Source organism: Muntiacus reevesi, chromosome 9, assembly GCF_963930625.1.
Source record: "Muntiacus reevesi chromosome 9, mMunRee1.1, whole genome shotgun sequence".
In the NCBI taxonomy this organism is placed as follows: Eukaryota; Metazoa; Chordata; class Mammalia; order Artiodactyla; family Cervidae; genus Muntiacus; species Muntiacus reevesi.
In genome coordinates this window covers 2,247,758-2,319,846 of record NC_089257.1, presented here as the reverse complement: position 1 = coordinate 2,319,846, position 72,089 = coordinate 2,247,758, and the positions used below count along the sequence as shown (strand labels likewise).

General features: G+C 45.6%; 1 protein-coding gene across 2 annotated transcripts; it reads right to left on the bottom strand.

Annotated features, from left to right (window-relative positions):
• Positions 1 to 31,150: 31,150 nt before the first annotated feature.
• LPXN (leupaxin) lies at positions 31,151 to 69,166 on the bottom strand. Of its 2 annotated transcripts, XM_065944288.1 has the most exons (9): positions 69,071 to 69,166; positions 63,044 to 63,201; positions 56,050 to 56,096; positions 50,106 to 50,205; positions 46,259 to 46,426; positions 44,941 to 45,114; positions 44,765 to 44,846; positions 33,266 to 33,414; positions 31,151 to 32,432 (listed from the first exon to the last, which is right to left on the bottom strand). In XM_065944288.1, exons 1-9 carry the CDS (start codon positions 69,081 to 69,083, stop codon positions 32,163 to 32,165), a joined length of 1,161 nt encoding a protein of 386 aa, XP_065800360.1. In that variant the 5' UTR covers positions 69,084 to 69,166; the 3' UTR covers positions 31,151 to 32,162. The 2 variants fall into 2 exon arrangements, with proteins under 2 accessions (XP_065800360.1, XP_065800359.1); XM_065944287.1 differs by lacking the exon at positions 56,050 to 56,096.
• Between the last annotated feature and the right edge of the window lie 2,923 nt (positions 69,167 to 72,089).

Sequence of the window (72,089 nt, the reverse complement as noted above, 5' to 3'; positions counted from 1 at the left end):
TTATTCACATACTTTTTATTCATATACTCCAGTGTAAAGTAAAAGTTAAACTTTAGAAATTAAAAAAAAGAATACCTCTGGCCCTGGAGCCACTTCTGTCCTGCCTTCCAAACTGGATTCTGCAGGTACAGCAAAGAGATAGGTCACGAAATTCACCTTTGAAAATAAGCACTCAGTAATTCATGTGGGAAATAATGTGGACAAGGCTAATCCACTTCCTGCTGGGGGAGATAGAGAGGGAGGGAGAAAGAAACCTGGAAAGCCATCATCTGACATTAATCCAAGAGGCGAGTAAGTTTGAATATGAGTTTTTAATATGTTATAAACAGGCCAAGTGAGCCCAGAGTTATTTTTAGCTCTGAGTTATGAAACGCAATCACATGGGGAAGTGGCCTACATTTTCAGTTTTATATCTGGTGAGGAGTTTTGCCACCTAAGTGAAGGTGACATTTTGCCAACCTGTTTGGAAAAGGCGGTTGGAGTCCTGTGAATTCTGAGTGTGCTGGGCAGGAGCCTACTTGATGTTGAGGATTGGGAGATGGGAAATCCAGGCCCACTCTCGGACAACATGTCTTGCGTGGAGCCACTTAAAACCTTCGGTACCTCAGTTTCCTCATCTGAGAAACAGGAGACAGTGGGAAGGTCAAGATACCATAAGAGGCCTGCAGCGCCAACAGAGTGGGTTAGAATCCTGTTCTGCCCCTTAGTTCCTGCGTATCTGGGCTTCAGTTCCACCATTTGGAAAATGAAAAAATAATCAATGCACCTCTCACAGAGTTAGTGTGAATTTTGAAGAGATGATGTGCGTTAAAATATGGAAAACAACTGGCATGATAGAAGTGCTCGGTAAAATCATAAATCCCCGGCCTCGAATGTCCAACCATCCGTCCTTCCAGGAGGATGTGCCGCACACCTGGTACTGAGTTAGGCGCCGGGGACTCCAGGGAGAGGTGACAGGGCGGGTGTTCTCCACCCACTCCCCACTCGGCAGAACACGGTGACGCCTCCAGCTTGCCATCCTGCGGGAAGTCACTCCCCATCTCTAAGCCTTGGCTTTTATCGAGCATAAAAGTAGAGGTGGAGGGGGAGTTTGGAGTTATCGGATGCACACTGTGACACGTGGAACGGACGAACAACAGGACCCTGCTGTGTATCACTGGGAGCTATCCTCAACACCCTATGACAGACCACACGGAAAAGAACGCGGAGAAGAAGGCGTGTGCACGTGTAACTGCAGCGCCGTGCGGTGCAGCAGAAACCATCACAGCATTCTAAGTCAGCTACACTCCAGTCAAAAGTAAATAAATAAGAAATGAGAGGATACTAAAGCGAACACTAATAGAGCAACTGGGAGAGCAAACGTGCTCAGCAGCTTCCAGAACAGAGAACCCTCAGGAAGCCTTTCCGGAAGGGCGGGGGTGGCCTCCCAGGCTCCTTCCCTCCGTAGGGAATATGAACGCTGCGGGCACCACCCTCGGGGCTCTTGTTGTCTGCTTTCTTCAGAAAACAACTCTGGAGGTTTCAGATTCTAGCTCTGATAGTGGGCAATAGAAATCATGATCCTGAGGGAGGGAAAACAATATCATTTGACCATCAGAAGCTATCATAGAACTAAGAGTGAGTGAGGAAACTTCTTTTATCATATTCACTGAGAAGCGGGCTCTGAGGCTGAGATTCAGGTGCATGTGGCTCAGTGGGGTGCCTCAGGGTCAGCGCCCACGAGGGAGACACGGCAGCCGACCAGGGCTGTGACGGTTTGCAGCAACAGCAGCAAAAGTGAAAGCGTTAGTCAGTCCTGTCCGACTCTGCATGACCCCAGGGACTGCAGCTCGCCAGGCCCTCTGTCCGGGGCCTCAGCCCACCCCTGCAGAGACGGCCCTGCGGAACTGTCCGCCGTCACAAGGAGACAGGGCGCCAAGCCTCTGTGTCCCCCACTGACCAGTCTTCGATGCGAGTTACCTTAAGGGAGGTGGCTCTCTTCAGCCATACATAATTCCTGCAGGGAGTTCAGGTATGAGGTTGAATCAGAGAAATGCAAGTCAAAATCACAGAGGGCTACCATCCCACACTGGCCAGAATGGGCAGGTTTTAAAAATCTACAAGTAGCAGATGCTGGAGAGGGTGTGGAGAAAAGGGAGCCCTCCTCCTCTGTTGGTGGGAATGCGAGCTGGTCGGCCACTGTGGAGACCTGAAGGGAAGGAAGCTCCTCGGGAAACTGAAAATAGAGTCCGCGGATGATCCATCTTCCCTTGTAGCTCAGTCAGTAGAGAGTCTGCCTGCAACGCAGGAGACCCTGCCTGCAACGCAGGAGCCCTGGGTGCGATCCCTGGGTTGGGAAGATCCGCTGGAGAAGGACATGGCGACCCACTCCAGTAGCCTTGCCTGGAGCATCCCACGGACAGAGGAGCCTGGCGGGCTACAGTCCATGGGGTCGCAAGCATCGACCACAAGTTAGTGATTAAACCACCACCACCACCACCATACAATCTAGCAATCCCACTCCTGGGCATAGATCCTGACAAAACTAAAATTCAAAAAGATACATCCACCCCACGTTCACAGCAGCCCTATTTACGATGGTCAAGAGCAGAAATAACCTACATGTCCATCAACACAAGAGTACGTGGAGAAGATGCGGTACATACATTCAGAGGAATGCTTCTCTGAAGCATCTGCCATTGCAGCTGCCATCTGCAGCATCATGGATGCAGCTCAAGATTGTCCTACTAAATGAAGGAAGTCAGAAAAAGAAAGACAAGTACCATGGGATACCATGTATATGTGGGCTCTAAAGCATGGCGCAAATGAACGTATCTGTGAAACAGGAGCAGATTCACAGACTTAGAGACCAGACTTGTGGCTGCCAGCGGGGAGTGGGCGGAGGGCTGCGGGGAGAGGGATAGACTGGGAGTTTGGGGTCCGTAGTGCAAACGATCACACCCAGAATGGGGAGACAACAAGGTCCTCCGGTGTGGCGCAGGGAGCTATGCCCAGTCTTCTGCGATGAATCACAATGGGAAACAATATAGAAAGTAGTGTGTGTGTGTATGTATATGTTGTTGTGGTGTTGGTTGCTCAGTCGTGTCCAACTCTTTGTGACCGCGTGGACGGCAGCTCACCAGGCCCCTCTGTCCATGGAACTCTCCAGGCAAGAATGCTGGAGTGGGCTGCCATGCCCTCCTCCAGGGGATCTTCCCAACCCAGGGATTGAACCCAGGTCTCCTGCGTTGGCAGGCAGATTCCTTATCATCTGAGCCCCCTGGGAAGCTGCATATATATATATATATCTCCAGAGTCCAAGCAGCTCAGCATGGCATCCGCTCTGGGAGACGCTATTATTGACATAGAAGATGCTTGGAACTGAAGAGAGGACCTGAAATGTTAAGAGTAGCCAACTGGGGAACCAAAGAGAAGAGCTGCCATCAACTGGAAAGGAGCCAGCTGGCTCTTGGGTATGACTCCCCAGCTCTCACCAGGCCCACGGGTCACGCAGGTATGAAGTCATGTTTTCTGAGAAGGCAACAAGGAGCACGTTTCTAAGACAAAGGGTGGCGCTGTGAGAAACACCCAGGGAGAAGCCAAAGTGGGTGTTCTCGAGCACAGCCTGGGCGGAGGCCCCCGCCAGGAGCGCTGCGGCGTGTGTGGCATCAGCGGCGGTGGAGTCTGGCCCAGGGCCTGTCTCGGCCACTTTCTGGACAGGAGACCACTTCCCCTCCCTGGGCCTCGACTTCCTCGTCTTAAACACGCAACAGAGGATGGCACTAACCCTCAGGTCTCTTTTATTCCTGTGTACAAACAACTGCAGATCTGAACTGACATGGTCAGCAAGAAAATTTGGCTAAAAAAATGCATGACTTGGCAATTGCTTAGCTTTCTGAAGGAAGTTTAATTTTGTAGCAAGGCTTTCTCTGTATCATTCATTTTCCTTCTGTCATGTCCGTTGAAATGCTTATGGACTTCTGTATTACCGAGTGCCTTTTTCCTATTCTTTTGCCATTTTACATTTCTACTCTATTTTTCAATTTCTTGTCTCCTGTTCACTGTACAGTCCCTGGGTAATTTTCGCTCACGCAACAGATATATGTTGTTTGTTACAGATCTGCTCAGGCTAACAGGAAGGGGGAAGATGGAGGTAATTGAAAGGACTTTGAGAGGTTGAAAGAATCAAAGCAAAACTGGACCAAAGGCAGGTGGTTGTCACTGTCGTTCAGTCACTAAGTCCTGTCCGACTCTGTGTGACCCCACGGACTGCAACACACCAGGCTTCCCTGTCCTTCACCCTCTCCCAGAGTTTGCTCAAATTCACGTCCATTGAGTCAGTGATGCCATCCAGCCATCTCATCCTCTGTCGTCCCCTTCTCCTCTTGCCTTCAATCTTTTTCCTGCATCAGGGTCTTTTCAATGAGACAACTCTTTGCATCAGGTGGCCAAAGTATTGGAGCTTCAGCATCAGAGGAACCAAAGTCGTTTCAGAGGCTAAGGAACAAAAGTCAGCAGCAAAGAAACCACGGCCTGACTGCAATGGCCCGACCTGAATCCCACCGATGGGGCAAGTGGCTCCAAGCCTACATGCGTCCCCCACGTCATTTGCTTCAGATTTCAGTTGGGGGAAATGAGAACTTGCTATTGGCTGAACTGAAGACTCCTGTGAGGCCCCTTCGCCCCTCCACACGTCACAGTTCAGGGACCTCTTGAAAGAAGGCAGAGGAGGAAAGGCTCTCCTTGCCTCGGTTTCCATAGACTCGGGTGGGCTGGGAACTCTCTCATCCTCCCAATAGCTGGGGTCACTCTCTGAAGAAGTCAGAACATGTTCAAGGAGGAATACAGATTCTGGGTACATCAAGAAATGGCCACGCGGTATGACAGACTGCAGGTTCTGTTATACAGACTGAGTAAGTCAGAGAAAAATAGGCATTGTGTATTAACGTATATATATGGAATCTAGAAAAATGGCATGGATGAATCTATCAGCAGGGCAGGAATAGAGACGCAGACGCAGAGAACAGACACACACATGAAGTGGGGGAAGCAGAGGCCGGGGCAGAGTGAGGGCAGCGGTGACAGAGACACACGACCGTGTGCAAAGCAGGCGGCTGGCGGGCGCTGCAGCGCCCGGGAGCTCAGCCTGTGCTCAGTCATCACCTGGGGGTGGGGGAAGGGTGCGGGGGAGAGGGTAGGGCAGGGGGGAGGGGGGAAGGCAGGGGGAGGGGAGGGGGAGGGGTGTGTGGGACGGAGGCCCCTGAGGGAGGGGACACGTGCGACACGCAGCTGACTCACATTGCTGCACAGAAGAAACGAATGCAGCGTTGTAAACTGCTTCTACTCCAACTAAAAATAAATTTTAAAAGAAAGTATATAAGAAATGAATCAGTATGACCATCAACATTAAAAAAATGATCAGTGGCTGCTCCAACAGGTGCTGAAATAACTTGTTAGGTGGCTATGTGCTCACACATAAAATGCTGGACAATTTGCCGAAAGCAAACCGATGCTTTGTTTTAACATAGATGCAGAGGCAAAGCCGTTTTAAAGGTTCTCCTGCCGTAGCTGGGATTCTGCCTTTAGCTCTGGCAGCTGTTTCTGAACTTTCTTTAGTTGGTGTCAGACTCCACCGTATAAACTTGAAAGTCTTAGTCTGAAAGAGAATGGGCTCCACAGTTGGGCACCAACTCACAGCCTTCCAAATTTGTTTTCGATTATTTTTCTTTAAGAGTATTACATTTCAGACAAACAGAACAGCGCTTGCTGAATACATCTGCATACCGTCCTTGTCATTTCCCTGTGTGTCTCTTACTTGTCCAGAACAAACATCGCGTTCTTCAAGTCTCCACCCTGGGACGTATCCTTGGTCTCTTCTACCAGAGCATTTTATGTGCACCTCTTGTAGATGTTTGTAATTTTCCACATAGAACTAAAGCTGCTTACACCTAGATATTGTCTTCACTTTACTTTATACCATAAACTTCTTTAATACAGGAGCTGTTTGATATACTTTTAAAAAAAACCATTCTGTTGTGAAATACACCCTATATATAAAGCATAACCGAAATTTACACAAACTCCTTTCATATAGGAGGTACGTTTGATTTAACTTTGTTAACATTTTTACTGCAAGACATATATATATTTTAAGTGCATAAAACATGTAGGTTTAGTTTAACAATAGAAAACTCCAATATATCTACCATTCAAGTCAAAAATAGAACAACAGCCTCTGTACATCCATACCCACACATCTGTTTGTATCCATTTGTGGTTTGCTGTCTTTCTATACAATAAGAGAAAAATGGCTGAAAGATCTGGGGGGGAAAAGTACATGTGTGTTTAATTTCATCAGTAATGAAATAAATGCAAGTTAGGACAACAATAAGAAAAACACTGACCTCTCTCCAAATTGGCATAGTTTAAAAGCCCGGTTATACCAAGCGTTGGCAGTGGGGATTCACACACTGTTGATGGGAAGATAAATTGGCACAATCCCTTTGGAGAAGAACACATATTATTTAGTAAAGTTGAAACTGGATATAGCCTATGATTCAGCAATTACACTTTAAAATAGATACACTCTGGAGAACTGAGTGCATATGTGCACTGAAATACTTGACAAAAATGGTCACATCAGCATAACTCATCTTTACCCTAGAGATGAACCCAATTAACATGAACAATACATTGAACAATTAAATTTTGCATTTTTCTATTGAGTTGTCTATTTCTCACTGATTTGTAAGAAGTTTAAAACAAACGTTTTATACAAACACAGACACAAGTACACACACACTAACTTTTTAGTTGGTTAAGTACACTACAAAGATATTATCCAACCCCCCCGCCTCCACCACACACACACACACACACACACACCTTGTTTGTGAATTAATCACAGATCAAAGACTGAGAAATCCCATGTTACGAATGGGCGATAGGACTCTTGGGCTTGGATATGCATGGGTGAGTGGTGATAGCCTACAGAAGTTTCCTCATAAAAGTGCAGCTTCTCTGGGGGGAATCAGTTGTTCTTGTAAGTCCAGGTTCTTCACACAGCTTGATAGGAACAAGTCTCAGTTGCCTTTATTACAGCATTATTTACAATAGCCCAGACGTGTCCATCAACAGATGAATGAATAAAGAAGATGTGATACATATATATATATATATGTATATAAAAAGTGGAATATTACTCGGCCATGAAAAGGAGTGGGTTGGGTTGTCTGTAGTGATGTGGACGGACCTCAAGTCTGTTGTACAGAGTGAAGTAAGTCAGAAGGAGAAAAAGCTAGCATCGCATATTAACACAGACGTACGGAACCTAGAGATGGTACCACCAGTAAGTGGCAGAGTTTTGACTAGAGGCTAATTCTTTCATCTTGGAATTCTGGACGTTCTCATCATCGCTTCAGAGAGTGGCTCAAGTTCTAACCTCTCCCAGGGAGCTTTCCCCACTCACAGAATTCTTTCTCACCTCTGAAGGGTTCTAAATATTATTTTCTTTTTTTAAATAGATAATTTATCAAACGCTTTCAAGCTCAGTAAAACAAGCTGAGACCATAGCGTTTGGGAAGATCAATACACTGCTGACACTCTGCGCAAAGGAGGTGGCTCACTGGGGTCTCCTGCAGGACCCGGGAGACCTGCTCAGCGCTCTGTGGTGGCCTGGACGGGCGGGATCCAGACACAGAGGGGGTGTATGGTGTGAGCTCTGCGTCAGCTCTGCACACAGCTGGTGTATAGTGTGAGCTCTGCGTCAGCTCCGCATACAGCTGGTATATAGTGTGAGCTCTGCGGCAGCTGGTATATAGTGTGAGCTCTGCGTCAGCTGGTATACAGTGTGAGCTCTGCATCAGCTCTGCATACAGCTGGTATATAGTGTGAGCTCTGCATACAGCTGGTATATAGTGTGAGCTCTGCATCAGCTCTGCATACAGTTGGTATATAGTGTGAGCTCTACGTCAGCGGATTCACTTTGCTCTACAGCAGACAGTGAGACATGCTGCAAAACGACTATGCTCCAGTAAACATTGAGTTTTTTAAAAAGACGAAAAATGGCTGAGTAATATTCCACGGTGTATATGTACCACAGCTTCCTTATCCATTCATCTGCTGATGGGCATCTAGGTTGCTTCCATGTCCCGGCTATTATAAACAGTGCTGTGATGAACATTGGGGTGCACGTGTCTCTTTCAGATCTGGATTCCTCAGTGTGTATGCCCAGAAGTGGGATTGCTGGGTCATATGGCAGTTCTATTTCCAGTTTTTTAAGAAATCTCCACACTGTTCTCCATAGTGGCTGTACTAGTTTGCATTCCCACCAACAGTGTAAGAGGGTTCCCTTTTCTCCACACCCTCTCCAGCATTTATTGCTTGTAGACTTTTGGATAGCAGCCATCCTGACTGGCGTGTAATGGTACCTCACTGTGGTTTTGATTTGCATTTCTCTGATAATGAGTGATGTTGAGCATCTTTTCATGTGTTTGTTAGCCATCTGTATGTCTTCTTTGGAGAAATGTCTGTTTACTTCTTTGGCCCATTTTTTGATTGGGTCATTTATTTTTCTGGAATTGAGCTTCAGGAGTTGCTTGTATATTTTTGAGATTAATCCTTTGTCTGTTTCCTCATTTGCTATTATTTTCTCCCAATCTGAGGGCTATCTTTTCACCTTACTTATAGTGTCCTTTGTTGTGCAAAAGCTTTTAAGTTTCATTAGGTCCCATTTGTTTATTTTTGCTTTTATTTCCAATATTCAGGGAGGTGGGTCATAGAAGATCTTGCTGTGATTTATGTCAGAGAGTGTTTTGCCTATGTTCTCCTCTAGGAGTTTTATAGTTTCTAGTCTTACATTTAGATTTTTAACTCATTTTGAGTTTATTTTTGTGTATGGTGTTAGAAAGTGTTCTAGTTTCATTGACCAGTGGTTGACCAGCTTTCCCAGCACCACTTGTTAAAGAGGTTGTCTTTTTTCCATTGTATATCCTTGCCTCCTTTGTCAAAGATAAGGTGTCCATAGATATGTGGATTTATCTCTGGGCTTACTATTCTGTTCCATTGATCTATATTTCTGTCTTTGTGCCAGTACCATACTGTCTTGATGACTGTGGCTTTGTAGTAGAGTCTGAAGTCAGGCAGGTTGATTCCTCCAGTTCCATTCTTCTTTCTCAAGATTACTTTGGCTATTCGAGGTTTTTTGTATTTCCATACAAACTGTGAAATTATTTGTTCTAGTTCTGTGAAAAATACCGTTGGTAGCTTGATAGGGATTGCATTGAATCTATAGATTGCTTTGGGTAGAATAGCCATTTTGACAATATTGATTCTTCCAATCCATGAACACGGTATGTTTCTCCATCTGTTTGTGTCCTCTTTGATTTCTTTCATCAGTGTATTATAGTTTTCTATGTATCAGCCGTTAAAAAGAATTCATTTGAATCAGTTCTAATGAGATGGATGAAACTGGAACCCATTATACAGGGTGAAGGAAGCCAGAAAGATAAAGAACATTACAGCATACTAACACAGATATATGGAATTTAGAAAGATGGTAACGATAGCCCTATATGCAAAACAGAAAAAGAGACACAGAAGTACAGAATAGACTTTTGAACTCTGTGGGAGAAGGTGAGGGTGGGATGTTTTGAAAGAACAGCATGTATATTATCTATGGTGAAACAGATCACCAGCCCAGGTGGGATGCATGAGTCAAGTGCTCGGGCCTGGTGCACTGGGAAGACCCAGAGGAATCGGGTGGAGAGGGAGGTGGGAGGGGGGATCGGGATGGGGAATACGTGTAACTCTATGGCTGATTCATATCAATGTATGACAAAACCCACTGAAAAATAAAAAAAATAAAAATAAATTAAGAAAAAAAAAAATAATGGGTTGGTTTCCTAGCATTATCCAAAGGTGACGAATGAGATGATATTGTTTCATTATGAACTCATGGATTTAAATAAAAGGGATGTTTTTCAGAAAAAATAAATAAATAAATAAATAAGCCAAGCCAAAAAAAAAAAAAAAAGATGAGAAATGAGTTCCCTGGTATTTCCCTTCCAACTGTATCACTGCCAGGATCTTTTGGTTTGTTTCTTTTCAAGCCTTGGTTAAAATATCATCGCTTCAGAGGGGCCCTCCTCCATGCATCATAGATTCCTAAATATTTTTTCTATACTACTCCCTTAACAATAATCACAGGACTGCCCTGTTGGCACAGCGGATAAGAATCCACCTGTCAATGCCGGGGACACAGGTTCGATCCCTGGTCCGGGAAGATCCCACATGTCACAGAGCAACTAAGCCCGTGTGCCACGCGTCCTGAGCCCACGCTCCAGAGCCGAAGAGCTGCAACTGCTGAGCCCGGGTGCCTAGAGGCTGTGCTCCTCAGCGAGAGAAGCCACGCACTGAGAAGCCCGGCCATGGCAGCCAAGGGCAGCCCCTGCTTCCCGCAACCAGAGATAGTCCTAGTGCAGCAGCAGAGACCCAGCGCAGCAAAAATAAACATCTTAAAAAATAAGAAAACCACAAAAGCCTTGCGTGGTCACCCATCTCAAGGTATGTGTCTTGTTCCACTGCACTATTTGCAAGCTTCTTCCGAAGCAGGAACAATGCAGTATATTCCTGGTTCCTTCATGGACCTCACACCATGCCTTTCCTGCTGCTTGTACCCAGTAAATCCTGGCTGGGGTTTGACTGTCTCCACGGGATGCCTCATTCAAAGAGCCCAGAATGGCAAGAATGACATGCCCTGGTCCATGCAGTTTCCGTAAGATAGAGGAACGCTTTCTGCCAACCAGGCCACTGAACACTGAGTCATAAATTCCAAAGTGCATAATGTCAGTCATCGTATATGCAGGAGGATTTGCTTTGTTGAAGTAGGAATTACATCTGATATCCTTAAATCTGTTTGTATTCTCCAGACTGCCTTGCCACACAGCAGGAACTTATCATGAAAGGCTGTCTTTAATGATTTATACATCAAATAAGTCATCTATTGAAATTTACTACAATATAAGGCTACTTTTCTTTTCTCAGAAGATTGAGCAGGGACGTCAAGACTTATGTTCAAATCTGAGCTCCTTTTGTTACCACTCAGCAAGTAAGTCAACTTCTCAAAGAGTTGATTTCCTCAGCTGCCACATGGAAGCACGAAAATCCATCTCTAAGTGAACCAATGAAAGTAAAATTTTCTTTTGATACATCAAGAGTTTTACAGAAGGTAAAGGATAAATAAGAGTCAAGTAAGATTTGGTTCTTGTGAGGTGAAGCAAGTTAAACTGCAGGGATCAGAGTTTTCAATTGTAACATGAGAGAATTGGTGTGGTGTATTTTTATTAAAGTCCATCTTGGCTAAAGAGTCTATGAGTCTGTGATGTTCACTTCAATTGTCCAGGACTCGACATATTTTAGTTTTTCTTTCCATATACATAAAAGCTAAACAAATTATTTCAGGCACAAAGGGAGACTCTTATTTAAAATAATTCAATCATGAATCTTTTTTCAAAAGGGTAATCTACCCTGATGTAAATAATTGTCCTGATTTCTACGTTTTTTGCATTCTGCTTTTGGACAATTCAGGAAGGAATTCCTCCCGTGCCTTTATTGTGCTAACTTGAGTTGCAGGCCTTACCCACAGTGTCTGCCCTGTATCAGACCACTCCTGCAGGGAGAAGGTTGCTAATACCCAGATGAGCATATAGTCTCTGTTTGACAGATTTCCCATGTGGACATGAAAAACTCCCCACAGTCATCTGTATTCTGTAACTGAAGTCTTATTGGAAACAAGATGTCTCCTTCTGAGTAGCTTGTGTAAATGAATGCTCGTGTAATATCAGCATGAAATGGGTCTGCTGCAGAACTGGGGGCTTGGGGGACAGGAAGGTAAGTAGTGGGCGGGCAAAAAGGCTTGCACCCAAGCAGCGTGGACAGAGCGGAGTAGCTCAGGAGCCAAAAGCGGAACGCACAAGAATGGTTAAGTGAGAGCTATTGCAGGAATCTCAACCGTACCAAACATGCACTCATTATGATGGGCCTGTTGCCATACTTTATTTCATGTCATCTTTACCATTTAGGGCTTCCCAGTGGCTTGGTCGTAAAGAATCCACCTGCCAGTTCAGGAGATGCAGGAGACGTGGGTTCAATCCCTGGGTCAGGAAGATCCTCTGAAGGAGGGAATGGCAACCCACTCCAGTATTCTTGCCTGGAAAATCCCATGGGCACAGGAGCCTGGTGGGCTCCAGTCCATAGGGTTGCAAAGAGCTGGAGATGAGTAAGTGACGAAGCACACATACATCTTTACAGTTTACCCCAAATGTTGGGTTCAAAGAAAACAAATGGCTTTCTAGAAGCCATACCACTGAGAAGAGTGGTAAGAATTTTCACCCAGCCCTTGATGCCAGAACTAGGACCTTTACACTCATTTGCTGTCGACTGCAGTGTTAGCTTGAGGTGACTTTAAATAAAAAAGAGGCAATGTGTAGGCATTAGGCCTTTAACTCTTAGAAGAGCCACATACCTTTTGGCCTAAACTTGGAGATAGAGGCAGAAAGAAACTTGCCCAGAAACACACATTATTGGGTACTGTCATAGTCTTAATACAAAAAATAAACTTTAGTTTTTCATAGGACCTAACTGCTTGGTGGTGAGAGAGGTCCTTGCCCAGGCTGAGGATGAAAAGAAAAAAGGAACACAAAACAGGAAGAGGAGAAGGGGAAAGAGGAAGTAGAAAAAGAGGAGCAGGAAGAAGAGGAAAGGGACTTCCCTTGTGGTCCAGGGGCTTATACTGTGCTCCCAGTGCAGGGGACCCAGGTCTGATCCCTGGCTGGGGAACTAGGGTCTACATGCCTGCTCCAGCTATGAGTCCATGGGCTGCAACTAAGACCCAGCACAGTCAAAATCAATAAATTTTTTTTAAAAGGGGAAGAAGAGGAAAAATGTAATGATATCTGTCAAGGCAGGAAAAGAAGCTGAGCTATGAGTGGAATACACTCAGTGCTCACATAACTGCTTCCAACACTCACCTCCAAATCAGGCACCGTGAGCTCGGTAACTCGTGGAGTCGCTGAGAGGGACTCCTCGGTGAAGCAGACCCTGGCCATTAGAGCCTGTTCTGCGGTGTGTGTGGCTGAAAAGTCCTCACTGCCCAGGCAGGGGGCGGGAGGGTGGTGAGGCAGGTCCAGGCTCTCAAGGCTTTGGACCCACAAGAAGCCCCAGTGCGTTCAGGTGATGGTGACCATGTGCGAGAGAAGGTCTCTCCTCCAGGCTGGCCTCATGTCCGTTTCTGCTTCTCTCTCCACAAAACCCACGGTCAACGCTCCTCAGATCGAGGCTGCCCTGTGCACCGTGGAGTATGATCATCTCAAAATCAACTTGACCTTCTAAGCGCCCTGATTTAGCCCAGCAGGTTTCTGGTTTTGGACTTCCTTGGTGGTCCAGGGGCTAGGAATCCCCCTGCCAATGCAGAGGACACAGGTTTGATCCCTGGCCCGTGGAGATTCCACATTTGGTGGGCAACTAAGCCCGCGCATGGCAATTCCTGAGCCCCTGGCCGTGGCCGCTGAAGCCTGTGGGCCCTGGAGACTGTGCTCCCAAAGAAGAGGAGCCACTGCAAGGAGAGGCCTGCAGACCACAGCTAGAGTGGAGACGCCGCTCAGCGCAACCAGCGAAGACCCACCATAGCCAAGAGTAAACAAATAAATAAAACCTTCTTTAAAAAAAGATTTCTGGTTTTCACAGTTAAGGTAAAAAAAAAATTTTGAGATCATGAACTCATGAAGTATGTGACAACTTAGACTGCTCGTAGCTATAAACATCAAGCAGTTGATGAGAAGTAAGATTAATCACCACTGCCTTCCCACCCACACACATCCGTTCATACCACCTAGCCCACAAAAGCAGACCTGAAGGTGGACTTCTGCTGTGAGTCATGGTCACTCCGACCTTAACAAGTACATTTCCTCAGGCTTTTTAAATTTTGTTCATCTAATTACAGAACATCTGAAAGGAACAGGATTTACGGAGGCGAACTGAATTATTGAAAAAGCAGAAGGAATGAGGGCACAGAAAACTACCGTGTGTATTCATAAGAGGGTCACCAAACTTAAGGACGTGAGAGATGCGAGTGTTTCATTCAAAGACAAATATCCTTTCTCATAGCCCTTGGGCAAACTTTTTTTTTTTTTTCCTTTTAAACCTTCTGCAACCTTTGGTAGTTATGTTAGATCAAGGCCAAAAGCATAGAACAGAGTGCAGGCACTCGAAAAAGAGATATAGTTATGCGAGTTAAATTTTAAACAATTTTAACGCCTGAAACAAGGTGGTTTATTGTTTTCTCCCAAGGTTGTGTTCACACTGTAACGGGAGGGACTTCCCTGGTTCGGTAGTTGGGACACTGAGCTTCCAGTGCAGAGTGTCCGTCCCTTGATGTGGACCTATGACCCCTCAGGCTGCACCGTGCAGTCAATAAATAAAACGGGGGACGTTTTAACAGAAGGAGATGGGGAATACAAAGGTGTACAACCTGCGAGTGAGGTTGGGAATGCGAGCAGGCACAGAAGGTGGGTGGAAGGACAATACTTGCACCAGCACCCTATCCTTTCAATTACAACACTTTCTGAGACGCTATTAAACATACTGAAACCTCCTTTGTCAGCATTAGAAAGTTTTAACTTTCAAATCCGTGGATCAAAGGAACGAAAAGCATAATTCTGTGATAAATATTATTCAATGAAGATGTAGTCCTTCTACCCAATTTTAGTAACAAATGGAAATTTCCTCCAATTAAAATAAGGAGAGGGAAATTCAGTGCATTCGGTCTATGCTTTGATCTTCTGCTTTAAAGCATGTCAGGAAATGAATGCAAGAAAGATTTAAACATCCCAGGGTGTTGTTCACTAAATATAAGGTTATTTCTTCTGAGTGAGACATTTCAAAGGGCTGCTTTTTGCCACTTCACCCAAGTGCAGAAGTAAGCACTATTCTCGGAGAAGAGAGAACTGAAATCTACCAAACCGCAAAAGATGAGATGGCGTCTAAGTCTTCGGGAAATGTTATCCATCATTTCCTGCCTACTTCCTTCTTGTTGTTTTTCGGTCGCTCAGTCTTGACTCTTCACGACCCCATGGACTGCAGCACGCCAGGCCTCCCTGTCCATTACCATCTCCGGAGTTTGCTCCAACTCATGTCCATCGAGTCGGTGATGCCATCCAACCATCTCATCCTCTGTCGTCCCCTCCTCCTCCTGCCTTCAATCTCTCCCAGCATCAGGGGCTTTTCTGATGAGTCAGTTCTTCACATCAGGTGGTCTATGTGTTGGCCTACCTCCTACTCACACTGGAAGACTGGGGATTAAGCTTGTTGAGTATTTTCCAGAGAGCATTTTTCACTTCTTTGTTCCTGAGACTGCAGATCCAGGGGTTCAGCATGGGAACCACCACCCCGTAGAGCGCAGATGCTGCCTCGCCCGTGTCCACCAGCTGGGTGGAGCTGGGCTGTGATCACGTGACAGTGATTGTCCCAGAGAAGATGGACTCGGCACAGGTGGACATGGCCGTCTTCCTTCCTTCTGCAGAACACGTCCCTGCCACGGCAATGCACGTGAGGAGGGAAGAGGTGAGGATGACCAGGAGGGTGAAAAAGACTGAAGCTCACGACGAAGAAGACCGCCAGCTTGCTGATGGCGTGCTTTGGAGCACCAGAGAGCCAGGAGTGGTGGGATGTCGCAGAAAAGGTGATTGATTTCATTTGAACCGCAGGAGAGTCTGAAGCTGTCTGCCGTGTGGCTCGAGGCACTGAGGAAGCCACAGACATTAAGAGCCCGCTGTCAGGAAGGCACACGCCTGCGGGCACGCTGTTGGTGTAGTGAAGGGGCCTACACAGCACCGCGTGGAGGTCCCAGGCCATGCAGGCCCAGAGGAAGCACTCACCGGCGGCAAATCCCCCAAAGAGAGGGCTGAGCAGCACATCTGTTGTCAGAGATGACTCTGTTCCCGGAGCGCAGTGCCGCACGGCTGACCAGTAACCAGATCTGCAAAGGAGAGGTTGCTGAGGAAGAAGTGCGTGGAGTGTGGAGGCAGGGGTCCGAGCAGATGACCACCGTAATCCCCCATCCCCACCCAAAGTGATGAGGTGGATGCACAGAAATACCAGAAAGAGGGGAACCTGGAGGTCGGGGTCATCTGTTAGTCCCAAGAGGATGGACTCTGTTGCTCCTGTGCTGTTCTCCGTTGAGGCTTTCTTCAACTCAGCCTAAGAAAAGGAGCCATAAACTCAGATGAAAGTATGGGGGAATGGTATAAAAATAGACAATGAGCATCTATCGAGAAAGTCCCGTGTATGAGGCACATGCTAGACCCTTCTGTTACATTACAACAGTTAATCCTGCAAGGCAGGTGCTACAGAGGATGAGATGGTTGGATGGCATCACCGACTCAACGGACATGAGTTTGAGTAAACTCCGGGAGTTGGCGATGGACAGGGAGGCCTGGCGTGCTGCAGTCCATGGGGTCACAAAGAGTTGGACACGACTGAGCAACTGAACTGAACTGAACTGATTATGCCCACTTTACAGATGAGGACGTTAAGGCCTGGGCACTTAAGACTGACCAGAACAACCTAATTAGTAGAGGTCAGAACTAAATTCCCAGCTTTATACTTTTGAACCCAAAGTCCGTACACTCAAAGTTCGAATTATTACCTGTTTACATCCTTGGGAAAACCAAGAAATGTCTGGTAGACTAGTTTTTAAGAATTTATTTATTCATTTTTAACTTGTGGAGGAAGGAGAGAAAGGGAGAAAGGAGGAATTCAAGGGAGAAAACGCTTCAGCTCTGCGTGACCTTGGTTTATCTGCAACTGCAGTGATCAGATTGATAAAGAGCCTTTTTTATTACACGGAAGGAGACAGTCCAGCCTCTTGAGTTCACATGATAATTACACACACAAGTGTGGCAGCTGGCATCAGAAGATGGGTTCAGCTAGCCTGTGAAACGATATCGCTCAGGAACCATGATAATACTCCAGTCCTAGCTTCCACTTTCCACCATCGTAGACAATGCTCCAAGGGATAGCCCCGTAGATGTTTCTCACCTCTCTCTCTTTTCCCTTAAGATAAATTCCTAGAATTTTCTATTTTTATCTTTCTCTTGCTTATTAACATTTCCATTCAGCAATGTACCAATTAACTTCCCAACCTGCACCACTTTGTTACATGTGAGCCAGTCATTTTTATTTTTCTCCTTTTGACATTTGGCGCGTGTGTGTGCTCTCTAGGTGAACAGACACAACATCCTACCACCTACAGGAGGCAGTTCCCTGACAGCACACATGGGGCCTCTTAACTGCAGTGTCTGTACAAAGTCCCAGCGTGGGACTTATCAACCACAGAGCCGTTAACACTACGAGCTGAGCAGCTGTTTGGTTGTAGGCGGCAGTAGCGGCGGGGGAAAGGCTGTCCTGTGCTTTGGAGGAGGTTTCAGTATCCCTGGCCTCTGCCCACTCGATGCCGGGAACACACCCCCTTCCTTAGTTGTGACGACCCACAATGTCTCCAAACCCTGCCAGACGTCCCAAAGGTCCGTGGCATCGTCCCTGGTTGAGAACCACTGTTCAAGAGATTATAAAACTCTACTTGGGTTCACAGTTCATGTAACCACAATGTCATGATTTATGTGCATTATATATTTCACAGAGTACATATATTATAGACCATATTCAAGTATATGTGGGTGTGTGTACTCAGTCGCTGAGTCATGTCTGACTCTTTGCAACCCCATGGACTGCAGCTCGCCAGGCTCTTCTGTCCGTGGGATTCTCCAGGCAAGAACACTGGAGTGGGTTGCCATTTCCTTCTCCAGGGGATCTTCCTGACCCCGGGTCTCCTGCATTGCAGGCAGATAATTTACCAACTGAGCTATGAGGTAAGCCCATATTCATGTATAGATGCACATATATGTATAGATGTATATACATCTATATTCATGTATAGATTATATACATGGACAAACTGAGACTTGGTGAGATAAACTGACTAGTTCAAGATCTAGAGCTCCAGCCAAATACTCCTGCTTGTTGATGAGGGAGTCCAAGAAGGGAAAACTGCTTGCCAAGTCCCTCAGCTAACGGGATACTGACCTTCCTATTTCATAAACCAAACATCTTCCCCAACACGAGGTAGGATAAACAAGATGGGAAAATTCCAAGAATGAAAGACAGCTGACTTAGTGTGGTCTCTGATTTCTATTCCAAAACATCTTCTCAAATGCTTAGTCAATTTTCTTGGTTAAAGCTGACCACCCAATTATATGTACCTAAGCTGTAGGTCTGATCTCTAACCTTTATTTCCCACTCCCCATATTGAATTGCTCCAGAATGGCATCTTTTTACATTATTAGCAGTCAAGGTGTTTCTGTTCTCCTGATGGACAAGACTTTCTATTATGCGTTGCCGTCACTGTTCATAAATGTGTCTGGACCGAGGGCTGCGGAGAGAATCTGGAGTCAGGGCAGAGACAGGAAGGTCCTGCCGGTCCCCAGGGCCCTCTCTCAAGGCCTGAATCCACACCCCATTGCTGAGTGCTGTGCCCTTCCCACCAAAGCCCTCCAGAGGACAAGCTTTTCTGTACGGCCCTGAAATAAATACCAGTAGGAGCCTTGAGAAAGCAAAGACATTTTAACAAGTATTAAAGATATTGCTTTATTTAATAAGTAACAAATAAGAGGGAATTCTCAGGTGGTCCAATGGTTAAGATGCTGCACTTTCACTGCCCAGGGTCCAGGTTCAATCACGCGTCAGGGAACTAAGATCCTACAAGCCACGCGGTGTGGCCGAATAAATAAATAACAAATAAGAAAGTGTGTTGAAAACTGAAAAATGTTAAAACTTTAAGAATGAAGGGATTATGAAGTCAAAATCAGCAAGACACATAATCAGAAAATAAAAGTGTTATCAAAATTGTTTCTAACGGGGTTTGAAGAATCAATCACCCTCAGCCATCACATTCCATGGGGGTGTTTTCCAAAGAATCTCAGTGGAAAACTATTAGACTAAATTCCATGAAAAAGAGAGAAAGCTTATACCTGTTCTGTGTGTCAATGTCCACTGCCTAGGCCAGTGCCAGGCTCAGAGCAGATTCTTAAATATTTGTTAAATGAACAGATGGACTAGAAACTCAACAGTTGAGTGAGAATCACAGCTTTAATGCTTACGAGTGTGGGACTGTTGGCAAGTCAATTTCCTCTAATAACAGAGAATTAAGTAAGATAAAATATGAGAAAATCTAGCCGCTATGCGGTCTATGGTGGGTCCTCAATACAAATGAATTTATCTTTTTATTAAATTGTTGGTCAATCAAGAGAAAGCAAACTTATGGTTACCTAATGGGGAAGGAGGTTGGGGAGGGATAAGTGAGGAGTCTGGGATTAGCAGATACACACTACTGTATATAAAGTAGATAAACAAGGTCCTACCGTACAGCACATGGAGCCATATTCAACATCTTGTGATAAACCATAATGGAAAAGAATACATGTGTATATATGAAGGAATATATAGTGTATACACATACTCATAGTTGGATCACTTTGCTGGAATCCAGAAGCTAGCACAACACTGTAAATCAAAGTGAAGTCGCTCCAACTATTTGCGACTCCATGGACTGTAGCCCACCAGGCTCCTCCATCCATGGAATTTTCTAAGCAGAAGTACTGGAGTGGGTTGCCATTTCCTTCTCCAGGGGATCTTCCCAACCCAGGGATTGAACCCAGGTCTCCCGCATTGTAGGCAGACGCTTTACCGTCTGAGACACCAGGGAAGTCCTAGAACCACACTTCAGTTAAAAAAAAAGAAAATTTAAAACCAACTGGTCAATCATACAACCCTAGTTTCTGAATTTTCTTAACACCAGCTGGTATCAGCATTCTACGTAGAAATGACTATGTCATTTTTTGTTTAAGAAAAGGTGAACAAAAAATTGCCCAGGTAATTTTGTCTTGTCTCAGGTTTTCACACAGTAAAGTGGAGAAAGTGGAATTGAGTCCTTTTTTATACCTTCTTCTGAGCCCCTTTCTCTTAGACAAACCCATTGTTTTTACCAACAGTATAAAGAATGCTGGGGGGAAAAAAAGTCAGAGCAATCACACCCAGGAATTTTGAGGTCTTAATTCAGTACTGCCTTCAACTGCAAGGTTTTTGAAGCCTGCAAAAGAAAAGAGGTGCTGTTCAGTCCCTGAAGGCCTCAGGTTTCAAACAGTAAAAGATTTCCTGAGGCTACGGAGTCAGTGTAAATGCAGTTCAGCCGCCTTTAGTTTGTTTCGGAGCTTAAGGGAGTGGTACCAAACTACAGGGGACGCCTGGGACCAGCCATCTGTGTAGATGTGGAATCCTCGGGGAGGATGTTCCCTAAGTCTCCACCCCAACCCAGGGCTCAGTACTGTGCAAACAAGGCATCAAAGCACCGCTTTCCTGAGGGAATGAGACATCACTGTGATATGAAAGAGGCTGAGAGGCCCAGGGGAGGGCCAGGCCTTCAAGCAAAGGCTAAAATGATTGATGATCACGTTCCATCAAAATGCCTTCAAAGCAACTGTTGGGTCCAACCATCCCCACTCAGCCCATGGAAAGACTTCCTGTAAGTGTCAGGATTTGGCTCTAAGACTTGGATAGAGGAACAGGGAGGAGGGGGAGGGCAGGAGGAGGGAGGAGAGGGAGGGGGAGGAGAGGAGAAGAGGAAGAAGAACAGAAGGACAAGAGAAGAGAAGAGGCAAAGGAAGTGGAAAGTGGGGAAGGAGAAAGCCTCACCTCGGGGGTCTGACATCCTAACTGAGACAATCTAGTCAGGACATCTGTTTCCATAAAATAGCTTAGCTCTCCCCTTTATCTGTGCTTAATGTTATAAGCAAAATTAAGCAGCTTAAAATGGAGACTGTTAACAGGTAAAATGGAATGGTCTCGGGCCTTGGTGAGTGGGAACCGAGCCCCCGCTGCTCATCAGTTCCTCGTGGTCCTGAATTTATCTCCCTCCTTTTCTCTCCCAAAGGCTCTGGGTTCCCAGGGGGACACGTCCGCTTGGACTCCTGTGGCTCCTTCACTGCTGGGAACCTCAGAAGATCAAGCCCTGACTTCACCTTCAAACACGTACACTCTGGGGTTTTAGAAAAGTGAAGAAGGAAGGGGCCAATCCTGAGTCTCCGGTTAGTTCAAGGCCACGCATCTTTGGTTGAATGCTGCCACCTCGCGGCCACTGCAAGGCTTTCCTGCGACGAGCTTGCTGGGGCGCCGGCTGGGGGACCAGAGCCTGCCGTTCCCCGGCACCCCGACCAGTGAGTTCACAGGAAAGACGCTGGGGACTTACAAAGAGTGGAGAAGCTACTAGTCTTCTTAAATTGCTAATCTTATGGACTCATGGATGTCAGCGCCTCTAAGACTCAAGAGGCGACGAGGGGTTAAGGTACCCAAGACAGCAGTGGCCCAGTGGAGACAAGGACCATCCCTAGAGCCAGAGGGACGGGTTCAAAGCCTAGCTCTCCCCGTCCCCAAGCCCCCTGTGCCTGGAAATCCCAGTCAAGTCACTCAGCCTCTCTATACCTCTCTCTCTCACGGTGAGGTTGTTGTAAGAATCAAGTTAACAGACATGAAGTACCTAGAATACTGAACACTACAAATATGTGTTATTTTGTATATCTAATTTGATTGAGGATTAAACGGATTTATAGAGATGAAGTGATCCACCTAAAGCCACAAAACTGATTAGCAATATATTTGGAACTCAGTGGACATAGCTGAGTTCGAGACAGTGAAGGACAGGGAAGCCTGGCATGCTGCAGTCCATGGGGTCGCAAAGAATCGGACGTGACTGAGCGACTGAACAAGAGGCTCTAAGACCCCTGGCTCATTTCCATCCATCAATTTACCCAGAATTTCCCAGGCTTCTCTTGAATCCTCAGCCCCACTGAGGTCTCGGCCCTTTCCACGGGTGATGTCATATTCTTTACTGAGACTGGGGCCACCTGATGTTAATGTCACTTCAGTCACCCCATCTAAATTCACACTGCCCCCTTCTGCCTTCCTGGCTCGGAGCTTGCCTTGCCCTCTCCTTTTTCCTGCTTCTCCAAGTATACTGCTGATCCAGTGTCTGCTTACTCCTGTGAGAGCTTTACCGTAGCTGCTGGTCCCATCCTTCACACCTTCTCTCACTTGCTCTTAACCTGTGTGTCCACACGCATGCTTGTTACCCATTCTTTCCCCGAAACTCTCAGAAGGCTTTCTCCCACCCTCCCAGACCCTTGTGCTCCACTAGGGTCCCTCCTTCCACCATAAGATTGTCATCTGCATCATCTCCCGCCATACCCTCAATCCACTGCACCACAGCCTCAACTGTTTCCACATCTACTCTATTGAAATGGTCTTCTTAAAGGCCACTCCAGAGCCTGCCTCACAGACATGCAGTCATTGTCATCATACAGGGACCCGTGCTCAGAAGGGCTCCATCCCTGGGGTTTAATGCCCTGCCGTTGCCATCTTCAAGTTATTAGCAATTTTATTTTCAAATGTGTGATTTTGATGTGTAAAAATGTGATTTTGCAGGTAAAATCTCCGAGCATGCACAGGAGGCTTGGGACCTCAACTGATACCTCCCTCCACTTCCCCCTCTCTCTTCAATCCACTGTGTTCAGAACTGCGACTACTTGCTTGCTGCCGACAGGATAACACGCAGCTTCTCCAGCCTGACATTCCAACACACCTTTTTTGCTTTATTTCTCTCCCTTTTTTTTATTTTACTTTTTGTTTTATATTGAGGTATAGTTGATTTACAATGTTGTGTTAGTTTCAGTTCTACTGCAAAGTGATTCAGTTAGGCACACACATATACCCATTCTTTTTCAGATTCTTTTCACATACAGGTGATTACAGAATATTGAGTAGAGTTCCCTGTGCTATACAGTAGGTTCTGGTTGATTATCTATTTTATATATGTTCAATGTGTGCTGTGTGATAAATTGTTTCCGTCGTGTCTGACTCTTTGCAACCCTCTGGACCACAGCCCACCAGGCTCCTCTGTCCACGGGATTCTCCAGGCATGAATACTGGACTGGGTTGCTATGCCCTCCTCCAGGGGATCTGCCCAGCCCAGGGATCAAACCCACATTTCTTATGTCTCCAGCATTGACAGGTGGGTTCTTTACCTCTAGCACCACCCGGAAAGCCCAAATAGTAGTACGTATATGCTAATTCTCTTTTATTACTACCAAGTATCCTACTTCATCCACACATGCCCGAAAAGGCGCACAGTGGGTCCTCAGTAGAGGAACTCCTCTCCGCCTGCACCCCAAGCACTTTTCCCCTTTGCCTTACTTCTTGCCTTTCCCCCTAGGGTTGGGATGCCCCAGTTTTCCTTTCTCATTTTCACTTGAAGATTCAAATTAAAGCCATCTCCACCATGAAGCTTTTTGCTGAGATTATGAAAAACATATGTGTGGCCTTCTATTTATAACAGTTTTCCAAATTGTCTTTTAATATTTTGTTGTCGTTGTTCAGTCGCTAGGTCGTGTCCGATTCTTTGAACCCCATGGACTGTAGCACGCCCGGCTCCTCTACCCTCCACTGTCTCCCAGAGTTTGTTCAAATTCACGTCCACTGAGTCAGTGATGTCATCCAACCACCCGTTCAGTTCTGTACATCATCTGCCTCCTTTCGCTTTCCTTCCTAGTTCCTCTGTCTCTCACCGCCCTGACCACAGCTGCCAGGCAAGAAGTCCTTCTGCACAGACAAGCTCATACTAGGCCTGGATATGTGACTCTCGTAGGCTGTAAGCTCCTCGAAGATAAAGACTAAGGCTTACTCATCTTAGATTTTAACTCCGGGAGCCTCGAGCCGTGCCTGAAAACATAAATGCATTTGTCTCTAACTCACCAAACTAGCGTTCAGATCATCAGATGTGGTAATCTTAAAAAAGCGCTGTATGCTTCTCATTAGGAATAAAAACAGAAACGTATCTATTTGTAGATTTGCAAACCCTGAGGGCTTCTTTGTCTGTGAAAAATAAAAAAGAGCAGCTTAAACTGGTGCTTTGAAATTTCTCACCCCCTCGCCTTTAAAAGAGAAACCAGCGGGGTCAGCTATGTCCCAGAACACTGGCGTGTGTAAACGCACAGAAGCTGGGCCCTTCTTATAACATCTCATCTCAGCCTCCATCTCATCTGTTCCCTTGATATCATCTTCTTCATCTTAAGACACATGCATGCTAAGTCACTTCAGTCGTGTCCGACTCTCTGCAACCCCATGGACTGTAACCCGCCAGGCTCCTCTGTCCTTGCGATTCTCCAGGCAAGAATACAGGAGTGGGTCGCCGTGCCCTCCTCCGCGGGATCGTCCCAACCCAGGGATCAGACCCGTGTCTTTTACGTCTCCTGCACCGGCAGGAGGGTTCTTTACCGCTAGCGTCGCCTGAGGAGCCCTGGAGATAGAGCTAATGTAGGTTAGATGAGGCCATGAGGGTGGGACCCTAAAGCAACAGGACTATTGTCCGTCTAAGAGGAGGAGGAAGCAGGGAGACACGTGCACAGAGGAGAGGACAAACGGAGACCCCGGGAGGAGGCGGCCGTCAGCAGGACGAAAGAGAGGCCTTAGGGGACGCCAGGCCTGGGACACCTGGCTCTTGGACTTCCGGCCTCTAATCCGTAAGAAAATAAATTTCCGTCCTTTCTGCCACCCAGTCTGGATTTTGGTATAGCTCCGCTGGCAATACAGGTGATAATGATGACAAGGACTTTCCAGGGGTTTTGTTTGAATTATGGTCAGGCCGTTGATGGGCAGTGACTGCCACAGCCTTGGAAGGCCCCTGAACTCCTTTCCCTTTGGCTCTGCTTCCTTGACCTGGGCTCAGTGCTTCCTATCTACAGGAAGCAGCTAACCGAGTGGACTTCCTGCACCCTGAAATCATTTCGTCTTGAGCACTACTTTGTCAATATGTTGCTGCAAAGGGAGATTATCAGCTCACACTCAAGCTCTTCTCCTAATCTCCCAGCATTTTCAATTCCACCAGCTTTCATCCTGAGCCCCAAAAAAGATTTCTAAAATCATAAAAATACAACTAAAAGCCTGCTATATTTTCCCAGTCTCCATGGAAATGCTAGAGATGAAGCTGCACTGACTCCCTCACGTACCTCTTGGACTATTTTGTTAATGCCTTTTATGTGTGGTTCTTGGAGGTTTACAAAGCTCTTTCGCACTTATTATCCTGGTTAATCCTCAGAGCAAACCCACATGGGAGATATTCTTAGCCACATTTAGCATATTATGAAACTGAAGTCTGCAGAAGATAAATAACTTAACTAAGGTTTACACCTTAGTTATGTACATGGTATATAAATGGTATACATTTATGGTAAATGGTACACTCAGCCTCTGAACTTGGGTTTGTCTGATGCCAAGGCTCCAGTTCTGGCCACTTTATCCCAAACAACATAGGTTACGCCACTGGATCACCTTTCTAGTCCCAGGGCCCTCACTCATCCCTTGAAAATTCATTTCACGGACCTTATTTCTGAGATGTATTTCACACTGTTGAAGTAAAGCCTAAGAGAAAGTGTCCCAGGTGAGGGATAATAAGCAAGAATCGGCCCGGTTCTAGTGCTATCACTAAAATTGAGTGATCTTGGCCAAGTCGTGTAGTGGTCATTTTTTCATGGGTCGAATGGAAATGCCCACTCTTTTCCTCCCTAAATCCCCTCCACCATTGCTACACTTGATGAAATGCATTAAGCTTTCTAGAACTGGGGACGTTTTATTTTATTTTGATTGGGTCGGAGTCGCTTTACAATGTTGGGTTGGTTTCAGCTGCATGACAGAGCGGATGGGCTGATGCAGACATGCGCCCTCCCCCGGGGCCTCCCCTCCCGCCCGCCCCCGCCCTCTAGGTGGTCACAGAGCCGAGCTGAGCGCCCCGCGCTATGCAGCGGCCCCCACTAGCTGTCTACTGCACGCACCGTCGTGCATATACGTCCGTCTCAATGTCCCAGTTCACCCTGGCCCTTCCGCACTCCCGCGTCCACACGTCTGTTCTCTACATCTGTCTCCATTCCTACCCTGTAAATAGGCTCACCTGAGTCACTTTTCAGGATTTCACAGGTGTGCATTGATGTACGATATTTGTTTTTCTCTTTCTGAGCTACTTCACTCTGAATGACAGACTCTAGCTAGGTCCATCCGCCTCACCATAAATGGCTCAGTTGTGTCCGTTCTTATGGCTGAGTAATATCCTACTGCACTGCCGCTGCTAAGTCACTTCAGTCGTGTCCGACTCTGTGCGACCCCATAGACGGCAGCCCACCAGGCTCCCCCATCCCTGGGATTTTCCAGGCAAGAGTATTGGAGTGCAGTGCCATTTCCTTCTCCAATGCATGAAAGTGAAAAATGAAAGAGAAGTCGCTCAGTCGTGTCCAACTCTTAGCGACCCCATGGACTGCAGCCTACCAGGCTCCTCCATCCATGGGATTTTCCAGGCAAGAGTACTGGAGTGGGGTGCCGTTGATTCTACTGCATACATGTACCCTATTAAAGTTCTGAAAACAAACGGCTTGCTATACATCCCAACTGGAGGAGGGCATGGCAACCCACCCCAGTATTCTTGCCTGGAAAATCCCACGGGTAGAGGAGCCCGGTGGGCTACAGTCCATGGGGTCGCAGAGAGGCGGACTCGACCGAGCGGCTGAGCAGGAGCACACATTCCAAACGTGATTTGCAGACGTTTCCCACGAATCCCTTCTAACCGGCTCGCCACTTCGTAACTTCCCCCACCGAGGCTCTGAGCGCCGGTGTCTGCTGGTGCTCTCTGCCGAGGGCAAGCTGGTGCTTCCTACTGAAAGCGCCTGTCGCTCAGATTAAGGGCTTTCTTTGGTCAGAAGCATATCCAGCTTGTGAGGAGGGTGGGCCAGAGGCAGCAGAGGTCGGGTGGGGGATTGTTGTCATCACGTGCGGTCTAATAAACCCCAGAAGTCAAGAGTTTTGAGCTCCGACTTTCCACGCCAGTAAGCAGTTTGTTAGTGCACGTTAGTCCCTGTCTCACTTCCCCACTCTCCCACCCGTGCACCCAGAACACTTCTAAATAACCTGCTGCTCACACATCCTAGTCTCGGGTCCACTCCCAGGAGAACCCAAACTAGGAGGCGCTCCAGGCTGTCTGTGCAAGGGGATGAGCTGAGCGACGGGCCCGCCCCGCCACCGTCTCTTTCCCCACAGACAGCGTGCTGTATGCCATCCTTCTTGCTTCCCCAGGCCTCCTGGAAGCACCAGAGTTTTCAACTTGTCCAACTCACACATGCACTTATAGAGCCTGTAACTCCCTTCCCTTCTTTTTCCCCTCTCTTTCAAAACTTTCAGATTATCTGAGGAAAATCTCTCTCCCTCTAAGCACCCCTTACAGACACACCTTAAGCACACCTCATTTCTGAGCCTCCAATATCTCTGAACTCGTGTCTGAAGACGGAAGAGCCAGCCAGGGACAGTCATCTTTTCCAAGTGTCATTGGACATAATGGAACCTTCGCCCTCAGCCTCCAACACATTAAACAGGGTCCCTACAAGCTCCTCTCAGGATTACTATAGCTATCTTCTTTCTCTTCCTCAACTCTTTTTAACCCAATTTTCTTCAAGTACCAATTTTCAGGATAAAGGTAAATGTAATTCTCTTATCATTTTTCAAATTGTCTTTCTTTTTTGTTTGCAAGTAAGACATCAAGTTTTTTAAAACATTTTCTCACTACAAATACACACTACTACAGATTTAGCCATCCTCTACGGAGGGGCCTAGACAAAGCAGCCTACGTAGCATGCATTTCAGCTCATGCTTTACTGAGTGTAATTGCTTTAGTGCACGGTGCTACTTTCTGTTGCACAATGACACAGTTGTGCGCATGCACATGTGGCCTCCCTCCGAGACCTCCCTCCCGCCCCCGAGGCCATCACAGCACCGAGCTGACGCCCCGTGCCACAGAGGTTCTCCCTATTTTACACGTGGTGGTGTGTGTAGGTCAGCCCCAGTCTCCCAGCCTGTCCCTCCCAGCCCTTCGCCCCCGGGTCCACACGTCCGTTCTCTGTGTCTGCATCTCTATTCCTGCCCTGTAGATACGTGCATCAGTGCCGTTTTCCTAGAGTCCACCTTTATGTGTTAAAACGCGATACTTGTTTTTCTCCTCTGACTTACCTCGCTCTGTATAGATTTGAGCATAGATGTGAGCCACTGCGCCTTCTGGCTAAGTTGTACATCGTAACAAGCACGGCTCAAGCTCCAGCACCGGTCTGAGGATCCTTCCCTGCTGATCCAGCGTCTCCCAGTAGATTTCCATTTCCCCTTTGACCTCTGGGATCTCAGCACGCACATGCCGCTCTGATGGAGAGTTTTATCTAAGAACACTAACCTCACAGCATTTTGAGGGCAAGTAGTCACTTTTTCTGTCTCTTATTTTAATGACTGCCACCTCTGTTCTTGTTAAGGACCTGCTGACACCTAATGGGCTACCCTTGTAGCTCAAAGGGAAAAGAATCTGCCTGCCGTGTAGGAGACCCAGGTTCTATCCCCAGGTTGGGAAGATCCAACTGAGAAGGGCATGGCAACCCTCTCCAAGTGCTCTTGCCTGGAGAATCCCAAGGACAGAAGAGCCTGGCAGGCTACAGTCCATGGGGTCACAAAGAGTCAGACGCAACTGAGTGACTAACAGACCCAGTATTCTTGCCTAAAAAGCTCCCTGGACAGAGGAGCCCGGTGAGTTACAGCCCACAGGGTCGCAGAGAGTCGGACTCGACTGAGCGACTGAACACACACACACACACCTGCGACGTTTGCTCCTAAACACAGTTGTCACTCTTTCTCACTTTTATTTCAGCTAGAAGATCTCCTTTCTCAGATTCTCGAACTGAAGCTGCTTTGGATGTTTCTTAATGCTGTGCCCACCCCTGCCTCCCACCCAGGCCCCAAGGAAGGTCAGTATCCGTCGCGTGTTTCCGTCACATCCTCACTCCGGGCTCCCCTCCGCTTTTACATTCTGTGAAGTCCTTGGGCATGTCCCCTCAGGGCACCGGAAAGGTCTGCTTGCTTACCTTCTGTATTACCTTGAAACTCTCTTGCTCTTGAACATATATACTCATACAGAGTCAAGATTCATTGACCTCTTTTGGCCAGTCCCCAGATTTTTTAAGTATCCACATCTCCTGCACAGGGCCCTTGTGTTTTTAAAAACTTGGTTCTGACCCTAACCCTGGAAATGATCTAGCTTGGTTTAAGGCGGGCTGCATAGTACAGTTCCCCCAGCAAAAGTGACTGGTGGATATACGGGCTTCCCTGGTGAGAATCTGAGAGTAATGTAGGAGACACGGGTTCAATCCCTGGGCTGGAAAGACACCCCCCAAACCCACCCTCCAGGCCCCGGAAAAGGGAAAGACTGCCCACTCGAGTATTCTTGCCTGATAAATCCCATGGACAGAGGGGCCTGGCGGGCTACAGTCCTTGAGGTTGCAGAGTCAGACACGACTGAGTGATTTTTTTTCTTTTTTAATGTGATCTAAGCTAGTGCAGTTAGGGTGAATCTCAGGACTTTTGCTTGCAAAGCTAGACAAAAGCGCTCTGTCTCCCTCCACTGGTCACAAACAGGGAGCTTATGCCCAGTAGCCATCCTACAAGGTTACATGCTAGAACTCGTAGGAAAAATGACTGTTGTCTTTGCCTACGGATCACCTTGGAGGACTCTATTCCAAAGGCCATTGGCCAAACTGAGCGATTCATCCTTGAGAATAGAGTTCTCAATCAATGGCACATTCTTCTATAAAAATATATATCCTCGTGGGTAGAAAAACCCTGTCTTTTGAGAGAAGGTTTTATTTTTTAGAAGCTATAAGGGAACTTCCCTGGCATTCTGGTGGTTAAGACCCTGCACTTTCACTGCAGGAGGCTTGGGCCCAATCCCTGCAAGCCATGTGGCACAGCCAAAAAAACCAACTTAATTAATAAAATAAAACCTACAAGTTACTCAGAACTGAGTAAACAGGTACATATCAGTGTGAGAGAAGTATTAACTTTTTTAAAAAGGAGAACTTTTAACTTTTGAGTGGTTTCCTTGTTGCTAAAACAATAGTCCAGAAGACAGAATCCCCTTTTGGACAAATATAAAACCACTTTCATTATGAAAATAAAAAATTTCACTTCTTAATTTCACCTTAGTAAACTGCGGTTTTTCTTTGACATTTTAAAATACATAGGTTCTACAGAAATCTCAAAATAGCCTATCCTTAAAAAAAAAAAGCTATCACCTGAACGTTCTTTCGGGTTAAAACGCCAAGTTGCTTTTGTCAAACCCCACACCAACCCTGAACACCGCCATGTTAACACCGGCAAACACCATCACAGAGGCATATGCAGTCAGGAGGATGTTTAGAAACGGAACATGTATTTTGCTTAGTCTGGTCCTCAGCCAGGACGAAAGGCCAGCTGGCTCCCTGTCTCATCAGCCTCCCCCACAGCTGGGGTGCATGTGGAGTTCCTAGTTTGTTGAATGTCACTGTCACCACTTCCTTTTAACCCCCAAATCCCCCTTACCATTCACTCCAATAAGGAAGGGCAATAGGATAAAGCTTGACAAGAACCATTTCATCCATTTCTGCCCTCCTAGAAGTTCTGTCCCCATGTTAATACTCTAAAGACTTCCATCTATTTTAAAAATTCAGTCCTATTTTAAAAAATACTTCCAGGGAAGGGGATTTCCTCAGTGATTTAAAATTTTTTCATAGCAAATAATCATACTGTTATTTTTAATAATATCATGGTAAGAGAGATACGTTATAGAGAGTATCAAGATCTGTTTTGAGGAAGCATGACTCCTTTTAAAATTGACTTGAGGAAGAACTTGAGAAAATCAGACTCTTGAATAGTCTGACAAGCTTTTCTACAAGTTTACTCATAATATTTTTCAGAGGAACAAATAACTAAGTGGAGTTGTTTTTTTTTTTGGGAGGGGGGGCGGGGAGGAGGTTGGATTTCCTAATCCAAACTGAAAAATGGTGAAATGAGGTTTAAAGCATCGTTCTTCAGAGATACTCTAAGAATAGCCATCCTGCTTGTTTTCATGTGACAACTGTGAAGTTGAAGGAAGATGCACATTTCACTTTTTAAAATAGCTTTATTGAGATATAGTTGATATACAAGAAAATTGAACGAATACATACAACTTTATGAGTTTGGAGATATGCATGCACATGCAAATATGAATTCACAACCGCCCAGTGGAAACTGTTTTCCTCCAAAGGTAATCAAAGCAATGAAAAAAAATTTAAGAAGCTTTGCCATCTTTTAATCAATCACTTAAGTGCAAAAAAATAAAGTGAAAGCTATGGGCCTAAATTAAAAGTCAATCACTAGGAGTCCCTCCTTTTCATTTCTTCTGATTTAAAGAAAAGGGCCCATTGTATGGAGGTAAACAAGAGGTATGATACAAACTTAACTGCACGTTGTGTCTAGTATATGACATGGAAGCAGAAAATTTATCAAACTAATATGACACTGAGTCATTAAAACCACAGGTTCCTTTATTTATCAGTGATGTCTGGATTCAAAGTTTTCCAGTTAAAATCTACTTTCTCTTGAAAAGGAGAAATACACTGAAGGGAAAGACAAGGAACTTAAGAGTGACACCGTGATGCCCAACAGCAAGAATAAAGCCCTACAGTCGCGACCACCACAAGTGGTAAAGCAATCATCCTCCTATTAAAAGAAGCAGGAACAAAGCCCGCAGCAGTGCCTGTGGGAAAGTCGGCCACAGGGAAATGGGGGTAGCTCAAAAGACCCAGTTCCTGAGGCCAAGCAGAGAAGAGAGATCTGTGGGACCATCAACAGAGGTGAAAGTGGAGAAAGCTGAGGAGGGCAGGAGTGGAAGGAATGCGTGCACGTGAAAATACACCCGCACACACACCAGACAGCAGGCCCCAGATCAAAATTCAACTGCATTGTTAAAAAAAAAAGAAGGCTTGAGAGCAAAACTTCAAGCCGGAAGCCTAGTCACGTCACCTCTAGACGCTCCCTTCCTTGCCCATCACCTTGGCTTTCTCTCTAAGGCTACTGAGCAGAAGCAGGTCAGGAACTGGAAATGTATGCTTGCCTCTCTCGGCTTAAACTTCCGCGTGTGGGCTCAGCTGAGATCACGCCGGGAAGAGCTTGCTGAAGCAGGGGTGACAGTAGGTCTTGTCGTTCTGCTCCTTGAAGACGCCCTTGGACAGCTGCGTCAGGCAGAAGGCGCAGGTGAAGTGCTCGGGGTGGAACCTGTGGCCCATGGCGCTGACGCAGCGGCCCGCGATGGGCTGTCCGCAGGCGTGGCAGAGGGTCCCCCGGCGCTGATGGTAGTGCAGCTCGCAGAAGGGGCGCCCGTCCAGTTCGAAGAAGGAGCCCGTGGAGAAGCCGCTAAAGCAGTCCTGGGAGGCGGGGGGAGAGAAGGACAAGGGGTGCGGATGTCAAGAAGGAAAGTATCAGCAAGATTTCAGCCTGGAAATCCCTGCCGGTTTCCCACCAGGGGACACTCAGAGGTTAGAATATCGCCCCTCTGCAAACCAGACGGGCAAATGCCCACATGGATGTGGTGTTTCGTGTTTCTTTTTTCAAAGAAACTTTTGATTTTGTATTGGAGCATTGCCCATGAACAAGATGGTGATGGTGTCAGGGAGACGGCAAAGCAACTCAACCATACATAAACATGTATCCATTTTCTCCCAAACTCCCCTCCCATCCAGCTGCCACTTAACCCTGAGCAGAGTTCCCCGTGCGATGCGGTAGGTCCTTGTTGGTTATCCATTTTCAGCATAGCAGGGTGTGCATATCCATCCCAGACTCCCTAACTTTCCCTCCTGCTCACCCTCCCCGCCTCCTCGGCAAGCTAAATTCACTCTCTGTGAGTTCGTTTCTGCTTTGTACATAAATTCATTTCTCCCGTTGTTGTTCAGTTGCTGAGCTGTGTCCGGCTCTGTGACCCCACGGACGGCAGCCCGTTTCTCCTTAGACTCCGCACAGGGGGATGTCATACTGTACTTCTCCTTCTCTGCCTGACTTCACGCAGTCAGACACTCTCTGGGCCCACCCGTGTGGCTGCAAATGGCATTATTTCGTTCCTTCTCGTGGCCGAGAAATACTTGCGTTTCTTTTAAGAAGCCCCTGTCAAACTCTCGCCCTGAGCTGTGGACGCTCTTACCAGCTGCACCCCAGAAAGAGAGCCCCGCCTCTCCCGAAAGGCAGAAGGTGAGGGGGCGCCCACCCTGCAGACGAAGCACTCGGGGTGCCACACGGCGCCCATGGCCGAAAGGTAGTTTTCCAGCACCGGCCGGTTGCAGCCGCCACAGCGGGGCGCGAACATGCCCAGGAAGTCCTTCCGGCAGTAGGGCTTCTTGTCCTTCTCGTGAAAGCCTGGAGAGAGGGAAAGCAAGCGTTTGCTCTTGCCGTCTGAGACCTGAAACCAAGCTAGCCACGGAGAAGGGGGCAGAGGCGTAAACGCTCCCACGTTCAGCGTGTGCCAACAGACACCTGCGTCAGAGCGCTGCTAGCAGAGACCCACGGGCCGAGCAGCGATTCCTGGGTCGGGCCTGCTTCATGTCTGCGGTCTGTTCTGTCGCCAGACGGTGTCCCAGACCTTGCAACTCCATGAGCTGGAGCCCGCCAGGCTCCTCTGTGCATGGGATTTTCCAGGCGGGAATACTGGAGTGGGCTGCCATTTCCTTCTCCAGGGGGTCTTCCTGACCCAGGGATCAAAGCCACGTCTCCTCTTTACCACTAAGCCACCAGGGAAGCCTGCCTGATTCGGGCAGGCATTTAATAAGCGTTAAGGTCTATGCCTCCTCGACGCGTCTGCACTAGGTATTCGCAGGCCTCTGCATTCCCAGGCCTTGATACGGCGAGCCCCGCCTCGTGTTTCAGAAATCAGCTCAAAGGTCCTCGAATCAGAGAGAACCTCTGCAGCCTGTATCGATCTCTTCATCTTTTTTTCATCGCCTTTCTCTCTCACTGCAATGACTGCTCTGAAAGAAACTAGGTATTTTTGGTCTGGTCTCTTTATAATGCCCAGTATCTAAAACAGGATCTGGGGGGGAGGGGGAGAAAAGTGCCTAATATTTAAAAAGAGAGCAGTATTAAGTAATAATTTCCAAAGTGATGCAAATCCAAATGTAATAATTCAAACCATACAAACAGGTGAATTAGAAACGGATGGGGGCTTCCTTGGTGGCTCAGTGCAAAGACCGCACCTGCCGACGCAGGTTAGGGCCCTGGTCCGGGAAGATCCCACGTGTCACGGAGCAAATAAGCCGCAGGCCACAACTGCTGAGCCTGTGCTCCAGAGCCCGGGGCTGCGGCTGCTGGAGCCTCAGCGCCCTCGAGCCCGCCTCCCAGGACGGGAGAGGCCTGCAGGGAGGCGCCCGCGGCCCGCGGTTAGGGAGGCGCCCGCCTGCCAAAGCCGGAGGGCCGCCCCCACAGTGAGAGCGCCCAGCACAGCCCTAAGCAAACAAAGGACGCGGCTTTTTAATGGACCGGTTCCTCTTTAACTGGGGAATAGAAAACTGTGAGAAAATTGGCTCACATTTCAAAAGGAAGTTAAAGATTAATAAATTTAGCTACATTAAAAATATATAGGAATGACTTACCAAAAAAGATCATTAGCAAAGACAAAGACAAAACAGAAACTGAGGAAAATATTTGCTAATCATATATCGGAAAAATATAACTAAATCAAGGAGTTCCAAACTGGATATATGATTTCAATTATTGTTTTATAAAATGTAAAAAAAAAAATAGAAAAATCAATCTCTAAAATTTTAATCAAGTTTTAGCAAATTAACCATACATCAAATTGATAACACGACTAAAGAAGGCAATAGTTCATTCAATGGCTTTAAAACACAGTTTTTTGACTGTATAATTTATTTATACATAGGCTGTATTCTAAAAAGAGCTACAAAAACCTTTTAAACTTTTTTCAATAAGGTTATAAAAGCATTGATTCATGGTAAAACCATTTATTCATAGTAAAACATTTTTTCAGTTTTCCTGTATGAGATGTATTTCAAGATAACTAAATAGTTAATGATGAAGTGGTACTGTTTATATAATCCCATCTAATAAACGCTGATAGAGTGATGGACAAGTCACCATTTTACACCTGAGATCACTGGTGATAGGCAATGATCATCAACAGGGAGCTGGAAAATGGAGGGACGAGGCTGACACTGCTTGCAACCAGTGGTCAATCTTAGCATCAGTAAAAGTAGGTCAGGTTTCCCTGGCGGTTCAGACAGTAAAGAATCCGCCCGCAATAAAGGAAACCTGGGTTCCATCCCTGGTCAGGAAGATCCCCTGGAGAAGGGAATAACAACCCACTCCAGTATTCTTGCCTGCAGAACTCCATGGTCAGAGGAGCTTGGCGGGGTACAGTCCATGGGGTCATAAAGAGTCAGACAGGACCGAGCAAGCAGCACTTTCATTTTTCAAAAGTAGGTCAACCAGTCACTACATACCTCGAGACACGACTCAAAAACAAGTACATAGCAGCCAGTATCTATGACCTATTCGCCCCTAAATACTGAACCTAAACTGAATCAGGCCTCTAGGTCTAAACTAACAGCTTACAGAAAATACAGGAGAAGGCGGGGTGAGATGAAGATAGAGCAAATAATGTAAACTTCATCATGAGGCAGCAGCCAGTCAAATCAAGAATATGGGACATTTTACAGAACATAGGTTCCAGTTTCTTAATGAATCAATGCTACAAAAAAGTGAGGAAGAAAGGATTGTTACAGAGTTCAAAAATTTTGAGGGATAAAGCAGTCAAAGGCAGTACATAAAGGATCTTGCTTGGATCCTGATTCAAACAAAGCAACAGAATAACACCATCTAGAAACTTTAGAAATTGGGATGTGGGTTTTAAATGAAAATAAGGAACTGTTAATTTTGTGAAGTACAAAGGGTGTTTATCACTTGGAGATGACATGTGCTGAAGTATTTAATGGTGAGATGATATGATTTTTTAGGATTTGCTTTTAAATTATTCCCTCAAAAGAAAAGGCTAGGTGGTTTAGTAGTGGTTAGAGGAAGTTTGTTTGGCAAAATGTTGGTGTTTATTGAAATTTCCATAATAAAAAGCTTAAAAATAGATGTATTGAGGTATAAGTGCTTTCGTTTTAATACTTGAAATGTTCACTGTGAGGTGCAGATTAGAAAACCCCTGGCTCGTAAAGATCCTGTGTCCAGATGATGCAAGATAAGAAACCAATGGTGACTGCTTTTAAAAATCTTTGAAATAAGTCTGCTTCACAAATAGACAACTAGCCCAAGAAGAAATACTTTTAGGGGTACTGTGTTCAACATGGTGATTAAGGATGAAACATAGAAGAAACTATTGAAGTTCCAAGTTTTGCTAATTAGTAGTTTAATTTCTAATTAGCTAAGTAGCAAAAACAGTGTTAAATAAATATATACTCAATGCTGCAAAGCATATGGAGGTATTCACATATTTTTATATTCCTAGTGACAAAGATAAATGTTACTATTCCATTATTCTTTTAGAAAGTCATTTGATAATGTGTATCAATATTTTTAAAATATATAAATATCTCAATCCTAGAAATTAATCTACATAAATAATTAAATAGAAGAAAATTCTATGTTTAAAGATAGTCATTACAGCTCTACTCAGACAACAGAAGCAATCTAAATATACTGTTACAAATACATTTAGTTGCTTTCAGTATTTGGAACTATCAATAATGCTTTAGTAAACATCTTCAGGCATATAATCTTTTAAAATTTGTCTACGTGAAGCCCTGATGGAATAACTGATATTATTAAAATTATTATAAAACTGTTAAACAACATGGGAAAATGCTTAAGTGGAAAAAAGGAATTTCAGGTACACTGTAACTTTTATATATACATAAATATTAATAAATGTAGAAAAACATTGGTAGGACAAATTTTTTGTTGCACTAGGTCAAGAAGTTAATAGATTACAAATAAAGTTTTACGCAGGGTCTTATTGTCTTCACATTAAAAAAAAAAGAAAAATATAATAAACTGATTCATCCTCAAGCACTTACTCGTGTTCTATATTCCCTCTGCTTCAAAAATCATTTCCTAAGACACCCAGATGGTTTGGTTCTTACCCTAACTCAGTGGTCTGCTTAAGGGAACAACAGCTAGACCACTTTATTTCAAGTAGAACCCTGTTCCTCTCCCTCACCCCCTCTCCTAAGGTACAGAGAAGTTAGTTAATCAGTCAGTTGGCTAGTTTGATTATCATCTGTCTTTCTCACTAGAACACACACACCACGCAGGGACTTTGTCTTCTGTTACTGTCTCTAGTTCCTAGAATAGCACCTGATGCATACCCAGAAGCTGCTCAAAAAAGATGCATCGAATCAGCAGACCTGTGAACGATACTACAACGGCAAGGCTGAAACCATCGGCTTCAGAAGACGGTCGCCCCGCGTCAAGATTAACTAGAACATGTATAAACAGGTAAACTTTTCTAGAAGAAACTCTCCTTAGCATTTACAAGGAGATTCCACCTAAAACAAAGAGGACCAGTAGCAATCCCATTTTTGCAGCACCTACTGTTTTACTGGTTCCAACTGAGGGTTCCCCCTGCAGGACTAAATCGAAATTATATTCTTCATAGCAACCCTCCTATTTCACAAGGGAGAAAAGGGAAGCTCAGCGAAATTACAAATAACCAACTAGGCAGTGGAGGAACTGATTCAAATCTAGGCCTAACTCCAGAGTCTACCTTGGATGTCACATCCCAGACCTTAAACGCACTGTCACCTTGATCTCTCCGTGGGAGCTGCAAGTATCAGTTGAGCTCAAATATCATAACCCAACAATTCAGTAACTAGGAGAGCTCTTTGACTGTGCCCCACTCAAACAGCATGGAAGCAAAACACAAGAAACATTATTTCTATAACACACTTTGACAGTAGCAACCAGATCCAAAAAAGGCAATGGGAGGAGCCGGGCTTCAAGCCCACATCGTGCAGTTGCAGTGGCCCATAACCTCGGGTCATCTTGTGACATGCCTTGCCTTGTTCAACTATGCTTTCTTCTAAAAGCAGATAATCTGATAGATTTCTGAGGCCTCTAGATCTAAGAATGTAAACCAGTAATTTTTTAAGCTGTCCTGTGTCCTTCTTTTCTGCCTCTGAGACAAAGAAGAGCTCAATTATTCTCTTTGTCAAAGAACGTCTAGAGTCTGCTCAAGAACAACTGAAAGCGGGCATGCTAAGTCACTTCAGTCGAGCCCGACTCTCTGTGACCCCATGGACTGTAGCCCACCAGGCTCCTCTGTCCGTGGGGTTTTCCAGGCAAGAATACTGGAGTGGGGTGCCTTTTCCTCCTCCAGGAGATCCTCCCGACCCAGGGATCGAACCCACGTTTCCTGTGTCACCTGCATTGCAGACCGATTCTTCCCCTGCTGAGCCATCAGGGGAAGCCAAGCAGACCAACACCCACAACCATCTTTCCTGCTTCCGCGGCACACGCCTATGGCACACATCCGTCACCCGGGGAATGGGTCAACACACCCACTGACTGCGTGGCCCACCCCACCCACCGCTTCTGATTCAGGAGGTCGGGGCTGGGGCTGGAAACTCTGCATTCGTGACAAGGCCCCAAGCTGATGCTGGTGTCTCATAAAACAAACGGGGTAGGACTGAGCTTGCCTAGAAGTAGGTGTTACTTGAGAAAATTGTGAGACAGGCCGACTGCCCTAGGAATGACCCTCGTCTAGGCATTTACAGGGTAGCTGGTCTCAAGCATGACACAACAGGGAAGTAACAGCCTCTGTTTCAGCTCAGGTGAGCCCCAGGAGAGGACTCGAAAGCAATCAGCCCAACTTGCTGTGATACCCCCGCAGTGAGTAATCCAACAAATTGAGAAAGTTTCAGCACTTAACTTTCCTGGAGGCTCTCTCCGGGGCCAATTACTCTGGAGGATGGATAAGAAACACTAACAATTTGCAAAAGTACCTTCGAGAGAAGAAGGGTGTTTATACTCTGGTGAGGCTGGTAGCTCCCCGGGGAAATTAGGGGGCACCTGCGTGGCCTGGATAATGAACAATTAAAGAGAAAGACACAGGCACTGGGGACCTGGCCCCTGTGGGAGGATGCTAAGGGCTGGTGTGCTTAGCAACGTGAGCCTTAGAGAGGAATCCTCTGAACTGAAACAAAGATGCAGATGAATTTAATTTCCCAGGAGGCTCAGCGGTTGCGCAGTCGTTACAGAAACTTCATGTGTGACTATGTGACCTGGGGCCAGGCAGGATGCCACCTTTTAATGGACTAACCGTATGGCAAGAGGCGCATTTACAGAAAACAACGGGTGAAAGCAAACATACAACCCAAGAGGAGCTTCTGCTTAGCCTTTTTGTCACTTATCTCAATAAATATGCTTTAAGCGTGGCTTCATATTGATTATATAAAGTCATAAATGACCAAATTAGCCTTGTCTAGTTAGAAGGGGCCCAAGCCATAGACAATATGAACTAGCTACCTTCATGGCACGTCCTGGTTATCCTGTGGATAGGGTATTTTTCTTTTGTATTTAACTTATGTCTCTTCTTGAAATATGTATGCATTGTCGTCTGCTCTCAGGCACCTTCCACATCGTAATTACCCATGGGCAGTATTCACTTGCTGACTCTTTTACCCAACAAACCCTCAGACTTCAATGGCAACCAGTGCAATATAAATTGACCATGACTTACATTAAATCTCAATGAAAAATGTTGTTTAACTAAAGTGCAATCTAAAAATGAAAGGCCTAATGATTTGTGAAAAGCACTGAACAAGCTTCAGTGAGCAAGCAAATGACTACAAAGCACTTTGCTAGTGGATTTTATCAGTGCTACTCTACCCAGGTCTGTCTTCAAATAAACTGCACCATGTGTGTGCCAAGAAAGTAAAGAGACCCAACAGCAGAAGAGGGATTCAGTCTCTATCAAGGGGCAGTTACAATGGTGCAGAAGAAAACATGGAACTTGCAGACATGAGACCTGAGTCTAAATTCCAGTTCTTTGATTTTCTAGCTGCATGACTTAAAAAAGAAAATGACTTCACCTCCCTGATGCTCAGTGCTTCCATCTAATACTTGGTAAGATTATTCTCCCAAAGTTGTGGTGGGGATTAAATGAATAATAGTTAGCACTGTACATAGGGTTTCCCAGGTGTCACTAGTGGTAAAGAACCCGCCTGCCAATGCAAGAGGCATAAGAGATGTGGGTTTGATCCCTGGGTCGGGTTCCATCCCTAGAGGAGGGCAGGGCAACCCACTTCAGTATTCTTGCCTGGAGAATTCCATGAACAGAGGAGCCAGGAAGGCTGGAGCCCATGGCATCACAGAGGGTTGGACCCGACTGAAGCAACTTAGCACAATACATGTTAACCTGCCTGATACTGAAGACCTGACCTCCAGGAGAACTAGCATAACATGGGACTTATCTTCATACCCTCTTGAAACATCACTATCAAATTAAGAAAAGAATTATTTAAAACAGAAAGATTCATGGGAAAAAAGAGAAAAGGGAAGACCATGCCACAGGTGAAATATCAAAATCGTCTAAAATTTAAATTAGGTGTTAGAGTGGCGTCTAGCTTGGCAGAAACAAAACAAAATAGACAAACAACAACAGCAAAAACCTGAAACCTCGATAATGAAAGAGGGAGACGCTGGTAAAACTGAAGCCGTCCTGGGGCTTCGTGGTGGTCCAGGGGTGAACACTCTGTGCTCCCACTGCAGGGCCATGGGTCTGATCCTTGGTCAGGGAACGAAGATCCCACATTCCGCATGCTGAGTACCATGGCCAAAAAATCCCTCAGCCATCCTGAGCTCCAAAACATCAAAGGGGCTCAGGCCCAGCTTATTTTAAATTCATAAACAAGGCCAGAAGCAGGATTGGTTGAAAGTCTGAAGAACTGTCAGAAAATCAGATTCCCCATCCGAACCATAAGATGCAATGATTATTTCTGTAAATTTCAAGTCAGAGGGTCTCAGTATTCAGGGATACTGGACATTTATTATAAGAAAAGAAGTCAAGCTTTCTACTAAAAGTATTAGTCACTCAGCCCTGTGCAACTCTTTGCAACTCTACGGACTATAGCCCGTCAGGCTTCTCTATCCATGGATTCTCTTGGCAAGAACGCTGGAGTGGGTTGCCGTTCCCTTCTGCAGGGGATCTTCCGGACCCAGGGACCAAACTCGGGTCTCCTCATTGCAGGCAGAGCCACAAGGCAGCTCAGAGGCATTACTGTCTGAGCCACCGGGGAAGCCTGATGGAATGGAAGTTCTACGTTTTTTAGTAGAAAATGAGAATTAAATAAAAGTTGGCATACTGAATGGTAAAAACCCCATCCCCTAATCCCTTTTACTAATTTTTATAAAGCTGACAGAGAGTACAACTCTTTGGTAAAATCTATTCAAGGCAGAAGACCTAAAATATTAATATTCAAGGGTCCTGCAGCACCCTCCCTGAGTACCAGCCCACAGTCAGCGAGCTCTGCCTCACCCACAGAGCTTCCGGTTAGCACTAAAGTGTCTCATTCATTCTTAAAGAATGGGCAAGCAAAGGCCAGCACTTGGCAAAGACCAATGCAACAGGATAGAGGGCATCAAGATGTGATAGATGTCAAAGTTCAAAGTGGGCGGCAAGACGTCCCTCAAAGTAGACAGTTATCTAGCTGCACAAATCTGCACAAAGCTTGGAGTCTCCACTTACACGAGGATATAAAACAGGTAAAGAGAAAGGATCTTTTCCCTGATGATGGGAAAGATTGAGGGCAAGAGGAGAAGGGCAGATGGAGGATGAGATGGCTGGAGGGCATCACCAACTCGATGGACATGAGTTTGAGCAAATTCCGGGAGATGGTGAAGGACAGTGAAGGCTGGCGTGCTGCGGTCCATGGGGCCCCAGAGAGTGGACAGGACTGAGCGAATGAAGAGCAGCGAAGAGAAAGGGAAGCTGAGACAGGGGTTTCTCTGAGAAAGCTGTGCTGTGCGTGCCCCACCATCGCCGAGGGGCGTGAGGGGCGGTCCCGGGGAACCTCAAGTCAAGAGAGGGGCTGCAACGGGACCACTCCGAGAGCTGGGTGTGGGTGCCTGCCAGGCGTGGGGTACAGCTGATGCCATCTGACTCATCCCCGGAAAACACCCACAGTTGAAAGTCTGGTTAAAGGGCCTACGGCTGCTGAATGAAGCGAGGCACCTGAAATTAAGTGCAGTCATTCGAGCCAGCTTCCCTGGTGGCTCAGACGGTAAAGCATCTGCCTGCAGCGCAGGAGACCCGGGTTCAATCCCTGGGTCGGGAAGATCCCCTGGAGAAGGAACTGGCACCCCACTCCAGTATTCTTGCCTGGAAAATCCCATGGAAGGATGAGCCTGGTGGGCCACAGTCCATAGGGTCACAAAAGGGTCGGACACGACTTAGCAACGGAACAGCAACAAGAAAGTCGGAGTTAAATATGTGCCAGGCCCAGAGAGGTCAAAGCAACTGAGACAACTTAGAACTTTTCTGCCCTCCAGGCCAAACCCGTCCACCCCTGATTCAACCCTGGAGGGGTCAGCTGTGGAGATTAGCAATGGGTGTGAGAATAAAAGCAGGAAAGGGCCAATGACCCGCCATGGCCCGCCTCCCCGGCCTCCTGCAGCTTAAAGGACCCACCAGGGGAGAGGGTAGCTGTCACTTTAAATATGTTGGAGGCTTTAGTTATCACACAGAATGAATTACCTAAGGACTTGGATTTGTGTTTTGTGTCTTAAATTGATTTTCTATTTAGAGTAGTTCATTAAGAATAATCAAAAAAGACATAAGACTGCCTCAAATTTTTATTTAGAAGAAAACTTTCCCCGTGAATTAATTCTAAAAGGACAGGAAAAGAAAAAGAAGCGTTCTGCTTTCATATATGAGTCATATTGGTTCAAAACAAACATAAAAAGAAGAAGTCAGGAAAAAAAAAATCAAGACAACGCAGAAAACAGAAGGGAGCAAAAAGCTTGCAACAAGGGCGAAACAGGTCACGTAGAAAGTGTCAGGAAGAAGAACAAAATCTGAATAAAAGAAACTTTCAGCCATGGAGGCTGGAAGACAGTGGCGCAATGTCTTCAGAGTGATAGGCAAAGTAACTTCTACCTAGAATTCCACGTCCAGGACACTTCAGGGAGACAAGATATTTTCAGATGCTCAAGGTTTCAAAGCTTTTACCAGGAGCTACTGGAGGCTGTGCTCCACCAAAATAAAAGCAGTAATACATATTCAAAGACGGAGGGAAGGATTTAGTACAAGGGATTCCCGAGATAAAGTATTGTTTCTTAGCAGGCAGGCTGGAGCAGAAGGATGAAAGTGTCCTGGACAGATGTCTCCAAGAAAAAAAAAAAAAAACGAATGGAACTGACATGTTACCAGAAGTGGATGACCACTTTGAGAAGGATTTCGGAGCTCTGTCAGATAAATTAGTGATAATTACAATAAGAATTAAGCGGATGAAAAAGGGACCCAGATGTTAATTTCAGTAAATAGCACATGGGTATGGAAAGGACACCAAGGCAACGATCGCCATCTTCATCACCAGCCTTCACGTGCCAGGCACGACTGCAAACACTCCGTTGATACTGTCTCTTAAAATCCTCATAATGACCCTACACAGTAAACATCACTTTTTTCTTACTTTAAAAAAATCCTTTTGGTCGTGCCACATGGTGGGTGAGAGCTTAGGTTACCAACCGGGATCGAACCCACACCCCCTGCATTGGAAGCACAGAATCTTAGCCACTGGACCACGAGGGAAGCCCTAAAGTAAGCGTTATTATTAGGTCCATTTTACTCATGAGGAAAGTGAGCTCCAGAGAAGGTCAAATAACTGAAACATCACACGGCTAATAAATATCACAGCCCAGATTTGAACCAGGCAGACGAACCCCCAGACCCACACTGTACTGTATCACAGTTTGCTACATGACTCAACTGTGAGCAATATTTATGTGAGTGTCAACATGTACACACCGAATACTCATCTGACTTATAATTACGACCTAATTATAACTGAGAGAATAGGGGAGGGGAATTATGTTGGGGGTGGGTGGAGGAGTAATAACATTTCTCAATCTTTATCTCTCTTGGTAGAACGTTAACATGTAATGGCTAAAATTGGACAAAAAATCAATATAGCAGAATAAACTATTTAAAATACACAAGTAAATAATGTGCTGTGCTGTGGCTCGTCGCTCAGTCGTGTCCGACTCTTTGCGACCCCGTGGACTGCAGCCCGCCAGGCTCCTCTGTCCATGGGATTCTCCAGGCAAGAACACTGGAGTGGGGTGCCATGGCCTCCTCCAGGGGATCTTCCCGATCCGGGGATGGAACCTGCGTCTCCTGCATTGGCAGGCAGGTTCTTTACCACTAGCGCCACCTGGGAAGCCCCACAAGTAAATAATAGAAGAAGCCAAAATACTTAGGAGAACTGGACTTGGGGGTGGAAAAAGGGAAAGCAAGGGAGTGTTCTTTTTTAAAATTGCTCTTGGCGTGGTATTTGCATTTTAAACTATGCATTTGTATGGCTTTGATTTAAAATTTTCATTTAAGCAAAAGGCATCCATGTCAGACCAGGTAGGAAGGGATGGCGCTGGGCACCGAAACGGGCACCTGGGTGGTGGAGGCAGGAACCAGGACCAGCAGAGGAGATCAGCGAAAAGCCCTGCCGGTGCTCTGTGACCCCCCGGGCCGTACCTTCTTCACCGAACACCTCTCCACAGTGAGCGCAGAAGAAGTGCTCCGGGTGCCAGGTTTGGTCCATGGCCGTCAGCACTTTCTGGAAAAGCAACGGGCGCGATTGGAGGCTGCAGGGCTGTCAGGCGCAGCCGGCTCTCGCAGGAGCGGCGCGCAGGCGGGGCGGGGGCACTCACGTCCAGGATGGGCGCGGCGCAGTAGGCGCAGCGCGGAGAGAAGAGGCGGTGGTAGTCCTCGGCGCAGTAGGCCAGGCCGCTCCGCTCGAAGAAGGGGCTGGAGCCGATCTCCCCCTTGCAGTGGGCGCAGACGAAGTGCTCGGGATGCCAGGCCTGCCCCAGCGCGTGGACCACCTGCAGGGCGAAGCGACCTGGCGTGGGGGCCGGCACCCGGGGCCCGAGCCTGCGCCGCTCTGGGGCGCGCATCCGTGGAAACGACAGCCCCGCATCACGCGCCCTGAGGCCGATCCCCGGGTGCGCTCACGCGGCCTGTGGTCCCTGGGCATGTCGCGAGGTCGTGCCGACTCTCTGCGACCCCATGGCCTGCAGCCCACCAGGCCCCTCTGCCCCTGGGATTCTCCTGGCAAGCGTGCTGGAGTGGGCTGCCATTCCCTTCTCCACCTGCGGTCCATGCTTCACGGATAACGGCATGGTGCCCGCTGTCCCGACTTAATAAATGCTCACTCCGCTACTGCCCCAGAAAATTACAGACACGAAATAGAGCATAGTGGGCGACAGGCTTGGCCTGGAAGGGATCCCGGGAACAGGAGAAGACCAATGACAGTTTTTATTCCTCTGATCTGGACACCTCATCTCACACCCTGTGGAAAGTCGGTTCTCAGTGCCCTTTATAATGCCTTGGATGAAGGATGGCGCCCAAGCAGGAATTTGTGGTCATGCTATGATGCTGGGAGCGGCTGAAAGTCATAATCAGTCACTTTGCACTGGGAAGATTTGCACCCAGGGAGCAGAGGGAAAGTTATTCTCCATAAGGCAGTAGAGGAAAACGGTTACGAGCTCAAACTCTCAAGCCAGAATCTCCTGGATTTGGATCTTACATCGACCTCTTACTAGACCTTGGCCATGTCAGTTAATGACCCTGGGCCCTCAGTTTCCTCACTTTACACAGAGCTTGTGAGCACTGAAGGGCTGTCTGTCTGTGTGTGTATGCTCAGTCGCTCAGTCGTGTCTGACTCTCTGCGACCCCATGGACTGTTGCCTACCAGGTTTCTCTGTTCATGGGGATTCTCCAGGCAAGAATACTGGAGTGGGTTGCCATGCCCTTCTCCAGGGGATCTTCCCAATGCAGGACTGAAGGGATAATGCAGCCACTAAATAAAAGAAGACTTGTACGGTGCTTATTCCACGCCTGGAGCACTGTGAAGGGTCGGTATTACTAAACTGCCTTAGATTATGAGAAGAGAGAGCAGCCCTTGGAGGATGGAGACCGACACCCAGACATGGAAGGCTGTCGGATCAATGTCTCGGCCCATCCCACCTTTCCAGCGATCGGTTTCTGGCAGGAGGCACAGTGGCCCTTGAGCACTGTGGCAATTCCCAGGTTCTGCAAGTCCTGCTCCAAGCCCCCCAGCATGGAGTCCAAGGAGGCCTGGTGATCCTGCTTGGCGGATACGGGTTTCTTGCTGGCATCTGCTTTCACTGTAACCTGTACCAAGAAGAGAACCGTAAAGAGAGTCATCCTCATTAGCATCCTCTGCACTATGTCTTAGTCTTTCCCTGAACTTCCTCCAAGGCGCTGGGAGAATCTAACATCGCAACACCAAGAAAAGGAAAAAGCTTTCATCTCCCTTTCATTCTAAGTTCCTCAGGCTGAATGAAATCTGACTAGTCTTCCTGTTTGCGAATCTCTTCTGGCAGTAGGAAGCTGAACCTCGGAAGCTGATACCTTATCTCTTATGACGACTGCAGGTCAGCAATGCATCTTCTTTTTACTCAGTTATGTTGCAGTGTTTTTTGGGCAGCTGGTTTGTGCCACTCACTGCTCTAGGCTCATGGTGCAGAGCAATATTCAAGACTAACAAGCGTCTGCCCTCATGGAATTTATTTTCTCTGAGTAACAGACAGTAAGCAATTAAAGAAATAATAGACAATATGATGTCAGGTTAGAGATATGAATCATATATTGAGGCAAAAGATCGTGGGATGGTGAGGAAGAATTGATTCAGATAAGGGCGATTGGAGAAGACTAAGAAGCTGGTACTTGAGCAGATATGTGAGTGATGTACTGAGACACAGAAATATCGATAATTGTGAGGAAAGCATTCTAGAGGGAAGGACGGCCCAGAGGAGTGAGACAGTCTGACACATAAAAAGTAAAAAGAGGTCAGTAGGGCTGGAACACAGGGAGTGAGGATGAGTGCGGCAGGAGAAAACAGTGGAAAAAGAGGCCATGATCACGCAGAGCCCGCAGGATAAAGCTTTGGTTTTACTGTTTAATAAAAATAAATAATTGTTATTATTTAATAAAGCTCTGGCTTTATTCTAAGGGTGATGGAACCATTAGGGCGCTTCAAGCATGAGAGGGAGAGAATCTGATTCACAAGATCCCTGGGATAGCTGAGTGAGGAATCAGGTGTGGACAAAGCAAGAGTGGAACCAGAGGCGCTCGTTAGGCAGGAGACTTTCAAAACAGCTTGGATCAGAAATGACTTGGGCCAGTGATGGTGGAGAAGGAGGTGAGAGGTGGTCAGATAAAACTTGGTGACCGGTTGGATTTATTAAAGAGAAACTCCAGTGCCGCTGTGATAAAACATGCAAAGGGAAAACTTCAAATTACAGAACAGTTCCCAGCTCGTCTCTCTCAACTCCCAGTTTCCAGACTACCCGACTTCTGGGCCAGAGGACTGCAGCGCTTTGCCAGGGCCTCCGGCACTGAAGTTGCAGCAACAGACGGACACTGCGTCTCCCGTCCCGCCTGTCCACTGCCCTCACTTTACCTTCCCGGTTTCATCTCTGATTACTCAGTAAAAAGCCCCCATTGTTTAAAATCAGCCAGGCTCCCGGAGGTCTCCCGAAAGTGATCTGTTACCATTTGCCTTCAGGCCTCTGCCTGGCACAACTTCCCACTATCTCACTAATCCAAAATGCTCATTTCCCTTCAAGAAACGTACCATTTGACACATTTCCTTCCTCTCCTATTATATAATGTTAGTTAATGCTCAAGAGATTAGTGTTCTAAAGGCTAACGTCAAAAAGGCCTGAAAGTAACTCAGTAAATACGCAGCAATGTATCTGTGTCTATATATACAATTAAATCTATTTGCTGGTATATTTCAGAATGTTTCTGAAAGGATTATGTGGAAAACAGGAAATATTGAATACCTCCAGGGGGCAGAACTGGATGGCTGGGAACGCTTCACTGTACACTGTTATACTCTGGATTTTTGTATAGTGTAAAGGTATGGCTAATTCAAAAAATAAACATAAATTTTTAAGTGTAAATAAACTAAGACACACACTAAATCAATTTAAAAACATCACACAGTTAGAACTGCTAATGTAGATTTTTTTTTCTAGTATTTTCAGACATGGGCTTCCTGGTGGCTCAGTGGTAGAGAATCCGCCTGTCACTGCAGGAGATGCAGCTTCCATTCTGGAGTCGGGAAGATCCCCTGGAGGAGGAAATGACAACCCACTCCAGTATTCTTGACTGGGAAATCCCAAGGACAAAGGCTCCTGGTGGGCTACAGTCCATGGGGTTGTAAAATAGTTGGCACGATTCAGCAACTAAACAACCATTTTCAGATATACAATGCAATGAGGAATGCACTCAGCTTTACTGTAAATATTAAAAAGAAAACTTGTTCCTGATATGTATTCATTGTGTCTCTAATAATATGATTATACATAATGTATCAGAAACAGCGCTGGAAAGCCAAAGGTGAGCCACAGAGATAAGATTCCTGCCCTCCAATTACACAGTTTTATGCACCGCCTTGAAATCACTTCATAGTCACTTCACGTGTGCATATCAAATACCCCAACCAATTCAGAATGTTTGGATTCTCTACCTTAAGAATTCTAGCTCAGTATTCTGTAATAACCTAAATGGGAAAAGATTTGGGAAAGGACACGTGTGCATATATACAGCTGAATCACTTAGCTGTACCCCTGAAATCATCACACTGTTGATCCACGATGATGGTGGTGGTGGTTTAGTTGCTCAGTCGTGTCCGACTCTTGCGATCCCGTGGACTGTAGCCCGCCAGGCTCCTCTGTCCACGGGATTCTCCCGGCAAGAGTGCTGGAGTGGGTTCCCATTTCCTTCTCCAGGGGATCTTCCCGACCCACGGATCAAACCGGGTCTCCCGCACTGCAGGTGGGGTCTTTCCCTCTAAGCCACCAGGGAAGCCCAGAGCCTAGACCAAGAGGGGCGGATTTTCTCTCAGTAAGAGCTTAGGACTCATCCTTGCTTTCAAAGCCACGCTTGCTCTCGCTTGCTATCCTCCAGCTGGCCGTGGGTCTCCTCCACCTCACTCAGGGAGGTCTCTTTAACAGCCCTTCCACACTTCATCCAGTTGTAGTGGCAAACAGTCTATCTTTTAGTCTAATAAATGTCACCTAGCCTTATGTCTCATTTTGTCAAGCACACTCCAAGGCCCTTGAGATCAGAACCTGCGTCGCAGAGTCTTTTATGTCCAGATAAGACATCTAAAAAAAAAAAAAAACCAACACAAATGCACTCATATACAAAACAGAAATAGATCCATAGACTGAAAAAAAACAAGTATGGTTGCCAAGGGGGTAAAAGGCCTCCCAGGTGCGGCTGAGGACAAAGAACCTGCCAGTGCAGGCAGTGTAAGAGGTGAGCGCTCATCCCTGGGTCGGGAAGACCCCTGGAGCGGGAAATGACAACCACTCCAGGATTCTGGCCTGGAGAATCCCGCGGACAGAGGGGGCTGGCGGGCCACGGTCCGTGGGGTCGCAGCGGCGGACCCGACGGGAGCGGCTCAGCACACGTGGGGGTAAAGGGCGGGAGGGATGAACCCGGAGTTTGGGATCGCCATGGGCACATTACTGTATGTAGAAGAGATCACCAAGGACCCACCGCCGTGCGCCACTGACTGTGCTCAATGTTTCATAATAACCTCTAACAGAGAAACGTCAGATAGAGATATAGATGGAGATGCAGAAGTGAATCGTTCTGCTGAACACCGGAAACAGATGCAACAGGCGGTAAATCAGCGGCACTTCAGTGGGCTCATCCACTGAGTTAAACTGAGCCCGGCAGAATCAGAAAGGACTTCGGAGGGTTCCTAGAGTGGGAGGGCAGGCGGAGGTCCACGGAGACGAGCCCTGCGGGCGGGGTCACAGGGTGTGCGCACCTGACGCTGCATTTCACACAGATGGGCCATCAGCTCGTCCAGCTGTGCGGCGGCTGAGGTTTTAGAAGCTGCTGGTGATGCCTTCGGCTCTTGAATCTCACTGTAAGGAGGAAAGAAAAAAAGCATACCAACACATCAAAACTCAAATGAGCGTTAGACCGTGCATAAAATACCAGAAAATGCAGTTTGAACTATGAATCCTTTGCATGCATGCTAAGTCGCTTCAGTCATCTCCGCCTCTTTGAGACCCCCATGGACTGTAGCCCACCAGGCTCCTTTGTCTTTGGGATTCTCCAGGTGAGAATACTGCAGTGGCTGCCATGCCCTTCTCCAGGGGACCTTCCTGACCCAGGGATTGAACCGGCATCTCTTAAGTCTCCTGCATTGGCAGGTGGGTTCTCTTCCCACTGGGCCACCTGGTTAGACCCACTAACGCTTTAGATTTGACTAAAATTAGACCAATTCAGCAATTTTACTTCCGAGACTCTATCTTACAGAAAAATTGGACATATCTATAAAGATATATGCACAAAGAAAGACAATCCTTGAAACACAAAAGCAGTATAGGTTTATGAGCAAATTAAATCTAAATGGAGATATACTCAAATAAATGATGGTCCACTCACACTATAAAATACCCTGTGGCTGCTAAAAAAAAAAAATAAATGTCGACAGATTTATATGAACTAAGGAAGACTTCTAATTTATACTGCTAACTTAAAAAAAACAAGGCCCAGAACAATAGGAAAAATATCCTTCCATTTACATCATTTTAGAAACACAGATACATAAGTATGACGCTGCACGCACAGAGCCCTGTAAGAAGACAGGCCTGTCGAGCTGGTCATCAGGGGGTGGAGGGGAGACTGCTGGAGGTGGTCTCACATTTTACCCTGGGCGTTCCCGATTTTTGGTTTGTGTTTGGCTGTGCTTCGAGTCTTGTGGAATCTTAGTTCTCCGACCAGGGATTGAACCTGGGCCCATCAGGGAAAGCACTGAGTCCTAACCACTGCACAGCCAGGGAATTCTTTGCTTTGACTTTTTTAAAGGACTATTTTTCAGAGCAGTTTTAGGTTTATATGCAATAGTAAGCAGAAGATACCTCTTTGGCTTTTTACATACGTGAGTTTATAAAATAATTGTGTGTATGAAGTTGTATTTTCAAAACAAAGGTCAGCTAGACTAGGAAAGAGGCAATGATAAAAACAGAGGAGACGGCAGGGGGAGCAGGCTGGGCGTGAACAGGGCAAGCCTCACGTACATGTGGATCTTAGATGCATGCACACAGTCGTCAGGTATGATTCCAGTAAATAACTTTCAGTATAGTACATTACTGTAGTCATAATGCTGCGATTCCTATTAAAATTATGTTCAATATAAAATGAGTAATGTTAAACATAGAACATTTTAAAACTGCAGAGGAACAAAGAAAAAAATTAAAGCACATATTCTCTTCCTTTTGAGAGGCACTGAATACTCTAGACATGATGGCGTATGTTTTTACACTCTTCTATTGATTGTGTATGATTTTAGGAAATTTGAATAGCACTGGTTTTCTTCATGTTTTAAAGTTAACATTTTTCCATACCCTAATTCCTTATCTATCCTTTGCAACCTCAATAGTTAACAATTATTGAGTGTGTATATAACACTAGGCCCTCTGTAAAGGGCTTTACACGGGTTCTCTTTAAATCCTCATGAAAACAATAAGAGGTAAGTAGTACCACCCCCAGATGGAGAAACTGGGGCCTAGGGACGTTAAAACCTTTGCTCTACCCTGTACAAGAGGCAAACGACATAGTTTGGGCCTGCAGGCTGCTAAGCTTGTATTCTCTGTCACTAAATTATCTTTTAAAATGATGTATAAGGGCTATACAGTTTTCAAATGCACAATGTGCTATAATCTATTAAACCAATCATTTATTGTTGGACACCTAGACCGTTTCTGATTTTCACTGCTGTAGTCAACACGGCTAAATAAATGTGTGATACCTTCACTGCCACAGAGTACTTTCTGAGAAGTGGGATTACTGGGTTATACAAGTAACGGAATCTGGAGAAGTGTTTGTCATCAAATTAATCAAGAAACTCAGCTAACAACCCACCAAACTCTGTGTGTGTGTATCAGAGAGGGAGAGAAAGACACGCACAGAAAGCCATAAATAAAGTCAAATATTCTAAATCATCCACTAAATGTGTTCTCATAAGTGACGACAGTCTTACTATTTTACTTATTTTATATATTGATCAACTAGGGAGAAAGTAGAAGAAAGATGGATATCTTCCTCTCTTAACCAAATAAGACCGTCTCTTGGGTGCAACATGTCTTGCTACTGGCTCACAGACGTTTGAATATCTAACAACAAGGAAAATGTAGGAGGAAAGTGGATCTTTTCACCTCTTAATTTGTCCTGTAGGTGCAATATGGCTTCCTACCAGACACAAGTTTGGGTTTGTTTTTTTTTTTTGGAGGCGGGTAGTTAATGGAAGAACAAAAATGGTCAGGTATGCAACTGACAGATTTAGTCCTTGGAGGTTTCCAACAAAGTGCAAAGGAGCTCTCTCTCACAACTCTTTTCAGTCTTAATCCCTTGGAATTGCTGCCACAGGCACGTGTCTTAGGAATACAATAGGTGGCAGGACTGAACACCTCTCTCCTGTGTCCCAGCGTAGAACAAATGCAGCTTCTCATGCGGCCCTGTATAATATAAAAACCTGTTCATCTCACAGATGGGCATCCTTGTTCTCATTGAAAGGCCTCTCACTGGTTTGTTACCCCTCATTTTTTTTTTTTTTTTTTTTTGACTGTGCTATGTAGCATGCAGAATCCTAGCCCTTCAACCAGGGGTCAGCCCCGCGCCCCCTGCACTGGGAGTGCAAACCCTCCACGGCTGACTGCCAGGGGAGTCCCTCTGACTAGTCGCTAACTAGACGCCTAGTGCAGTGTAGAAAGAGAGATCGCTGTCATAATGCCCTAAGAGTAACTGAGTCAACAGTATCAACTTCTAAATAAGAAATGAGAGACCTCTTGAAGTGTCGACGATGACTTCACTACAGGACATGCTTCTGAAGAGAGAGGAACCCTCAAATCAGAGCTCCTTTGATTTGTCCCTCCATCTCTTAAAGATGATGTGTGCATGCTAAGTCGCTTCAGTCGTGGCTGACTCTCTGTGATCCCACGGACTGTAGCCGCACCGCACCCCGCCCCTCCACCCCACCCCAGGCTCCTCTGTTCATGGGATTCTCCAGGCACGAATCCTGGAGTGGGCTGCCAGGCCCTTCTCCAAGGGACCTTCCTGACTCAGGGATCGGACCTGAGTCTCTTGGTGTCCTGCACTGGCAGGCGGGTTCGTTACCATGACACCACCTGATAAAGGACTTAAGTATGCCGCCAGTAACAGCTTCATTGTGCAGAGGCCTGAATAATACAGACAGGGTCGTCAGGACGGCCCAGTGGCCTAGGGTACCAGATTTGCTGTGTAGCAGAGGGAGCTCAGCTCAGAGCTCTGTGATGACCGAGAGGGGAGGGCTGGGGTGGAGAAGCGTCAAGACATAGGAGACATATGTGTGCTTAGAGCTGACTCATGTGGTTGTTCAGCGGAAACTAACACAACTTTGTAAGGCAACTGTCCTCCAGTTAAAAAAAAAATCCTATGATAAACCATTAAAACATACAAACATAAAAGTTGAGTTCAAGACTTCTCAAGTGAAGGGCTTTAATTTTCCCCCTATTTATTCCTCTGCAATATGTTTATGAAGTGTCCCTCCCTATTCTTAACTAAAATTATTTTGAGTCATATAAAAAATACATTTCTCAAAATCATCATATTGTTATATCCACAACTGGCATTGAACATACTTTCAAGGTTGAAAGGAATGTTTGGTTAATTTAAGAAAGTCAAAGGGAACGGTGGAAACAGCATGCAGGAAACTTGCTTCCATGTCTCATGCTGAATCTGCACATGGAAGCCTTGCGGGCTCTGAATTATAGCAGCCTCGGGCTTGGATCAGCCCGTTACATATTGAGTAGGCCACCTGGGTTTCATATCGCTCTCCTACACAGATCGACATGCTGCGTATCGTTCAGTAATGGCATTTGTATCGATTGAGATCTGCTCAGGAAAATACAGAGCCTGAGAGAAAGCAGAAGGAACTTCATCCAGCAATTTGATTCCACAGGTGATGAAGAGCTCAGAAGCAAACAGCACGCGCTGGGGGACCCGGAGGTCAGGCATAGCAAGAGGCCGCTAGGTCACAGGCCCCAGACCCCAGGAGCCCAGGCTCCCAGGCAGAGGAGGGAATCAGAAGCCACCAAAGGAGATGCAGTGCTGTCGGAGCCGCGGCGAGCACACGCCCTGCGTCCCGGCCTTGCAGCGCTCCCCCAGCACCCCGCCCGCCGGCCGTCTCCCCGCCCGCCTTCCGCCGTCTGCAGCCGGTGGGACCCACGGACCTGCGGCGCCGGAGCCGGGAACACCCGGCCCGCAGCGGCCAGCCCTCCTGGGACACAGGAGAGGGAGACGGGGTCCGACGGGTCTGCACCCCAGAGCGAAGGCGCCCGGCAGTTGGCAGGCGCTCCACCAGCGGTGCGAGGCCAGAGCCAGCCCAGGGCTGCGGGCTGCGTGTCCCTGTGTTTGCTAGCCTCTCCATTCAAGTCTGGGTCTACTCAGCATGAGCAAGAATTAAAGACTGACTGAGAACCTGCAGCGCACCGCGCGCTTACTGCTCTGCTGTTGCTCTGCTTTCTTTCTTTTCTTTTTACAAAGGAGAGAGATGGGAGGCCTAAGGGGCACCGCAGCAGGCAGCTTCCTAGGACTGGAGCAAGCCGGCCGGCCGTGTTAGTAAGTTGCCTTCTCTCTCACCAGAACAGAAGCCCCCTGCGATGGAAGGCGTGCCAGGGCTTCAAAAGCCAGCACAACCCTTCCTGTATTTTGTGGGCGTTACTGGTTGCAATTCTGAAACCAAGTTAAGACGTGGTGCAGTTTCTCTTCACCAACTGTGAAGTTTTACCATCTACATTTTAAACCCTTTGATTTGCTTCCCAGAATGCTGTCTGATTTTTTTTTTTTAATTTCAAGCTATAACTGAAGAGAAAACAGAAACAGAGGCCCTTTAATTTTTTTAGATCGTCAAACTCTCCCTTGGCCAGAAGAGGTCATTTAGTAAGTAGAATCTGCAGCAATATATAACTTTTATTAAAAGGAAATCCCTCCACCGCTAAATAAATGTTGAGTAACCCTGAATATTCATTGGAAGGATTACTGCTGAAGCTGAAGCTCCAATACTTTGGCCACCTGATGCGAGGAGCCGGCTCATTGGAAAAGACCCTGATGCTGGGAAAGACTGAAGGCAAAAGGAGAAGGGGGCGACAGAGGGTGAGATGGTTAGATAGCATCGCCGACTCCTGGACACGAATTTGAGCAAACTCCGGGAGACAGTGAAGGACAGAGGAGCCTGGCGTGCTGCTGCCGTCCATGGGGCTGCAGAGTCGGACACGACTTAGCGACTGAACAAAAACAACATGTATTCATCAGTCTGCCGTGGAGACCCACTGTTTTAGTTCAGCCCTGATCCTAGCTCTGATTTTGTCAGCATCTTGCTGACATTTCCTTAGGTGTTTTCTCTTTTGTGAACTGAAGCTCAGTATCTGGAATAGCTGGGCAGAAGCACCTGTGATGACTCGGACTGTTCACATATTTTCAGGAGGTGAAGGAAACAACAGCGCCCGCCCGCCCGGGTGACTAGACGACCCGTCTAGAAGCCAGGCTCCCTAGAAACTGCTGCATGTCAGCTGGCGGAATTCTACCACTGCTCACAGACCATGCATGAGGGGGAGGGAAATAGGAATGCTAGTAACAAACGCTTGCAAAGCAAATGATGGTCCAGACAGAGGTTGGTAACAATTCTCTTGTAACCCTGTTTAAATATTTAATTGAAAAAAAAATACCTGTAGACATTGGGTTCCTGGATCTTGGTAGTATACACAAGCTGCACCTGAGATACACAAGTGACAGAGAAGAATAAAGAATGAGTTTCTCATTATCTGAATGCTGGATAAACAACAAGGTCCTACGTAAGGTACAGGGGGCTATATTCAATATCCTGCGATAAACCATAACGGAAAAGAACATGAAAAGGAAGTAGATTATATACATACATATATATGCGTGTGTGTATATGATAACTGAATCCCTTTGCTGCACATCAGGGGTTAACACAGCATTGTAGATCAACTGTACTTCAATAAAATTTTTGAATACAAAGTAAATTTAACAAGAATACTAGTACTTACCCACAGCCAGAGTTAGAAGATGTTTGTCTGGAGATTCTAAAGGGGCCTGATCACTAGCATATGTCAAATCTTTCACAAGGCAGGGGAGCAGCAGCCATTCAGTAGAGAAAGGCCAAATGCTTAGCACAGTTGCTGGCTTGTGATCAAATACAGGGACCCCCCCCCCCCCAAAGCACTGACACAGAGATGGCACCATTCTCAAAAAAGAACTCACAAAATAACATGAGTCAGGGTGAAGCACCTCGAACTAGACGGGATGGAGTCAGGGAAGAGTATAATGCGGTTCAGTTTAACACACCAGAAGAGATAAGGAGTGACTGTAAAAGGTGGCTGACCCAGAGTTTATTTCGTGAGCAAATATTTATTGAGTGCCTGTCAGGTGTGAGGGCTAGGGGATGCAGGAGTCAAAAAATGAAACAAAAGACTAGAAATTGTTCCTGAGCCTTACATCACGGTGGTGAGAGACGGATAATAAACAAACTAATATGTAAAAAAATCATAAACATTAATGATGGGTAGGAGATAAGAAAGGGCTTCCCTGGTGGTTCACTGCTAAAGAATCACCTGCCAATGCAAGAATGCAGGTTTGATCCCTGGAGAAGGAAGCTCCCCTGGAGAAAGAAATGGCAACCCACTCCAGTATTCTTGCCTGGAGAATTCCATGGACAGAGGAGCCTGGTGGGGGCTATAGTCCATGCGGTTGCAAGAGAATCAGACACTCCTTAGACTAAACAGCAACCAAGGAGATGAGAGATGAGGGAGGGATGACATTCATCAATATATTGGTAGAGGAAGGAGCACTTGGGCAAGGACTTAAAGGGAGTGAGGACAGTGTGCAAATATCAAGGGTAATTCGGTCCAGATAGAGAGCTTCTTGGAGCATCTACGGAATGAACAGAGACCGGTGTGACCTCAGTAGAGAGCACCAGTGAGACAAGAACAGAGTCAGGCCCCAATTCATACAGGTACGGTGACCACATAACTCATTATTCAGACTGGGACACCTCTAAGAGTGACGTGAGGTGAAAGTCGCTCAGTCATGTCCGACTCTTTGTGACCCCGTGGACTGTACACCCCATGGGATTCTCCAGGCAAGAATACTGGAGTGGGTTGCCTTTCCCTTCTCCAGGGGATCTTCCCAACCCAGGGATCAAACCTAGGTCTCTCACATTGCAGACAGATTCTTTACCAGCTGAGCCACAAGGGAAGCCCTTGGGAGTGAAAGAGAGTACCAAAAATAACTAATATTACATTAATTTTTTAAATGTGTATTTATCAGCCAATATTTTTATTTTATCATATTGGTGGACCTAACAACTAATTCTACTCAAAATAAAAATTTCTAGAACATTTCAAAATGACAGATAGCTATGAACATGAAAGCAAAAAAATTTTTAAACTTTTTATATTGATTACTTGAGCATTTTAAAATGGCAGAACTAAATATTCTTGACATATATATATATATATATATATATGCATATCTTAATTGGCTACTTAGCCATTGTTGTCTTTAACATGGTGATGCTAAAATTTTTCTGAAAAAGTGCCTTTTTTCAACATGATCTTATCTATTTTTACACTTTTTATTAAATTGCAGTCTTCTGTGAAGCTGTTATATGGCTAATATATCTGATACTGTTGACACTGGTTCCCCATAGCCCGTAATAATTTTAATTGAGAAGATGCTCCCTGTCTAGATGCTGATGGACCTCTAAGTTTGGAGCAGATTGTGCTGAATGGAAGATACTCTCAATCCTGTTTTTTATGTTAAAATGTGTAAATATTTCAGCTCCAATTTTTCACACGTGCGGTATTTCTGCCTCCATTCGGTGCAACTTTCTTTGGTATTTTTACAAGACACAGCTCTTAAATGATGCCTTCTAACATTTCATCACATGTAGATACTGCAAAATCATAGACCTTCATAATTTCATCCCATTTTGATGGGAATATAAATTTATTCAAGTAAAATCAGGAGGTCCATCAAAGTCCAGATGTTTCCAAAACACGATTTTCCAGTGAGGTCGTTAGAATATCTGAGTGTTCATGTTTTCATTGGTTCATTTCCTCCCAGGCTTTCCTAAGGAGAAATCTGAGCTACTTTCTTTTTGCAAACTTTGTTGCACATAATTGCAACTTGTTAAAAACCTTCAAAAGCTGAATTTCCATGCTACATTCATTAAATAATCTGATTAAATGTTTCCAACTGATTTTGCACATAGCATGGCCCTACATTGAGGTTGTTTTACAAAGTGACTTTTCAAAGGCTCAGACATTTCTAAAACCCAGTTGATGGCAGGCACTGAATAGAGAAAATATATACAGCCATGCTAATATATATTTTTAGATTCAACAATAGCTTCTGTCACAGAAGTTTTTTAGTTGAGCTATACACACACACACACATGCCATGATTGTGTGTGTGTGCATGCGTAAGTCGCTCAGGCATGTCTGACTCTTTGTGACCCCCTGGACTATAGCTCCCTAGGCTCTTCTGTCCTTGGGATTTCTAAGGCAAGAATACTGGAGTGGGTTGCCATTTCCTTCTCCGCTGATTGTGTTTAAATATATAAAGACTTTGTAAATTTTAACAACCACAGTTTCTATTCTGATTGGTAGAATACCGAAGCTTATTTGGATGCAGTCATGAATTTTGTGCACATCACGACCAGTTCCAACTACCTATCTGCTCCACAGGCTTTTAAGTATGAAAAAAAAAAAAAACCAACAACATTGATTTTCCCATTAGGCTGTGCTCCGTCAAAATTTGTATTAGTTTTATCACCCCCCTCAAAACAACATTTACGATGGCATTAGCAATATCAGATGTTTCATTTTAGACAGAAGAATAAACTTCTAAGTACTTTTCTGTGGTCCTTTGAATGAGCTTTAACAATTAAACCAATTTGGAACTAAAGTTTCTAATTGAGGCCTCTAACTGATTTAATCTGACATTATCTGGTGGCTTGCAAAAGGAGTCAATTAATTATCACCAGCTCACTTTAGTTACAAGCCCAAGAAAACTTAGAATTGAAAATGAGCAAAATTAATTGAGGAGAGTCATCTGATCTGTATGGAAGGAGTGTATCACAATGGCGTGTAAACATACTTCCTGCAGCTTCACATACTGAATTGTCATCTGGCACATTCTTCTTAAATGTGCCAGATTCTTCTTAAATTCTTCTCAAAACTACACGTTTCATTGTCACAAGAAAGCTGATGATCGGGACTCCCCTGGTGATCCAGTGGTTAAGGGTCCCTGTCTGCCAAGCAGGGAACACAGGTTCAATCCTTGGTCTGGGAAGACCCCACATGTCTCAGGGCAACTAAGCCTGTTCGCCACAAATACTGAGCCCAGTTGCCCCAACTCTTGAAGCCTGCACTCCCTACAGCCCATGTTCCTTGATGAGAGAAAGCTCGCCGAAACTAGAGAAAAACCGACACATGGCAATGAAGACCCAGCCCAACCAGTAAATAAATAATAAAGCTTTTTTAAAAAGAAGAGATGATGATGGGTGTGTATTCTGCACAAAGTATTTGTTCAACTTTGTTAATATTTACCATCCAACATGGGGGGGAGAAGAAATATCATTGTCAGTTCAAAAACCAGAAGACACAAATATTATAAAGAAGCATCAAGATCTACTCCAGACGTTACTATTAGCATAAACAGATCCCACTTGGGGGCAGACGCTTAACCACTGGGCCACCAGAGGAGTCCCAAACATCAACTTTTGGAGACAGTTAAATGTGTAGTCTTGGTTTCAGTTTGGATTTGAGCCAAATGCTGCTGGAAGTGTTCATTACACAATTTAAAAGCATTATCAAATAATAAAACGAACATCTTTAATATACAATCAGTGACAAAACTGCTTTAACAAGAACGTTTCGATCACACTGTACCCTATGGCAAGAGTGCTCAGCCTCGATTTCTTCAGCAAGATGTGTATGATGTTAAGCCACAGTTTCCCGTATTTCTCTCTGACCCTGAGGAGACTCTGCATTTCACAGGTCATCTCACGACCACAGCAGGACACTAGCGATGCTATGACAAGTGGCCAGCAGGGGAAAAAATACCTCATCATTTTTCTTGCCACCACTCAAAACCAGAGGAGCCAGCTGCTACTGACTGTGGGGATTGAGCTCTAGCTGTGACAGCCAGCACCTGAGAATCACCCATCAAAGGGTGCTGCCAGGTAGATTTTGTCCTAACAGCATCAGGAAATGAGAGACTAGTAACTGTCATTAGTCATCTCTTAGATCCCAGACTTCCCTCGTAGTTCAGCTGGCAGAGAATTCATCGAGTCACCGAGGCTCGATCCCTGGGTGGCAAAGATCCCCTGGAGGAGGAGATGGCAACCCACTCCAGGATTCTTGCCTGGAGAATCCCATGGACAGAGGAGCCTGGCGGGCTACCGCCCATGGGGTCGCCAAGAGTCAATCATGACTTAGCGACTAAACCACATCTATTAGATACAGCTATAATTAAAACTGAACATTCAAAAAGTGAAGATCATGGCATCCAGTCCCATCACTTCATGGCAAATAGATGGGAAAAAAGTGGAAACAGTGACAGATTTTGTTTTCTTGGGCTCCAAAATCACTGTGTATGGTGACTTCAGCCATGAAATTAAGAGACCCTTGCTCCTTGGAAGAAAAGCTATGACAAACCTAAACAGTGTATTAAAAAGCAGAGGCATCATTTTGCTGATAAAGGTCCATATAGTCAAAGTTATGGTTTTTCCCATAGTCATGTACAGATGTGAGAGGTGGACCATAAAAAAGGCTGAGTGCTGAAGAATTGATGCTTTTGAACTGTGATGTTGGAGAAGACTCTTCAGAGTCCCTGGGACTGCAAGGAGATCCAACCAGCCCATCCTAAAGGAGATCAGTCCTGGGTGTTCACTGGAGGGACTGATGCTGATGCTAAAGCTCCAATTCTTTGGCCACCTGATGTGAAGAGTGAACTCACTGGCAAAGACCCTGATGCTGGGAAAGATTGAGGGCAGGAGGAGAAGGGGACGACAGAGGATGAGATGGTTGGTTGGCATCACCGACTCAATGGACATGAGTTTGAGCACGCTCCGGGAGATAGTGAAGGACAGGGAAGCCTGACGTGCAAAGGGTCAGACACAACTGAGCGACTGAACAACAGCAAGAATAAAGTAAGAACTCTGCACATGTGTTTCGTATACTGTCAGATGAGACTGTGAGAGAAGCCAGAAGAACCAAGTGAAGGTTGATAATCCACGCTGGTTTACCTTAAAGCCGACACTAACTTTAAAAATTTCACACAATAAATGGGAAATCTGGGGTAAAAGGTAAAGTCAATAATAGGATGTCAAGAAAGTAAGCAAAAACCCAGGTTCTTCCAAGTGAACCAAGACATATGGTCAGCCCATAAATAAGGTCAGTGTAAAGACTGTGGCTTTTTACTACAAATGAGATGAGAATTCATCACCGGGTTCTGAGTAGAAGAATGAGTTGATCTGATTCAAGATTTACAGGATTATCCTGACTGCAAGTTGGAGAATAAATTGCAGGGGGTCAGGTTAGGGGATCAGTTAGGCGTCTATGGCTATACCTCAGAGCTGGAACAAAGACAATGGCTCCCTAGTAAAGAGAGAAATGTGTATCCTGAAAACTGTACAAGCATAGCTGGAAGGAAGAACAGCTCAAGAGGAAGCCTTCCCATAGGCTCAGACTTCAAGTCTGTGCCACTGGTGATTTCATACAGTGTACGAGGGTGAGTCAGAATACCATAGTTCAGGGACTTCCCTGTGGTACAGTGGTTAAGATTCGGCACTCCCAATGCGGGACGCGCAGGTTCGATCCCTGGTCGGGGAACTAAGATCCCACATGCAGAACAGTGTGGCCAAAAAGAAAACAAATCATCGTTCAGAAACACCAGATATGCAGAGCATCGTCTTAATTCCTGCTATACTAATCCATTCTCATCAAGTAAGCCTCTAATTATAAAGTAGATGCATGTAGACTTATCCATAGGAAAGGAATACATATATCAGCAAATGTTATTCGTATCTGTTCTACTTGACAGTTTTAATTCTAACCAGAAGTTGATAAATTGGATTTCGGGAGGGGGAGGTTAATTCCTAATCTTTCCTGAGTGTAGTTTTCTTGTGTTGGTTCCCTAGAGCTTCCACACCTCTGGATATACTAATAATTGAATTTCCTAATATATTCAGCAGAAAATAAGAGCTGGAAAATGCTAAAAAAAAGTCATCCTGAGAAGATTTAGCCAAACTGTCACCTGGCCTTGCCCAGGTGATCTCTGGCCTTATTGAGTGGCATTACAATCAAACTGCAACATGCATGTCTAATACCCAGATGGTGATATCAGAATATCCCAAGTGAATTACAGAATATTCTGCCAGCTCCAGGCCCTCATAAGAAAAAAAGGTTTCCAAACACTTATTCTTCTATGATGCTTTTCTCAGTGTTCCTCCTCTTTCCAAAAACAACCACCTTTATCATTTTTTAAAAAATTTTTAATTTTTAAGGAGGAATGTTTTTCTCTCTTGGATATGTGATTCTCCCTTTGCATAATTTTATTTGAGATACAATTAATTTTCAGAAATGCACTCAAATATGTATACCCAAGGTACTTCAATAAATGAAAAGCTACCGGAAAGGGATTCGTGTCATCAGGAATGGAAGGGACCTTTGAAGTCTCAGCAAGGTTACTCTCCTTTCTGGAATGTTGATCCAAGGGAGGAGCAGCTGCCTTGGAGTAGTCATCACTTTCCTGGAAGGTAGAGTGTTCCAGTTCCTCCAGCAAGGCATCTGCATCAGAAGATACAAGGGAATCATGGTATGGACTATGTGCATCTTTTAGAATAATCATCCTCTTGAGTATCCCCATTGGGCTGCATTCATCTCCCTCTTCTCATAGGTTAACAGTTAAGTCTAAATTCAGACATCCTCCCTTACTCCTTGTTTGACTTCAAGAATACGGCCTATTTTACCAGGACATGTTTAATGCCCTCTGTATACTGTGGCCTATTTATTTCCCACAGCTGCGTTTAATCGCATAGTCTCACTCTACAGTTTGACTTTCTATATTGCCCCATATTCATCTTTATCATTGAGAGTGGATCACCCAAGAAGATCTCCAATTAGAGAAATATAAATGAGGATGTCCCTGGGGGCCCAGTGGCTGGGACTCTGCACTCCCGATGCAGGGGGCCTGGTTTCAACCCCTGGTCAGGGAGCTAGATCCCACAGGCCGCACTGAAGGTCAAAGATTCCACGGGCCGCAACTAGGACTTGGGACAGCCAAGGAAATAAGCAAATAAATAATTTAAAAAATAAATGTTAACATATATTTTAAATTATTTATTTTTAATTCGAGGATAATCGCTTTACAATACTGTGTTAGTTATATAGCGGCATGAATCAGCCATAGGTATACGTATGTCCCCCACCTTGAAACTCCTTCCCACCTCCCTCCTATCCCACCCCGCTGGGTTGTCACAGAGCAGTGGATTTGAGCTCCCTGGGTCATACAGAGAATTTCCACTGGCCATCTGATTTTACACATGGTAATGTATACGTTTCAATGCCGCTCAGCTTTTCCCAGCATCTCCACCCCCCCGCTGTGTCCACACGTATGTTCTGTGTCTGCGTCTCCTGCTGCCCTCCAAACAGGCTCATCAGTACCATCTTTCCATATATGTGTGTTAATATTTGATGTCTATCTTTCTCTTTCTGACTTACTTCGCTCTGTATGATAGACTCTAGGCGTAAATGCTACATGTTTTCTTATCAGAAAAATATAAGCAATTATTTTACAGTTTTCCCAAACATACCAACCAGTACAGTAAAACTGACTCTTAATCCTGATTTTTTTTTTTTTCCTTATATCTCCAGCATGTAACAAAATTCTCAAGGTATTGCAGGGAGTATGGGGAGAAAAATGGATTGATTGGAAACATACTGCAAAATCGAACAAGATGCTGCAGTCCCAACAGTTGAAATCTGTTTCTCTTGTAATTTTCTTAGGAGAAACCAACAAACTTTCTTGTATGAGTATTTCACTATCAACTTTTTGTTTTCAGGAAATTAATATTAATGATTAATAAAATTAACACAGGAAATATATTTATTTATATTATTTAAATAAATAGAAATTAAATATAATATTAATACAATCAATGATATATAATAGTTATATATTTATATATTAGTCATCCTAATACTTTGAGTCAAGTGAAAGTATTGTCCTTATTTTGTAGATTAAGAAAGAGAAAAATATCTTGTTTAAGGTCACACTGCTACTGGGTACCAGCTGATGTCTCCGAGGGTAAAGAGTCCTCCTGCCAATGCAGGAGATGCAGGATATGTGGCTTCAATCCCTGGATCGGGAAGATCCCCTGAAGTAGGAAATGGCAACCCAGGCCAGTATTCTCGCCTGGAGAATCCCATGGACAGAGGAGCCTGTGGGCTACAGTCCACGGGGCTGCAAAGGGTCAGACACGACGGAGCAACTAAGCACTCAGAATGCAGAACCTGGCTGATCCTGAACTATCTGATCCCTGACGTCTGCAGGTCAGAAAGGCCAGACCTCTTTCCCATGAAGATTCTCTGGGTCATCTTTGCAGGACACGTGCTTCTCTGAGACTGTTTTCTCATCCACATAATGAAGCAATTCTATCACAAGAGTATTTTTTAAATTGCAGATTCACACCCAGGGGTGAAGCTCCTGTGAATTTCTTACCAGAGACTGTAGTGTTTTAAACTTTACAAAACACTGGATTATATTATTCCTAAGGCTCTGCCTAGCTCTAAAGTCTTCAAATGAGGAAAATGAACTTTACAGGTCATTAAAAAATGAATTTAAATTTCTGATGTTGGGGGATGGGTATTTCTTAATGGCGTAAGAAAAGATCTGATCATTTTTTACAAATGAAATCTTCTACAGCTCTTTCTCAAGCATCCATCTCACAAATACATTGAATTGTATGGACCATTTTGGAGATAAACTGAGCTAAACTCTTCAGGTCTAATGATCCTTCAACAAATAAGCTTTAGTGGAAAAGAAGAGACAGAAGGGGACCAAGAGCTTAAAAAAGATTCAAGAGATTTATAACTGATTCAGTGGATGAACTTTAAATAAACAAGCAAGAACAACCAAAATAGAAAGAATTAGAAATAGTGAACGGTGATTGAAAATTCAATAGTTAGTAAGCACTGTTAATGTATTTCAGGTTTGACAAGGATATTTGATAATATTGTCAGTCAGTCAGTTCAGTTCAGTCGCTCAGTCGTGTCCAACTCTTTGTGACCCCGTGAATCGCAGCACGCCAGGCCTCCCAGTCCATCACGAACTCCCGTAGCCTACTCAAACTCATGCCCATCATGTTCATTCAGAGCCCCAGTTTGCTCCTGGCTCCCCCTTATGTAGATGGTGATGCCATCCAGCCATCTCATCCTCTGTCATCCCCTTCTCCTCCTGCCCTCAATCCCTCCCAGCATCAGGGTCTTTTCCAATGAGTCAACTCTTCGCATGAGGTGGCCAAAGTATTGGAGTTTCAGCTTCAGCATCAGTCCTTCCAATGAAGACCCAGGACTGATCTCCTTTAGGATGGACTGGCTGGATCTCTTTGCAGTCCAAGGGACTCACAAGAGTCTTCTCCAACACCATAGATAATATTGTAGTTTCTGTTAGTATTTTAGGTTTGATAATGGTATTCCATGACATTAAGGAATTATGAATAATAATTTCATGGATATGATGATATGGTTACTTGTATAATGATATATATATATGTTTATAGATGAAATCATACAATGCCTGAAATTGCCTTAAAATAATCTAGGAGTAGAAAGAATGGGTGGATATACCAATGAAATAAGATTGACCAAGAATTGTTAACTGTTTAAGGTGACTCAGGGGTACATCAGATTTCTTTACTTTTTTTCCTTCTTGTAAATTTTAAAATTCTCTATAATAAAAGGGTAGAAATAGAAAATAAAACTTTTTCTCTCAGACTGAATGCCAAATTTCTGAGTTCCATATCTTTATTCTGTAGCCCTCTATTAAGATACAATTTCTTTCTTTTCTTTTTCCTAAGTTTTGCTCCAAACAGAAGTCATGGTTCCTCTTGGATTCAAAATAAAAAGGCATTTACAATAAAGATGAGGGGAGAGGGAAGACCCTCCACAAGAGAAGCAAACCATATCACTAAAGGTAGAAGGTTACCCTTACAAGCACCAGCTAACCAGAGTTTCTAAAGCTCCTTTCTGGGTCATGAGTTAACAGGCCTTTCTCTTCCTGTTTCCTATGCATATATATATATATCACCGGCACTCTGAGATTATCTTCCCTTTTGGTCAGACTCTGTAATCTGAAGATGACTAATTTCAGAGGATGAGATGGTTGGATGACATCACCGACTCAATGGACGTGAGTTTGAGTAAACTCAGGAAGGCCTGGCGTGCTGCAGCCAACGGGGTCACAAAGAGTCGGACACAACTGAGCAACTGAACTGAGCTGAACTGAACTGAATTTCAGTATGACCAATATGGGATTACAGGTGCGGGGTTTGGGGTATTAGACTGGAAACTCTACCATCCATTTTTGTAGCCCTTTGTCTGAGGAAATCAAACAATGTCAACATTCACAGGAAAAGAGTTAAGGGAGGTCTCTTGAGGGTCTCACTGGATTGTAATGAGTTCATTCAGAGCCCCAGTTTGCTCCTGGCTCCCCCTTATGTAGCATCCTCCCATAATGAGGGTTTGGGTGAGACTTCCACTACCCACCTTGGAGGCGGTACTGCCAAGAGGAAATACTGGCCCACCGGGCTGACTTGTCCCCCCACTATTTCCCCACGCTGCAGAGGACAGGGCCACCCTGAGTCTGTCATGTGGATACTGAGCTGACGACGACCTGAAGAAGGGACTGAGGCGCAGTTATCAACAGCCTGATGAGGTTCGGCCACCTGGATAACACGCAGGAATGGTGTTAACACAGGCCACTCGGTAGCTTCTGTATTTCTGGACCAAGTTTCTCCGCCATTCATCCTGCTGAGGAACTATAAAATTGTGCCAATCTATTTGTTTTAATCTTTTAATGATCTGGGTTGTCCTATTGGCTGGAACACCAGGGCCAACAGACTTCTAAAAAGAGAACACCTTGTCATTTAATCGGGTTTTGGTTTAGTCATTTAGTCAGGTGTTCCTATGAGGGACGTTGAACGAGTTATTTTGTTTTTTCGATTCCTTATTTGAAAAAAAAAGAAGTGGATAATAGCTATTTCAGAGGGTTGTTTGGAACACTAAAATGATTAACATATAAAAATGTATAGTTTCAGCTTAAATCACTGAATAAGGATTAGTTCCCTTTCCAATGACTACATGAAAGCCATCTCTCTCTCTTTTAGTCGCTCCATCGTGTCTGACTCTCGCGACCCCATGGACCATAGCCTGCCAGGCTCCTCTGTCCGTGGGATTCTCCAGGCAAGAATCCTGGAGTGGGTTCCCATTTTCTTCTCCATGAAAGCCATGATGCATCCTTAAAAAAGCAGAGCTGGATTCAGGTGGAACTCAGACAAAAACCTGAATCTCGCCAACCCTCACACAAGGAAAGAACTGGGATTCTACCCACATTCAAAATATTTTATACTCCACATATTAAAATAGACTTTACTTCCAAAGCAGTTCACATTTGAATATTAAACACCCTTTTCCTCTCCATGAACACCTCTTCCCTTCGGTAACTTGCCTTTCTTCCTTCCTCTCCTCCTCTAACTCTCAAAACACGTTTTCAAAAAAAGACAATATAGCGAGATTTTTTTTCGTTGCTGCCACTTGCACTTTTGACATACAACCACCCAAGACACCACGGAATTATACAGCTTGGACACTGGGTAAAGTTTAGTGACTCAGCGTTCATAAGCACGATGGCAACAAAAATTGGCAAAGGATATGGCATGAGGCCCGAGAATGACGGCACGCCCAAGGTTTGAAATCAGGGCTGTCTCTGAGCAATGCGGCCCACAGCTTCAGCGCTGGTTTCAGTTGCTTTGGAGTGGAAGGAGGTATCATATGTGCAGGCCATGGTCATCTGTTCCTTCAGAGCTGCTCTCAGTAAAAAGCTTAGCAATGAAAGCACTGGAGTGACAGTGCTGTGTCTTCTTGATTTAATGCTTGACGATGGAACAAATGAAACACTCTGGCCTTTCTCCACCCTTTGCGGATGCCTCATTCTCCTACTTCTAGTCCATTTCTTCTCCTCGTAACACCCTTTAACCAATCCCCCCTATTCCTTTTCCTCCCCAAATCACATCTCTGAACTTACCAGCTCTGACCTCCCTATGATCTCCTCGCAGCCCCCCAAGGAGCAAAAACGCTCCTCACAAAATCACAATTTCAAGCACAATTCAGTTCAGAAGTATTTGTGCAGAGTTTACTCTGTGGTTAGTACCAAATTCTTTGCCTATTGTGCCTCTAAAAACAGCGAACCCATAGTTCCCCAAAATAACATAGTTCCTCATGCTTCACTCTTGGTTGGCCCGAGGTCAGGAAAGCAGTGAAAATAAAATCTTCCAACACTATACTCCATCTGGCTAGAAGTACACCCCACCACACATGGAGATGACAGCCAAGTCTTCAATCCCTTCTGAGTTGCTCCTCCAAGAAGCTCCTCACTCACCCAGTTCTTCCATTGTCTCACACCCAAGATGCCCTGGTACCACACACAGGTTGTAGAGCCCTGCGCTGGCATATGCTGGAGAAGAGGACCGCAAAGGAACTGAATGAGCCAGTGTGAAGCAGCCTCTATAACCCTTCTTGGTTCCTGTATTTGCTTAGCACTTCCTCTCTTTTGATGAGTTTTTTTTTTTTTTCTTTTTTTTTCAAGTCAGAGTTTTAAAAAATGAGACATAGAAAGATGGGTTGTTGAATTTGAGTTCTGGTTGTGCACTGGCCAAGGTAATAAAGAAGCAAAATTAATTTTGAAAAATTTGAGAACCTACTATGCACCTGGATTTATCTTAAATTCATGGGAATGGCAGATTTGCATTTGTATTTTTTTCCCCAGAGTGGGTAGGGTAGCCTGCTGTGACTGTGTGAAAGATTCAGATTTTTTTTTTCTGTGAAAGACCATGGAAGCATTATCTCCTTCATAAAATTTCCATCAGAGTTAACTAGCACTCAATTCATTTTGCTGTCTTTATTTACCCAGTTATCCAGAAATTATGCTTGCTTTTCTAAATAGATCATTAACCCATTGAAGGCAGAACAGGATTCTCTGGACCAGGCTTACAGCTGGATTCTCGGGCCAGGTTTATTTCAGTGGTTTAAAATGCAATCATACAGAGGTGTCATGAAGGATGAAACTGGAAGATTTGACACCAGGGTCTAACAGCAGACGTTTCCATCATGCACACTTGCTGTCCAGTTACATGGCCTTCATTTCTCTCAAAAGTGACACTGGGGTCAACTTTCTGTTTTTTGGCTCCTGGGATTTTATTCACCTCGATTAAAATAAAGCAATTTCAAAAGGTCTGCTATAAGGTGGCAGTACATAAAGAATTAAAACTATGGTCCTGTGAAATAGATATTATCCCCATTTTTACCAGTAGTGAAAGAGAAATTTGCTAAAGTTTACAGAATTAGCAGGTAGCTTTGCTACTTACTATAATACATATAATACAGATTTAATGTCAAAGCCTGTATTCTTTCCTCTACAACCCAGTGTTTTTTAAAGGTTAACTGAAAGGAATCACTCATTCTCCATTCCTTTGTGACTTTTAAACTTTTTTTATTTTTTAATGTAAAGGAGATCCTACCTCTGCATTACTTTTCGCAGCCATTGGATGTCAGCGTCATTCTAAAAGTCTGCTCACTGCAAACACAGCTTTGAAAAAACTCCCACCCACACTATACCAGTTTTTACAACTGAAATGCCTTTAGCCCCATCAAAGTGCAAAACACTCCACAGAGAAGATGAACATTTGCCCAGTCTGAAGTGGTAACTAAGCCAAAACACTGGAAGGAAAAAGGCTCTTCAGCACTTGGCTTGCAAAACATTGGACTCCATCTGCACTTTAACTAAATGATTCATGTGAAATGTAGAATTAGATTCTGAGAGCTTGTTTCCAGCCACTCACTTTGGAGACTTTAAACCCCGGGTGCTTTCGTTTCCGGGACTGAGAAGCATTCCTGCAGATCGCTCTTTAATTATATAGAGGAAAGGAAAAAAAACGGGGGGGGGGGGCGGGTAAGCAATGCAAAAAGCTCAGAGCCATCACCAAACGCAACTTGGAGACAAGCAAACGGAAACTCCCGTTTGATGCATTAGAGTCATTTAGTTGCACACGCTGGTGGAAAGAAAAGAAACTCTGACAAAGCTGCTGTTCTGACCGTGCTTCCTGTGTAGCACCGACATTTTAAAACCGCAGAAGCAGATGGTTTCGGGGTGGGGAGTGGCGGGAGGTGGTGCTGGTGGTGTGGAGCCTTCAGTTATCTGGGGAGGTCACAAAGTCACGCTAACAATGCTTCACCACCCTTCCTTCCAACCCAGGGGGCGCGGCCAAGCCTAAGCAGCGGGTGCCAGTCCTCAGCCCTGATATCCACGGGGAAAAAAGCAATTCCACAAGTCTTTCCACAAACTTTTATTAAGCATCAGATGAGAGGCAGGAATTGTGCCAGACCCGCTAAGAGCCGACGGCACCAAAGTCAACTCCTGATCTCCAGACGCGCATGGAAAACGGGATAATGCAGGAGATGTATGTGAACGCTAGCCGGTCCCCGCGGCGGCGCAGTCTAACCAGAGGTGAGGGCTACTGCGTGGCACCCTGACATGGTTCGCCAACACCAAGCGAAAAGTGACGGGAAACTCTGCCAGGCGACTCCAAACAGCGACTGGCTCGGTAGGCGTACCCGGATGCGGGCGGGCGCCCAGGCTCAACCCGGAAACGCCGCCTCCCGGAAGTGCTAATTCGAACTGACAGGACAGTCGACTACCTCTCCCAGCGCGCAACAGTCAAAGCCTCCCAGCATCCTCTCCGCCTCGGGGTTCCCATCTGTCTTCCGAAGGCTCAAGGGGAAGCGGAACTTCACTTCCCAGGATGCCTCGAGGCGAGCCGACTACGCGCATGCGCCAGAAGGCGGGTCCTCGTTGACCTCACGACCCCGCCTCTGTTCCACCGCCGCCATTTTTTCAGAGACTTTCATCCGGCGGCCGACGGGGCTTTTTTTCTTAAAGGAGAAGCGACAGCTCAAAAAAAAAAAAATTTCCCCCCTTCTTCCCCGCAAGACCTCGCGGCGCTGGGGACAGAAAGGCCACAGACAGGAAAGTGGGGCCGGGGTGGAGGCGGAAGGACGCCGAGGCTTCCTCCGCGGCTTAAGGGAGAAGGATAGAAAGCCCTTGTGGCGTTAGTGGCTCCTTAGGGCGGCAGGTGCGCGCGCAGATAGCCCAGGGTGCGCGCGAGGCGGGGAAGGAGGTGCGTTTCCTACCCGCCCCCTCGCGAGGCCTGCCCCTCCCACTGCCCCGGGCGCGCGTTGAGCTCGGAGGTGGGGGGAAAAAAAAGGTCACTTTGGGATTGTCGCGAGACGCAGCCGTTTAACGGTGAGAACGGGTGCGCGGGGAAGGAAACCTCGCGCGCTCCCTTGGAGCCGTTTCCTGATTGGTGGAAGGCCGGGGTGGGGGTGGGCGGAAGCCCAGGACG

Excerpts from the sequence above, each read along its gene's own strand:
- LPXN (XM_065944287.1), bottom strand. The coding sequence starts at position 69,142 with ATGCCAGCGCAGGGCTCTACAACCTGTGTGTGGTACCAGGGCATCTTG. Across the intron at positions 46,427-50,105 it reads TGTGTGAAATGCAGCGTCAG|GTTACAGTGAAAGCAGATGC; the intron begins GTGCGCACACCC and ends TTCTTGGTACAG. Across the intron at positions 32,433-33,265 it reads CCGAGTGCTTCGTCTGCAGG|GACTGCTTTAGCGGCTTCTC; the intron begins GTGGGCGCCCCC and ends CCCGCCTCCCAG.